The 72,089-nt window shown below is 41.4% G+C and overlaps 2 protein-coding genes across 2 annotated transcripts; one reads left to right on the top strand and one right to left on the bottom strand.

The window, feature by feature from the left end:
* Positions 1 to 22,897: 22,897 nt before the first annotated feature.
* On the bottom strand, positions 22,898 to 27,605 carry RPL6 (ribosomal protein L6). Its single transcript, XM_072142752.1, has 6 exons — positions 27,431 to 27,605; positions 27,248 to 27,346; positions 27,020 to 27,163; positions 25,590 to 25,638; positions 25,212 to 25,396; positions 22,898 to 23,088 (listed from the first exon to the last, which is right to left on the bottom strand). Exons 1-6 carry the CDS (start codon positions 27,578 to 27,580, stop codon positions 22,936 to 22,938), a joined length of 780 nt encoding a protein of 259 aa, XP_071998853.1. The 5' UTR covers positions 27,581 to 27,605; the 3' UTR covers positions 22,898 to 22,935.
* Positions 27,606 to 28,482: 877 nt separating this feature from the next.
* On the top strand, positions 28,483 to 70,025 carry PTPN11 (protein tyrosine phosphatase non-receptor type 11). The gene is made up of 16 exons (XM_072142739.1): positions 28,483 to 29,029; positions 35,950 to 36,072; positions 37,820 to 38,014; positions 38,157 to 38,349; positions 43,788 to 43,904; positions 44,022 to 44,135; positions 49,762 to 49,858; positions 51,704 to 51,783; positions 52,063 to 52,221; positions 53,617 to 53,748; positions 55,006 to 55,160; positions 56,634 to 56,701; positions 59,260 to 59,411; positions 59,938 to 60,062; positions 67,109 to 67,208; positions 68,370 to 70,025. Exons 1-15 carry the CDS (start codon positions 29,016 to 29,018, stop codon positions 67,176 to 67,178), a joined length of 1,794 nt encoding a protein of 597 aa, XP_071998840.1. The 5' UTR covers positions 28,483 to 29,015; the 3' UTR covers positions 67,179 to 67,208; positions 68,370 to 70,025.
* Positions 70,026 to 72,089: the final 2,064 nt, after the last annotated feature.

Genomic DNA, 72,089 nt, shown 5'->3' with positions numbered 1-72,089 from the left:
AAACAATGTTAGCTGCTCCTTTTAAGGCAGGCCTGCAATGAAGTTGAAATGTGGTTTGGGGAAAAAAGTTCATTTTCTAGGCAAATATTGACTTTGCCATTAATTGCTTTTAACACACAGGTCAAAAGCACCCCCGTCTAAAACTAAAATGTCCGCTTGATTTTCAAAATGGCTTCTGTTCCCTTTACCTAGGGCGGCACGGTGGCTGAGTGAGTAGTGCTTCTGCCTTGCAGCACTGGGGTCCTGGGTTCGAATCCACCCAGGTCAACATCTGCAAAGAGTTTGTATGTTCTCTCCGTGTTTGCGTGGGTTTCCTCCGGGTACTCCGGTTTTCTCCCACACTCCAAAACATACTGGTAGGTTGTTTAGATTTTAAGCCCCATGGGGACAGGGACCAATTTGACCTGCTTTGTGCAGCGCTGCGTAATCTGTGTGCGCTATATAAATAAAGAATTATTATTATTACCTAGAACGGATATAAAAATAAATTAACCTCTTAACGCTCCATGACGTTTATACTGTATATACATCATTGAGCACTACAAAAAATATGAAGAGGGCTCACACCACATATTGCAACAAACACCCACTACTAGCACCCCTTTATCAGTGCTAGCACCGATCGTGGGCCATCTTTGATTTTGATTGGCACTCCCTGTGATGTCATCGGGGAGCTACAATCTGTTGCCATGTCAGTCTCTGGTCTTTGTAACTGGGCTGTCTCATATTAGCACATATATTAGAATGTGCAATTTCCACACTGTAATAGATGATGTGGAAAATCTTCATCTACTGCCATACTGTAATATGGCAGTATATGGTAGAATCAATCAGACAACCTAGGATTAAAGTACCCTAGGGGATCTGAACTATAGTTTAAAAATGAATAAAACCTAAAGGTACAAATCACCCCCCTTTCCCTAGAACTGATAGAAAAATAAATAACCCAGTAAAAAAAAAAAAAAAAAAAGTAAGCTATCACCGCGTCCCAAAATGTCCAGTCTATCAAAATATAATAATGGTATTTCCGGTGATGACCCCTGTAATGGAAAATAGCGCCCAAATGCGCCCACATTTTTTTCCATTTTTCAACATATAAAAAAGATAACAGAAGGTGATCAAAAGGGTCATACAATCCTACCGAATGCAAGTAGACGTGTTATTTGGAGCGCACTGTGAAAGTTGTAAAAACCGAACCTTCAAGAAAAATGTGCAAATGCGTTTTTTTCACTAATTTCACCGCGTTTGGTATTTTCCCTGCTTCCGAGTACAAGGCACGAAATAATAAATACTGTACAATTTGGTATGTAGAAATAAGCCCTCATGCAGCTCTGTACACGGGAAAATGAAAAAGCTATAGATCTTTTGAAGGTGGGGAGGAAAATTGAACAAATAAAGGTTACGTCCTTTTGGGGTTAAATAAGTTTAAGAAAAATCCTAAACATGTTAGGTATCGCTGTGTCCCACAAGTCTCAGCAGTGAATCCTGCAATGGAAATTGCACCCAAATGTCAAGAATGTGACTTTTTTCACTATTTTGCAACACATAAAAATTTAAGTAAAAGTGATATAAGGTAATACAGTTCCCAAAATGATAGCATTGAAAATACAATCTTGCTCCACAACAAATGACATCTAACTCATCTCTGTACAACCAAAATATGGAAAAAGTATTGGCGCCAGGATGAATTACACCTCCAATTCTATTGCCTCCCATTCAACATTTCGTCTGCACCACGTGTATTACCAAAGCTCTTGCGAGCAGGGACCTCACTCCTTTTGTTCCATATGAAAGTTTGTGCTCTGTCATGTTTTATTATATTTGTATTTGTCCCCTAATATTTGTAAAGCGCTACGGAATATGATGGCGCTATATAAATAAAGATTATTATTATTATTATATTAAAGCTTGTAGTAGTTCTGACAGAAGCCCTGAGCCTAAAAGGTAGCACAATCATTCCAGACAACTGGTTTATAAGGACCTTGTCAAAGCCTCTACTCTAATCACATCTTCAGATGACTCTCCAACTCCTTCAAGATCTTCGGTTCCCGGTCAACATCAAAAAATCCTGCCTAGTCCTGTGTCAATCCCTAAAATTTCCGGGCTTCTTAATAAATACCCAGACTGTAACCTTGTCCTCAGAACAAGTTGGTGCCATTTCGAGGTATGTGCTGACACGGGACTAGAGTCTCTTTGGGAAGAGCCCAGAAGGAGGAGTCTTTGGACCAGTGGACCCTCTGGACCACCGCGGGAAATGATGATGGTACTAGCCGACACCCGGGACCGGAGTCTTAGTGGCACCTGGTCTGCACCAGAGCCCGCCGAAAAGCGGGATGGTCTTGCTGCGGCGGGGTGCCACCAAGGTCATTCCACGGGTGTGACTAGGCCCGAGGTGGCAGCCAGGGAAACAGGGGGTGTAGTACACAGTCCGAACCTGGGATGACAGCAGGAGAACGGCTTGGAAGGATGAGCTAGAACTCACAGCAGGCAGCTGGCACATGACCCAGGCAGACAGGAACGGACAGGTCCATGGAGCAGAGCTGGTGGCTTGGAGACGTCTGGGAATGCTGGAAGACACAGGACACAGGAGCGTCTGGGAACGTTGGAGACACAGGAAAGTGTCTGGGAATGCTAATGGGCTTTTTCTTCCTTAGGAGCAGCCATAGGAAGCTAGGTCTGAAAACCCTGGAGGGTTCTAGGAGAAGATCCGGCGAGACAGGAAGGGAGGTGCCAGATATAAAGGCGAGCCAGATTAGCCAGCGCCAATCAGGAGGATGCTGGCCCTTTAAGGCTAGGAGAGCTGGTGCACGCGCGCCCTAGGGAGCAAGGACGCAGCCTAGTTGGGAAGCAGGAACGCTGGAGAAGTCCAGGCCGGGGGTTTGACGCGCCACATGGAAGGGCACGGGCGGCCATGACCAGTGCAAGGACTTTTTCTTCTTTTCCCACACATACCTCATATAAAATCAGAACACATATGAACTGCAAATCTACATATGTAGTCTACCTGATTGAATGTACCCAATGCCGATTTACCTGATGTACCCAATGTTTGTATGTGCGCAACCTCAAAACCCGAATAACTGAACAGATAAATGGTGCTTATAACACCTCTCCCACTGTCTTTCGCAGCAAAACATTTCAAAGAGGCATATTCAGGATCTACCCATTTACAGCCACGGCTATTGAAAGGTTCCCCGCTCAATAGGTGGAGGTTACAGACGAGAGGCTCTCCTTACTAGAGAAGCTTGCTGGATTTTAACCTTAGGTGCAACATTTCTTAAAGGTCTCAACTACAAACAAGATTTGATGTACTTTTACTGATACTTACTTGTGTACCGATGGACTTGTTTTTTGTTTCCATCTTCCGATCATGTGACCCTCATTGGGATTACAATGAAGCGTGATGAAGTCGGTCACTCCTCTCTTACTGCACTCTTTATCACACTTGGGCTTCACTTGCTTATATGGTGCTTGGCGTACACATGTCTTTCAGTTTTTTTGTCACTTTTTGTGATCACTATGATTTTAATGTATAGCAGGAAAATGTAAGATTTTTTATCTATATCTGCTACCAGGAGTGTGGGAATTGGTGCGCTTACACACTGGTACCATGACAATTTTTATACTTTTCCACAGGTAAAATCTACAACAGCATATGGAACATATTTAACTATTTTACCGGTGTTCTAGTCTTAAAATTTTTGCAACAAGGGTTAAAAAAATACCCAAGTTTATTTTTTTGCACCTTAAAGGTGAAATTTACAGCAATAAATGCCCAACTCCAAAATACATTTTCTAACCAACATTGAGTACATACATTCTTCAAAGCCTCGAAAAACCTGAGTCCTTTGGTTCATTCTCCAACCACTTCTTGGGGTCTCTTGGGATCCCCATTTGAACCCTTACACAGCTTTTTCCTAAAGTTCCTCAACTTTAAAGGGGTTCTCCGGTCACTATATGTACTTTTTTTTTAATCAGTTCGGTTGAATTTATTATAGTTACACACCCTTACCTCACCACCCTGGGCTGTATACTTTTTTTTTCCCTTCACTTCTTAGTGCTGCAGCTGCATCACTCCAAGATTGCTGCCCCCATTCTGCAAAAAGATTACATCTCCCACAATCCCCCTGGTTAGCATAGCTTGTTCACAAAGAGGAACCTGCAGCCACCACCCCACAGCAGGGAACAAGGAGCTGACTGCACATGTCAGACAGGAGAGCAGAGAACGTATACAGGTAGTTTCTGTGGAAAGTGTAAGTGTAGAGGGAGCTGGTGGAGCACAGGGATGACTTTGATTTCATGAAAAAGGGGCAGAAAATTTAATGACACTGAATTAGTGAAGTGATAAGTGTTGGGAGATATATAGTGAGGTGTATCTTTGTCACCGGAGAACCCCTCTAAAGCCTTTTTCCTAACTCACCACAGGTAGGCGGGTAAGTGAGCGGCAAGCCGTCTAAAAAAACATATTCCAAAAGATTTAGGCAACTGCCTCATCTCAAGGACAATGCCAGGGTTCTTGCCAAAAGTTCCTTCTTTTAAAAACATCAGTCAGAAGATCATGCTTCCAGTCTTATTCGCAGCCTCAAAATCAAAAGCAATCCATACTCGGGATGTGAGAAGATCAGTACCTTTTATCCCCAAAAAGTTTCTTCAGGAAAGCAGAAAATGTATTCCTCCAATTTCAGGTCCCTAATAAGGGTGGGGTCACACATACGGCTTTGATTCAGTTTCTATAGAAACACATGTGATCAGTAACCAGCACACGGTACCTTGCATTTACACAATATTACACACCGGGTGCCGGTTACCGATTGCATTTCCATAGAAATGCATATGCAATCGAGCCATGTCATGCCCCTGTGCGCTTTACGTTTCTAAATGGAATCTTAGTGGTATGTGTGGCCACACCCTGAGGGTCAGAGGGCAAGTCAAGCTACTCTAGCTGGGTGGATAAGAGCCAACATAGAAAGATGCTATACTTTCAGGGGCTCCGATATCCTCTTCAAAGAGGAGCTCATTCTACACTATCTACAGTCACATAGGTTGGACAAACTCCAAGCAGAGAGCACTCTTTTTGTCAAGAGAGTGCTTGAGTTGGCTACATCTGGCCAACCCATTTAAGGTTTTATCTACTGCTTTAAAAATCCTTGTGTGTGCTGCCCCTTTAGAAGGGAGGAGGTCATGGTTAACAAATATAACAAAAATTTACTTAACATGCTTCTCTCCCTTTTAGTAAATGTTACTATTGCCCAACCCCTTCCAGACAAGTGCCGTAATATTTCGGGCCACGTCGGGTGTGGGTGCATGGAGAGGGCTCATGGGCTGCATATTGCAGCAAACACTTACCAGTAACACCTGCGATCGGTGAAAGCTGCCAGCGGCTTCAATAAGATGGTGGCGCCCATATGCCTTGAATATCACTGCTCCCTGTGACGTCATCGGGGTGTGGGGGGGCGCAATCGGTTGCAATGACAGTCTTGTTTTAACCCATTCATTACAATGTGCAATTAGCACGTTGTAATGAATGAGTAGAAAAATACCCATATATTGCCATACTGTAGGATCGAACAGACAACCTAGGGTTAAAGTACCCTAGGGGGTAAGAAAAATAGTAAAAATAAAAATTATATAAAAAAATCCTAAAAATTCAAATCACCCCCTTTTTCTAGAAGTCATATAAATAAACAGTAAAAATCATAAACACATTAGGTATCGTTACTTCTGAAAATGCCCGATCTATCAAAATGTAATAATGTTTTTTCACTGCGTTTAACCCCGTAACGGAAAATAGCGCCCAAAGTCGAAAATGGCACTTCTTTGCCATATTGAAAAATATGAAAAATTCTATAAAGTGATCAAAAGGTCGTACAGTCCTAAAAAAGGTAGAATTGAAAATGCTATCAAAAGTCGCAGAAAAAAGTCCCTGATTTATCATGCTGGATTTTGATGGTAGATTTCCTTTAAGGGAAACAATTTTTGTGCACAAATGCTACTAGCAACTTGCTTTCTTTTTGTTCTTTAACCCCTTATCGCTCCACGACGCTGGGTCCTGCGATTAGCACTCAGCGCCGGAGAGGCGATGCCGGTTACGACCGCTGACATCCCCGGGTAACACCCGATGGTGGTGTGGACTCCAATCGTGGGTGTTTAACCCGTTAAATGCCGCGGTCAGTGCATTTAACTTGCCTTTGGGGGGTCTTTCCCCCCCATGATCGCCCCCCCCCCGTGCCGTTTTCAGGGGGAGGGGCGATGTTCGTTGCTATGGCAGGACCCCAGCACTGCCTGCAGGCATTACCAGTAAGATGGTAGTCATCTTAAAGGCACAGTGTCAGCCTATGCATGTGCATAGACTGACACTGCTAATACCCTGAAATACATCAGTATTGCAGAGTATTATCATGAACAAGCGATCAGATGATTGCTTGATCATGTCCCATAGTGGAAAAAGTGAAAAAGTAAGAATAAGTTTTTCAATAAAAAATAAAGTTATAAATCAATAAAAATGCCTATAAGCCCCATAACATATAAAGAGACATATAACTCAAAAAAAGTCTAAATCATAACACAAACCCCACATATACAGTATCACGGCGTCTGTAGCAATCCGTAGAATAAAATGATATAATTATTGAAGCCGTATGATGAACGTCCTGAAAAAAAAAACTTTAAAAACCCTCCAAAAATTATGATTTTTACCTATAGAATCCCACAAAAATGCATTAAAAGTGATCAGCAAAACATATGTACTCCAGAATGATACTGTTGCAAAGTACAACATGTCCCACAAAAATACAAGCCATCAACCAGCTCTGTAGCCAAAAAAAATTGAATGTTATGCCACTTGGAAGACAGCGATACAAAACTGATAGATTTTTCCCCACATTAGGGTTTTATTTGGCAAATTTAGTAAAACATAAGAAAAAATATTCAAGTCTGGTATCACCGTAATCGTATCGACCCATAGAATAAAGATAAAATGATTATTATGCTATACGGTGAACACAAAAATTTAAAAAAAGTAAAATCCAGTACAAAATTGATGTTTTTCTACTCCTGAACTCAAAAAAAGTTCCTCAATTTTCTACAATCACTCCCTCAGACTTTTCCGCCCATTCTCTCTTCGTGTGGCTGTAGTATACCGTCCTCCTGGCTCACCCTATCAGTTTCTTGACCACTTTGCCTCTTGGCTCTCTCACTTTTTATCCTGTGACATTCCAACCATCATCATGGGAGACTTCAACATCCCTGTTAACACTCCCGTTTCCCCTCCGGCCTCTCAGCTCTTAGCCCTAACTACTTCTCTCGGTCTTTCACAACTCTGCGATTCCCCCACTCATAGTGAGGGAAACATCCTCGATTTGGTCTTCTCCCGATCATCTTCAATATCTGATTTTACCAATTCCTCCTTTCCACTTTCAGACCATAATCTCCTTTCTTTTACTTTCAATAATCCTTCTCATTCTCAGAAGCCTTCCACCCATCACTCATACCGGAACCCACATGCAATAGATACTCATAAACTCACAGAAAACTTACAGACTGCACTGTCCCCCATCTCCGCTTTCACCTGTCCAAACCTGGCTACTAACCACTATAATCACACTGTCAGAAGCGCCCTAGATGAGATGGCACCACTCACTATCCGAAATTTTCAACACACACGCAGGCAACCTTGGCACACTGAACAAACTCGTTTCCTTCGGCAGTGCTCCAGGATTGCTGAACGTCTGTGGAGAAAATCGCGCACATCTGCAGACTTTCTACGCTTCAAATTTATGCTAAAAACTTATAACTCTGCCCTTCACCTTGCTAAACAGGTCTATTTTTACTAATCTCATATCCTCTCTCTCTAACAACCCCAAAAGGCTCTTTGATACCCTTCACTCCTTACTAACACCAAAGGTGCAGCCACCTGTCACAGACCTTGGGGCTGAAGATCTGGCCGCCTATTTTAAGGATAAAATTGATTGTATCCGCAAGGAAATAATTGCTCAATCCACTCACCCCTCCAATCCCCTTCCCTCCCATACCTTATCTTGTTCACTCTCTTCCTTTGAGCCAGTCACAGAGGAAGAAGTGTCTAGGCTCCTTTCCTCTGCTCGCCCCACTACCTGCATCAGTGACCCCATCCCCTCACATCTGGTACAGTCTCTCTCCCCAGCAGTCACTTCTCACCTAACTAAAATTTTCAATCTCTCTCTCTCTTCTGGTGTCGTCCCCTCTTCTTTCAAGCATGCTATTGTTACCCCTGTACTAAAGAAACCTTCACTGGACCCATCCAATGCTACTAACTACCGACCAGTTTCTAACCTCCCTTTCATCTCCAAACTCCTGGAACGCTTGGTCTATTCTCGACTAACCCGCTATCTCTCAGCTAACTCCCTCCTTGACCCCCTGCAATCTGGTTTCCGCTCTATGTATTCCACTGAAACTGCTCTTTCTAAAGTCTCCAATGATCTCCTCACTGAGATCAAAATCCAAAGGTGACTATTCTCTCCTTATTCTCCTGGATCTATCGGCAGCGTTCGATACTGTGGACCACCAGCTCCTCCTTAGGATGCTTCACTCCATTGGCCTAAAGGACACTGCACTCTCTTGGTTTTCTTCCTATCTCTCTGACCGCACTTTCAGTGTCTCCTTTTCTGGATCTTTCTCTTCTCATCTTCCTCTCAGTGTCGGGGTTCCTCAGGGATCAGTCCTAGGTCCTCTTCTCTTCTCTCTCTATACTGCCCCCATTGGACAAACCATCAGCAGATTTGGTTTCCAGTATCATCTTTATGCTGATGACACCCAGCTATATACTTCTGCACGTGACATCACCCCTGCCTTAATCCAGAACACTAGTGATTGTCTCTCTGCTGTCTCTAACATCATGTCCTCTCTCTTCTTGAAACTTAATCTTTCTAAGACTGAACTTCTTGTCTTTCCACCATCTACTAACCAAACCACCCCTGACCTCTCCATCTCGGTCTGTGGGATCACTATAGCACCGAGGCAGCAGGCCCGCTGTCTTGGGGTTGTGCTGGACTCTGACCTTTCCTTTTCACCTTATATTCAATCTCTTGCTCGCTCTTGCCGTATGCATCTCAGAAACATCTCCAGAATCCGGCCGTTTCTGACATTTGAAACTTCTAAAATGCTAATTGTTGCACTTATTCACTCTCGACTAGACTACTGTAACTCCCTACTAATCGGTCTTCCACTCTCTAAACTCTCTCCTCTTCAATCTATTCTTAATGCAGCAGCCAGGCTCGTCTTTCAGGCCAAACGCTACACGGATGCCTCCAGTTTGTGCCAATCACTGCACTGGCTACCTGTCTCCTTCCGTATTCACTTTAAAATAATAACCCTCATCCACAAAGCTCTGAATAATGCTGCACCTCCCTATCTCTCTTCTCTCATCTCAGTCTATCACCCTTCCCGTGCTCTTCGATCTGCCAGTGACATTAGATTAATATCTACCTTAATTCGAACCTCCCATGCACGTATCCAGGACTTCTCCCGAGTTGCACCAATTCTCTGGAATGCCCTTCCCCAGACTCTGAGACTAATACCCACCCTCCAAAGCTTCAAACGTGCTCTTAAAACCCATCTCTTTAGGCAAGCCTATCACACTCGCTAACTGCATGAAATGTCAACTCTCCCTTTACTAATCCATCCTATGTCCTATCTCCCATCTGTTATCTGGCAAACAACTGATATATACCAAGCTCCAGGCTTCTCTGCAGTCTTTTTCACCTAGGACCCTGTAAATAAGATGGCGGCTGATGGCTGGTTCAAGCAGCAACATCGTTGTTTAGTAAATTATTTATTAAATTATTTTATATTGTTCCCTTATAAAGAATGGCTGGACCTTTTTACAACCTCTTGTGTCACCCCCTCATCCTCATAGTCTGTAAGCTCTTGTGAGCAGGGCCCTCACTCCTATTGTTCCATATGACTGTTTGTTCTTTGTAATGTAATATAGTTGTATATGTCCCTTATGATTTGTAAAGCGCTACGGAATTTGATGGCGCTATATAAATAAAGATTATTATTATTATTATTATTATTACAATAGGGGATACCAACCCCAAAATGGTAACACTGGAAAAAGCATATCATCCCATTTAAAAAAAATGCCATCACATGGCCCCAATAACGAAAAAGCTAAAATTTTATAGCCTACAAAAGGGGCCATTGAGGAAACTAAAATCCTGGCAGCTGCAGGGTGCTCCTTCCCTCCTGCGCCTCGCTGTGCGCCCATAAAACAAGTCACGGCCACATGTTGGGGGTCTCTGTACTCGGGAGAAATTGCATAACAAATTGTAAGGTGGGTTTTCACTTTTTTTTCTTTTGGAAATGTGTAAATTTTAGGGCTAAATGAAAGTATAACCGACACAATTTGACCATTTTAAAATTTCACCTCCATTTTGATTCAATTACTATGAAGATCTCAAGAGGTTAACAAACTTCCTAAAAGCTGTTTCTGATAGTTTGAGGGGTGCAGATTTGGGTTTGGGTTGGTTCTATAGGGGTTTTTTAATGTTAATTATTTAAAATTTAATTCAAAACAGTATTTATCCCCAAAATAGTAAATTCGGAAAATCGATATTCGATTTGTAAGGCACATGACATCAAAATAAACTATCCAGACATTTAAAAAATGATGAAAATGTAAAGTAGACATATGGGAAATGTTATTCAGCAACTTATTTAGGTGGTAAATCTATCAGCCTGAAAACGCAATGATTTAGAATTTTAAAAAATTCATCATTTTTTCTTTATTTTGTAAATAAACGCAAAACTTATCAGCCAAAATTTACCACTAAAATGAAGTACAACATGTGGGGAAAAAAAACTCTCTCAGAATCGCTTTGATAAGTAACAGTATTCAAAAGTTATAACCATATAAAGCGACGCATGTCAGAATACAAAAAAATCGGGCTGAGCCTTAAGCTATAAAATGGCTGTGTCTTTAAGGAGTTAATAATAATACCAAAGCGATGGATTATGCTAAGCAATAGTGTTATCCCTCAGTACCGCTCGGCGTATATCAATAGGAAGTGCCCTCAGAAGTTCAAGCTCATCTGGTCACAATGGTTGAACTCACACACTGCCGTACGATTGTCTACATTTCTATGCCCTGTTAGCACAGGGTAGATATAGGTGGGTTTTTCTGTCTGCACATTCAGTGGGGAAGATTTATAAAAAGTGTCCTAAGGTTAGACTGTGCAGAGTTAGACTAGACAGTCTTATTCAGTCTATTCATAAGAGTCTGGTGCTGGATGATAAATCTGTCCTAGTATAAGACTGTCTAGTCGTACTCTGCACCTCCTATTAGTTGGCTTACATTACGCCAGAAAGTTAGGACGAAATTTTGTCGGGTCAGGAGGATTTCTGGCACACGGACCTTTTTGGTGCTAGACCACGCCCCCTCACAAGCCACTCCCCTTTGTTAAGCTAGTCATAGGAAAGCCAGAAAACTGTCTAAAACCCTTTATAAATGTGGTGCAGACAGTTTTCTATGACAAACTATGACAGCATTCTGTTTTTAGCACCTGTGTAAGCCAAAACAGAAAGCAAGACCAGCTTCAGCAACAAACAAAGGTTCATACAGAGTAGTGCAACCATGGAGAGTAGGTCACGGTAAGTGAAATATTGTCAGTGGAGTTGAAGACTGTGGACAGCACAATAACAGTGAGATAAGAGTCTTAGCTGCTAAATGGACATTCACAAGGAGTTTAGCTTTATTCTTACCCAATCCTATAGGGCAGTGGTGGCGAACCTATGGCACTGGTGCCAGAGGTGGCACTCGGAGCCCTTTCTGTGGGCACTCAGGCCTTCACTCCAACACAGAGTTTGCCAGCTATTACTTAAGGCTTTCTCCTGTGATCCAATACAGCCCAGGACATGCCATGCTCAGCGCTATTTGGCTGCCAGGACTACATGAGGATAAAGGAGGTGACGATAGAAATGGATTGTCATTGGAGCTCCCACTCTGGGTCCCCTGATTCTTCCTCTTCAGGGGACCCTGGAGGGATGATACAATCCAAATTTCCCCATCATCTTTCTATTGTATTGATGAACTCAGGACGCCAATACGATTAAACCTGTGATACAGCAGGGATCAATAAGTTACCACTTAAATTGTCTTGTTGGCACTTTGTGACATATAAGTGGGTTTTGGTTGTAGCTTGGGCACTCTGTCTCCAAAAGGTTCGCCATCACTGCTATAGGGGCAGACCTAGAAAAACACCATTGGATCCAAAACTACTGAAGTTTTCAAGATTGACTCTATAAAAGGGGAGGATACTTGGACAGTAAAAACAGCACAGTGACCGGAACCTGGACAACAAACTTACTATATATATAATATATATATCACAACCATATTTGCCTACAATTTGGTGTAAGCATTCCAGCTCTTCACCCAAGTGTAAATATGGTACCACATAAGCATGCAAGCTTTCTCATTTGGGAAGCTAAGTTGTTGGAGCAACAGTGGGGAAACATACAACAGTGCCTGCTGCATGTTCCTTTTCAGCCCACCACTTATCTAGATTGTCAAGGCTTTTAATTGTATAAATCTCCCCCAAGATTTGTTCTACACATATGTATTTATGTACATTGTTGCATTTCCTATTGCAATATCGCCACCTAGGGAACATAGAGCATATTTATGTGACCAGTCCAATCACTTTGTTCCACAAGTTCCAGCTTTTGTCCAGGTATAGACCATAAAGATGTATCACTTGCTCCAGTCAATGTGACCAGCAGTAACATTAACACTACTTTTCTATTATGGTTAAAGTTCCTTTAGTGCTTTGTATACAGGTCTGAAAACAAACATTTAGCAGGGCTTGTACGGCAGTTTTTCGGTGGACAAGCCCTGTAATAATCACAATGACTTGCATACTGCCAGTAATAGCGATTATTGTCCCCTTCACATCAAGTGGGCATGGAGGGAGCACACTCACTATAGCCTCCTGATGTATCTACTACGGAAGGGTGTGCTGGGCATCCATCATACACTGACATATGATAAATACACTGCTCCCCCCCCCCATGTGTAGCTGAGCATGTTACTATGTATTGATAGTGTGTACTGGAATGAGAACAGCAAGGATTGTTACCCTCTGTAGTACATGAAAGTGCTCATTAATTTCTGTGGGTCCTGTCATAGTACACTAATTTCAGGAGGCATCAGCATGGCACGTGTAGAATGGACCGTTAAGGTTGTAGGAACTGGCTTTCCCTGTATAGAGTCTCCGAGCAATTGTCGCTTTGGACGCCTTCCTCCCCTTGTTTTTCCCGAATATGCCAAGACTCGGTGTAAATATTTACTAACACTGAATCTTGCATCCAGCGAGTGAAATATAAGTTTTTTGTCTAAAGATGGGTTCTTGCAGAAAGATGGTAAGATTTCCCGATTTTTGTGGAAACTGGAGACCACCTTGTGATATTAGTCTGCCTGAAGAAAAGAACGTTTGAAAGCACACTTTATTAATTATATTTAAAACTGGGCCTAATGTACCCAAAAGGATAGATCAACAAACAGGCTTTTGTGCACACTAGCCGGATAAAGTGGGGGTTGCATTTATTCAGTGTAGCTCAAGTGTGCACAAAACTAAATAGGGTGAGGAGGCTGTGCTAAAATGACATTTGTCACTATTGCCTGAGTTTTTACTCCTGTAGCACATCAATCACCCCACCAGTACATATGATTAGTTGTCGTTGGCTGAACAGTATTCACACCGTAACAGTCACATACACGCCTAACCTCCTTGCCTTACGCGTTTCTACATGAACTTATTTATTAACCCACGCGTCATCAGAGGCAATCAGAGTTCTTATTAGGCTTAGACAAAGGTGCTAACACAGACAGTTGGCTTGCTACATTGTTGCACCAAACTGTCCGTGTCTGGCATTAGGGCGGCCTATAAAATATAAGCCTGAGATGAAGGTTTGTCTTTATCAAAGGATACAAACTTTTTCCAGATGTTATGGTATATTGTAAAGGTGACAGGCTTCCTACTTCTTCAGGGTTTTATTGCTGCTGGAGGAAAGCCCGAGACCTTAAAGGGAACCTACCACCACGACCGTGCGCACGCAGCGCCGAAGCGTCTTCTGCTCTGAAGTTTAAAAAGTCTTAAAACCGCGATACCGCGGTTTATAACACTAACGAAAGTAAGTACCGGCACCAGCTCACCCTGAGCTGGTGCTCGGTACTTACAGCTTACCCCTACCATTGTAAGTGGCAGGTTTCCTTTAATATGTAAATTTACTTATGCGGCTACTGGGGCGTGGAGTGGCCAGGCACGAGGCTACACGGCACGGCTACTCCACGTCCCAGTAGCCACGTTACTCCTCCTACCCTGTCTGTGCGTCGCGCAGCATCCGACCAGCCGGGCGCAGCTGCGCAGAACGCCAGCATGTCGGGCGAGGGCGCACAGCTACGAGGAGCTGTGCACCGAACACACAGGGTAGGAGGAGTAACGTGGCTACTGGGGCGTGGAGTAGCCGCGCCGTGTAGCCTCGTGCCCGGCTACTCCACGCCCCAGTAGCCGCAAAAGTAAATTTACATATTAAGGGAATAAAGTTTATTAAAAGTTAGCGGGGACGTGAGGATTAGCTCTAAAAAGGGCTATCCTCACATCCCTTACATCCACCTACCACCCGATCTACCTTTATAGGTAGAATTGTGGTGGTAGGTGCCCTTTAAGAATTTGGACTCAGTTTCAATGCTGATAATTGCAGTCTTCCTGGATCCGGATGTTGAATAGGACCTTGGAACAGAAAGTTCTTTGATATTAGATGGATAACCGGATCTTTGGCCAGTTCGGGCACACTAGAATTATTTTCAGCTTGTCACGATATATTTTCTTTTGCCATCATGGGAATGGGGGATATGAGAGAGGCAATGTTACAAGCATGATAGAATGCATTCAGATGTTCTCTTGATTCTCATGCTTCCAGAGAATAGAAATTGTGACATTTGGAGTTCTCTCTGAGGAATACCTCTGATAGACTTATTTGCCACAAGAGAGATGTTAAGTAATGAAAAAATCTTCCAACTTATACTCTACTTCTTCGGGAGATTTCTCTTCCTGCTGAGAAAATATTCCTCTTTGTTCTCTGTCGCTTTTCAGTGGGTATCTGAGATGGAGAGAATGTTTCCCACTGCCTTTTAGATAGAACACAGGCATAATGATGTCCAATAGTATTAGGTGGTGGCGATGGGCCAGATGGGTGGTATTGGATTTTAGAGCTTCACAGACTGCCCGAGTTCCCGATAAGATTGAGGATTACCTGGACAGACTTTCTGCACAAGGGCCTTGGGCAAGCTGATGTGGGAAGAGTGTACCCCACCCATATATGGATGATTTTACCAAATCACTCCTCTCCTTAGATTTTCTTCCTTAAAGGGGTTGTGTCACCATAGCAAATGGCTGTAATTGGGTCCAATGCATTGTGACAAGTACTTTCACCATTTACACTTATTACAAAATCTGCAGCCTTACTGAGATAACTCCTTTTGTCCTGGTTGCTGGCGCCCCCTGCTGGTAGCTGTTTCCCGTCCTGAGTTACAGCTGATATGGCCTAGTCTGCGCACAGGGATTCCCCCAGCTGCTCTGCACTACAGATCACTCCACAGGCTTACAGCTCCTCTCCACACTGAGAGATCACCTGACACACTGCAGCCAATAGGAGGTGTGAGAGGAGGAGGGGCAGAGATTGTGCTGTGATGGCCACTGCTTACCAGCTCCACAGGAGCCTACAGCAGCAGATACAAGGTAACTGCAGCCAGACAGACATGACTATCTGCTGCACAGAGGAGTCCTCCCCTAACATGGATCATAGCAATGTAGCAGCCCTCTCCTCCCTCCACCATTAGTCAGGTCACACAGGAGCCTACAGCAGCAGATACAAGGTAACTACAGCCAGACATGGCTATCTGCTGCACAGAGGAGTCCCCCATAACATGGATCATAGCAATGTAGCAGCCCTCTCCTCCCTCCACCATTAGTCAGGTCACACAGGAGGCTGCAGAGATAACACAAGTAACAGGCTGAGCTCTGACCTCTCCTGATGCAGTCCTCCTCTTGTAATCTTCACTCCTGACTGTCCCTCCATGTTACACTGCTGTCCTGCAAAGTGACCCCTGTCCCTGACTAGCAGGGAAGTAGCTAAAGATTAGCAACATGTGAGAAGCTGTCAACTATTTATCTATCCAAGTCCTATTATCTATCACCTCTCATCTTTCTATCCATCCATCCATCTCATATCTACCTATCTCATATCCATCTACCTAGATATCTCATAAATATCTATCTATCTATCTATCTATCTCATATCTATCTAGTGATTTAGTTGCAATTCCTTACAAAATACACAGAAATAGATGCAATCAACATACAAAAATACAAAAGTTTATTAGGAAAAGTAATAAAAACAACTGAAAAGGTCCATGTTATTGCACATAATTTTGTACAATCAGTGCATACAAGTAGAGCAAAACAATGTATTCTCACAGCATCATGTTAGGTCACGCGGACAGTAAAGTGTTAATATGTCGGAGGTTTAGAAAAATACAGCGATGGCAAACTCCATGCGTATCCTCACTTCGAAGTGACTTCCTCAGGGGTAAGTGTCACTTTGGAGTGACAATACACGTGGGGTTTGCCTCCACTGCACCCACCTAGACTTCCGCCATGCATGTCAGCCTGACCGACCATGATGCTGTGAGAATACATAGTACATGTGTACTATGTGCAGTGTCCTGTGTAGTGTGCAGGGGGTACCAGATTCAGGAATTCTGGCGCACGTTCTTCATGAATCTGGTGCCCCCTGCACCAACTTTTTTTGGTGCACTTTTAACATGGGGCGTATGACACATTTCTATTGGACTTCTATTGGATCAGTAAATGCAGGGACTATTTGAGCACAGCAGGTGGAAGGAGACTCTGAAGGCTGAGCGCTCTGTAGCACTGAGTTGTGCAATAACTGCCGCTGTCAGTGCTGTGCATGTGCCTGGCCCCTCCCACATCTGCTTCTGTGTGGAGCAGAATAGAGGCTGAACAAGCATCATAATAACAAATAGAGAGGCATCTTTAATTTCAGGTAACCATTACAAATAGATTTTTGAAATATTTTAACCTCTGACAGCTATTTGTAGTCAATTGTTTCATGGCATAACCCCTTTAAGCCGTCAATGAAGATGGAACCACAATGGAAGATACTTCTTGCCAGATGAGAAGATGGGAGGTAGAAGAGAAGGACGAAGATGGAGCAACGTATCTTGTGGGATCGAATTCTATCCTGTAGCCGTGGCTGATTATGTCCAGGATTGGAGGTTATTTCTTGCCACTGTTCCCGAAATCTAACACTTTCACCCCAACCGTGACATCATATTGTTTCTGTTTGGGTCAGAAGGGGTAGTGAGGGATAGCTCCAGCAGCCCTGTTTCCCTTTGTGTTCTTAAAGCCACGAAAGAAAAGGGGACGACATAGTTTTGTTTTTGAAGGAATGTCACCACGCCATTGTTTGAGCCAGAGCAGCTCCCTTAGCTGAAGAATGAATACCTTCGGCAGAGGCTTCTACTACAAAGCTGTGGCGGATTTCAGAAGTGGAAAATTTTCCAGGATAGTTTTTCTAGGTGCCCATTTTCAGATTCCAGTTTCCCTAACCAGCAGAGTAATGTTCTTGCTACTAATGTAGCAGTTAAAATTAGACTAACCTGAGCAATTGAAGTTTCCCAGGCTTTCTTTAAGAGGGAGTCCGATTACCTATCCATAACATCACAAAGTTGGGCTGCGTCCTCGAATGGGAGGTCTGTCTTAAACTCTTTTGTGATCAGTAAGTCTACTTTTAGGCAGGTGTTTCAGATTTTATTCATTGGGATCAAATATCAGCTGCAGCTTTTAGGACACAAGAACTTTTCCTTGATCCTTCCATTTTTCTGCAATTTAAGGCAGTGGCTCTCAACCTTTGTAATGCTGTGACCCCGCAATACAGTTACTCATGTTGCGGTGACCCCAAACCATGCGATTTGCAGTAAAAACACAATAAAATCGTGGCTCCAAAGGCTTTAGGCGACCCCTGTGTTTTGGTCGTTCGACCCCTGCTGGGGTCACGACCCACAGGTTGAGAACCACTGCTTTATAGGGAACCTGTCACCAGGAGACCCATTTTTAGCACTCCCCCAGTCCCCACAGGGCATAGTACATACACTGCCAGTGTTTTTGTATTAAAAATTGGTTTTACAGAAAAAAAGATATGTTATATTGTACCTTTCATTAGCATCTGCTGTGTGACTAGGCAGTTGCCTTTTGGGAGGAGCTGGAAAGGAGCAGTCCCCCTCCCACCCTTGGGAAACAGCTTCTCCATGTGACCTTTTCAAATATATAAAAACACCCATCACTGGGCTTAGCGACACCCCCTGCTCCTCTACAGCCAATCCCAAGTGAGGGGAGTTATTCATATATTTGAAAAGGTCACATGTTTCCCAAGGGTGGGGGGGGGGAACTGCTCCTTTCCAGCCCCTCCCAATTGGCAACTGCCTTGTTACTGTATTCGTAGAACTTGCTACGGCAAACTTGCAACATACCCCCATATGCCTTTTAAAGTAGGTGTTTGACTTCTAGCCTGGTCGCTGTAGGTCACGTAATATTGGGGTGGAAAGGGCGTGTTTATGCTTAAGTTCCAGGGTTGAGACCCGTTCGAGTGCCATTCGCAGTGTGTGGGCCTTTTCACATTTAAGGCAAGCACCATGTCTAATGAAGACCCCCAGATATAGCCTTTGAGGATCTCCCACTGTGTCAGTGCGTGTGCGGTGTCCGACACATGGTCTGAGGTAAATTGGGTTACGTGCTGGAGATTTCCGCAGTACACAGTGGGTCGAGGAGAAGAGATTCATTAAGTCTCCAAAGCCACTCTTTCCTATTGAGGAATGGGAGTTTAAGTGTGCAATAGACTGGAGCATGGTCGGAGAGAATAATATTTCCGATTGAGGGAGAAGATAGCCACTGTAGTGCGCTATGTTGGATAAGGACATAGTCCAGTCTACTGTAAACCATGTGGGGGGAGGAGAAGAAGCTATAATCCCTATCCGATGGGTGCTGCAGTCTCCAAGCATCACACAGCTGAAGTTGGAGGAGGGAGCGTTTGAACTTTCTCAGGGCGGAGTAGGGGATGCTCGATCTACCCGTGGAGTTGCCCAATGTGGGGTCTAGAGTTAGATTAATGTCACCCCTCAACACAAGTGTCCCCTTGATTAGGGGTGTTATGTCATCTAAAAGCTTGGTGAGGAAGGGGACCTGGTGCTGGTTTGGGGTGTAGATGTTGAGAATGGAAAATGAGTGTCCACTCACATTCAGGTTGAGGAGCATATATCTGCCATTGGGATCAGTCGTGTAGTCCACGACAGAGTGGGGGAGTGATTTGTGTAGGGCAATAGCTATGCCCCCTGAGCGTGATTGTGGATTATTTGCGTAGAACCATGAGGTGAAGTGTTTATGTCTAATGTTGGGTGCATGTCCCGTCTTAAAATGGGTTTCTTGTAGGCATAGGACCGCTACCCTCTGTCTGTGGAAATAGTGAAGTACCTGCGACCGTTTTGGGGGGGGGGGGGGGGAGTTCAGTCCCTGTGCGTTGAAGGATGCAATCCGTAGTTCCGCCATCTGCAGAAAGAGAGTCTTCGCCCGCGTTTTGCAACAGTCCGGCTGCCTCCAGGTGAGGGGAGGTGGATGGGATAGGTAAGGGGTTGTAGAAGGAGGAGGGTGGTGGAAAAAAAAAAAGAGGGGGGGGAAAGGGAGAGAGAGAGGAAAAGAGGTTAGAACCAGAAATAAGGTAAACAAGCAGCGCCTAGGAGAGGTGCCGCAGCGTTAACTAACAGCCGAAGCTAATAGGGAAATCGGGTAGCACCAGGTGTCAACCGAAGACCCTTATACCTATTCGGGGTGTGTAACAGTAGAATCGGAGAGCTGTTACCGATATCTCAGCACATAACTAGGACTAGAGGCATTACATTCTAACGGAAGGGGAAAGCGGAAAACAAAGACAAGTGAGGGGATATTCCTGAAATCTGAATAGGGTTAACGTATCACGTATGATTGTGGAACAGATGAGACATGTTGTTGTTTGTCTCTGGACGGGATAGGCACGTGGGTTGAGAGTCCTTCAAGGCGAAGAATCAGGCTGCAAAGGGGGGGAGCCCCTTGTTCCATTCCTTCCAGCGGACATCTGACGTTTTCGTGGACCCTTCCTGGGGTGGCCCAATGGTGTGAGATTGGCAGATGAAGCTAATGAGGGTAGGGCTGATGGGGGAAGGTATGTGGGCCAGTGGCCCAGAGTAACTGGTGGTAGGTGTAAGGCATGGAGGAACGGCTTCAAATCAACCGGGGATCGGAGAGTGACATCCTTTCCCTCAGAGCGGACATGCATGGCAAAAGGGAAGCCCCATCTGTAGGGCAGGTTGTGATCTCTCAGTACATCCAGAAGGGGTCGCACGGCGGCTCGTTGTGCCAGAGTGAACATGGAGAGGTCTGGGAGGATCTTAAGTGCTGTTCCTTGGTAGAGGACTTGTTTCTGATTCCTTAATTTTGACAGAATCTGCTCCTTGAGAGAGTAAAAGTGAATCCTACATACCACATCTCTTGGGGTTTGTGCGTTCGGGTCCGGGGGCGTAGGGCTCGGCGAGCTCTGTCAATTTCTATGTGCGTAGAGGGGGGTTTGCCCAGGATTCCGTTGAAAATTTCAGTGATGGTAGAAAACAAGGCTGCGGCCTGGACAGATTCAGGGAGACCTTTGATACACAGGTTATTACGTCTGCTCCTGTTTTCTATATCGTCCATATGTTGTTGCATTGCGTGGATCTGTAAGTGGAGTTGTTGAATCGTGTCTTGCATGGCTTTCAGGCTTAGTATAGTAGAGGATTGCGCTTGATCTAAGTCGTCAACTCTGGTCGTCAGTGAAGTAACGTCAGAGCGCAAACTGGCAAATTCCTGTCGGCATTCTGCAAGGATCTGTGCAGCGAAATGTGACATGTCCTCCTTGGTCGGCAGGGAAGAGAGCAAAAGGACTTGATGTCCTGGATGGTGGGGAGTTTGTCTTCCTGTGGAGGTGCAGACTCTGTAACAGGTGGGAATTGAGGGCAATCATCTGCCATGTGCCTGGGTTCGCATGTCTGGAGCTGGGAGCCAGAGGGAGAAGGCAGTAGCCATCTGAAGGTTCAGGGGTTACCCATAAGTACATGCATACTGTTGGAGGGGGCCAGGTGTTTCATGGTGTGCGCTGGTGTCCCTACAGGGGTTAAGGCTGTGGGCTCAGAGGAGTGGGGTGATTGTACTCCTGCTACAGGACCAATATTGCCTGTACTCACTGTATCCTGGGTGGATTCGGGCTGCACATGCCCAAGGAGGGAAGCAGCGCCACTGTGTGCTGCAGCACGTCTGGTTGCACTGCAGTGGCTTCCTGTGCCCAGTGCTGCTGTGAGTTGCATGGGGACTCGCAGACGTGTGCTGGGGCCGCCTCTTGATTGGAGCAGGGTTCAGGCGGCAGCGGATTAACTGCGGAGGGCTCCGATACCGGGGAGCCGTGCTGCCAGAAGAGGAGGCGGCTCTACTCCGGGGTGCTGTCATTCCAGCACGGGTTCGGCTATCATGGGACCGCGTGATGATCGCAGGTAGGGACATCCCGGGCTGCGGAGTTTTGCCCCTGAAAATTGCCCTATTGTGGCTTTGGCGGGTTAAATTGGGCTTTCTTTAAGCCCTTTCCCATTATATTTATGCCAGGTATGCTGGATAAGTGCTGGGGTAACAGAGGAGCTCAGTAGCGTGCATCCTCACTCTAGCATAGCTAGGCCACGCCCCTAAAACACATTTATATGATGTTGAAAATGCATTAAAGGTCTAAGGGAAATTCCAGCCATTACTTGGATGTGTAGCCACATGGCAGTTCATTGAAGGGAAGGTGCGCCATTCAGAGCAGATTTGCCATGTCACATTGTATATAGGCTATAGCATTTTTTTAATTTTTGCTAGTGTGGACATAGGAGGGTTTATTGAGATTCACAAAACAAAATAACCATTCTGCTTTTGTTTTTAGCATTTTTTGCCCTATTCACCATATTGTAAATAATATTTTTATTCTATGATGCATTACACTTATGGCAATACCTCATTTATGTAGTGTTTATTTGCCAGTTTTACTAAATGAACAAATTGAGAATCTCATTTGTAGCATCTATTTTTTTCAGAGGTACAGCTGCAGTACATTTCTGTTGACAGTGCTGGTTGAGGGCTTATTTTCTTTGAAGAGTTTTCAGTTGCATCAATTCGGGCAGCAACTTTGATGATTCTTTTTATCAGTTTTTGTGAAATGCTAAGAGTCAAAATGTTTTGCATATTATTGAGATTATAGACATAGCAAAACTAATTATGTTTTTTTTTTCTGTTTTCTACCTGGCAATTTTTTTTTTTTAAAGAAGCAAGGAGTTTCAGGGACTATGAATAGAAGTGGAAATTAAAAAAAAAAAAAAAAAGTTTTCAACTTTAACAAGCAATACGCTGATCACTTGTTCAAATCCCTGCAATACAAATAAGTTACAGTCCAATGTAACTGACTGAGCATGCTGACACTAGGTGCATGCTAGACCACAGCCTGCAAGTGGTTAAGACCCACAATCAGAGGCATCTCCAGTCCTGGGCCAGTTGCAATATACAGCCAAGACCTGCAGCTTCTGGCACAGCTTGTGCACCAGAAGAATGACACAATAGTGTTGCATGGTGGTCAAGTCGCTGCCAGTGAAGTACTATGAAGTCATGCATAGAGATTCACTTAATGATTTTCTAAGATTTCATTTGATGAGAAGAGGCTCCATATTGGAAATTGGGATTTCATACACAATACACAAGTAGAAGATTTACATCTTTTAATAACCAACTGGAAAGATTCTTAAAAGACCAGTTTATGTGGATACATTCCGTTTGACAGAGAGAACACAGAGCGCAGGTATCCACGAAGTTGGGACTCTTTCTTGATGATAGGCAGGAGCTGAGCATCAACAAACTTCTGATCTGCTTTGCGCTGTTGTGTAACTGCATATTTCTAGAGAACAAATGAAACAAGAGTCAGATACTAATCTGAAAGCATTTAGGGTTTTAAAGGAACTGTATTACCAGGATGAAGGATTTTAAACCAAGAACACTGACATAATGCCGTTCGCCCCCCTGACAGGATCCAATCTTGTAGCTTAATTTGCTTTTGTTTTAAGAAAATAAAGACTAACAAATATGCTAATGATCCTGAGGGGCTCAATTAACAGCTATAGAGCCCAGGGCCCCTCAGACTCACTTGCATCATTTTTAACCCCTTAACGCTCTGCGCCGTAGCTCTACGGCGCAGAGGTATTAGGGATGTATGAAGAGGGCTCATGGGCCGAGTCCTCTTCACACAGAGGTGGGGGTTGTTGCATATCGCAGCAAACCCCCACCGCTAATAACCGCGGTCGGTGCTTGCACCGATCGCGGCTATTAACCCTTTCAATGCAGCCAACTTTTTTTTTTTTACGATCGCCGCGCCCCCGATCGGTTGCCATGGTAGTCTCGGGTCTTTGTTTGACCCGAGACTATCTGGCATCTGCAGATTCGTTACATGGCTCATTGTAATGAATGTGCTGCAAAAATGCCATATATTGCAATACAGAAGTATTGCAGTATATGGTAGGAGCGATCTGACCATCTAGGGTTAATGTACTCTAGATGGTCTAAAAAATAGTGAAAAAAATAAAAAAAATTTATAAAATATTAAAAATTCAAATCACCCCCTTTCCCTAGAACGGATATAAAACAAACAGTAAAAATCAAACATATTAGGTATCGCCGTGTCCCAAAATGCCCGATCTATCAAAATATAAAAACGTTACGGGCGGCGGTGACCTCCGAGGCGGGAAATGGTGCCCAAATGCCCGAAATGCGACTTACACCTTTTTACATAACATAAAAAATGAAATAAAAAATGATCAAAATGTCGCACAGACCTCAAAATGATAGCAATGAAAACATTGCCTCATTTCGCAAAAAATGACCCCTCACACATCTCCGTGCGCCAAAGTATGAAAAAGTTATTAGCGTCAGAAGATGGCAAAATTTTTTTTTTTTTGTACACATTCGTTATTTTTGAAAATGTATTAAAAAACACAATAAAACCTATATAAATTTGGTATCACCGCGATCGCACCGAACCAAAGAATAAAGTAGGCGTGTTATTTGGAGCGAAGAGTGAAAGTAGTAAAAACTGAGCCCACAAGAACGTGACGCGTGTGCGTTTCCCCCCCCCCCCCAATTTTTCCACAGCTTCGCAGTACACGGCATGTTAAAATAAATAACATTACGGGAAAGTAAAATTTGTTACGCACAAAATAAGCCCTCACACAGGTCTGTACACGTAAAAATGAAAAAGTTATGGATTTTTGAAGAGCGAGAAGTGAGCCGAAAAACCCTGCGTCCTTAAAGACGGTTAAAGACTCTTTGTAAAATCAAGGGCACAAGCAGCTAAAGTAAGATGGGATCCTGTCAGAGAAGGTTCACACCAGTATGTCAGTGTGCTTGGTTTACAATCCTTGATCCTGGTGGTATATGTCCTTTAAACGCACCTGAAATTATACATGAATACATTTTAAGCACAAAGACAATGTAGCCTTAGGCCACATTAATTGTAGCCTGGCCAGGATGTAGCATAATTATTTTTTACAGCAAAATCAGATACAGAAAACGTACTACCTACTATAATACAAGCAGTTGTGGTGGTTCACCCTCTCCAAGTGGGCACTTTAATGTTGGCATATCATAATGTCCTTAACCCTCCTGGCATACCATTCTACTTCATGAACTGCCTGGTCTAGAATTTTGCCACAGCCTGCAAACTCACAAGTTGACAGGAACACCCCAAACCAACTCACCCTGCTGCATGCACACTGTGTGCAGATGGCTTAAAAGGGAACTAAATCCCAATTATTGGTTGTCCACTAGTAATAGCAATTTCAGGTCTTGTATGCCAGCAATAAATCTCCCAAATGTCTAAATGCCTCCACGAAAGCAAAAAAGCATGTGGAAATTCAACTGTACTATTAGCCAAACTGAGCATAAGATTTGTCTACAAGCCTCAAATGGTTTATTTTAAACCGAATGTTACCCAAGAGCTTTTAATTAGACCCTTATGCAGTTACTCACTTCTTTCTCCGTGTCAAAGATCTCGCCCTCCTGGTGCTTAGGTTTACGCAGCCTCTTCTTCTTGAAGTAGGTGTCGGTTAAATGTTTTGGGATCTTTACTTTAGAGATATCAATTTTGGTGGATGTGGCAATGACAAACTTCTGGTGAGCTCTTCTCAGAGGAACTCTGTTGATGGCCAGAGGTCCTGAATTATTGGAAAGGGAAAATATACAGATGTATTACAATACCCAACTAGGCGCTTAACACAACCATGCATCTTCTAAAAAGTTATCTTAATACACTTCAAAATTGAACCATAAGAATTTTAAAATAACTTTAACATTAAATTGTATATGCATTTCACGTGCTAGAAAAAAACAAAAAAACACAACATTTACCTGTAACCAAAAGGAGACCAGTGGGAAGTTGCTTCAGGAAGACAACATGCTGAAAATACAAAGATACATAAACATTTACACTTTTCCAGCAGAATATGCCTGAAGAGTTCTACTGGCATCAGAAGCCCAAAGATCTTGTAACCCAGGAACCAGTTAGACATTAGTGTGTGAAGTGTGCACATTACTAGCTATACAGGTGCCATTTCTCTTCCATACAGATACATTAACATGTGCCTCACGTTTAAACTGGCAACTTATTCCATCAAACATTTTACACAACAGTCTCGTACACCCAGAATGTTTAACTGCAGTGGCTGCACATAGGAATATTACACTGACAACTTATGCTAGACAATGCAAGAAAGGCTGAAAAGCTTTGGTAGACAAAACAGAAGGGGCTGCCTCTTAGAATAACACCATTCCTCTAACCAAACCATCAATAGTGGTCTGGAAAAACATTTTTCTGTGGAACCAACAACTGTTTTCATCTCAATGAAACCAAGTATTCAGTTTGGCTCAAACATTACTGTAAAGAAGCCACCCCACATATCAATTACAATGCAAATTTAACAAAAGAGCAAAACCCAAAGAATCAGAGTTAGGATAGAGGGAGTTTAATGTATATTCATACATTAAAAGTGGTTTACCCCCACAGCATGTTGCCTACCCCAGACAGGTCTCCAATGCTTGTTTCAAGGGATGACAGCATTTTCTATACTGTTATACAAAAGTTTAAAAACTCCTTTACACCAAACAAACTGATGAATTCCATTAAGGACTCACAACAATCCCATATCAGAGTGATGGGATCATAAAACGTGCTACAAGCAAATACCGCAAGTAAGTGCTCAGACAAACTAAGCAACTGCAGCATCCTTCACAGCAAAAACTGTCCGGCCTAAAAAGTGTAACAGCATGATCTTGCAGAGAAGTTGTTGTACATGCCACCTATATAATCTATATGGGAATGGCTGGTACTGTTTTACACAGCGATTTTCACAGAAATCTCATCTGAAAATAGTGCATCCACCAAAAACATTTTCAGATTCAAGATTAGACCCAGTTCACTCCTACATTTGGACCTCCATATTCAGTCACAAATGCAGTAATAACAGAGGTCCAACTGTGTCATTAACACGTTTATAGAGTTTAATGACAGCTTCTGTTAGGGTCCATTTTTATTACTTGAGTGGTAAACTGGACTAATGCTATTTTTTTTTGTTTCAAAAGTGATGAAAGTAACAAAAGTGAAGACAGACCAACGTAAGCCATTAAGTCCTTTGAATTTGATAGAAATTTTAATTCAACCGTTAGATTCTCTATGGTTTAGGACGCAGAAGATAACGGCGGTCCTAACCTACCTGTCACTCTAAGGACCCTTCATTACCAATCCTTTGCACCTTATTAAGCCTGCCCATGCCGGTACTTGCCTTTCCTCTGTGACGTCCATCAAGAAGAATTAGGACAGTTCCAGGGGTGATGCTGCTACGCAGTTTGCGCTTGTGCTGGCTAAAGGGTTTCTTGCCGTGGCTCAGAAGTTTGCGTGGTACATCTTCGGTGGGATAGTAACGTGGCTGGAGAGAAAAAAAATTAAGTTAAAATCAGAGACACTGTCAAGCCAAGAAATTTCCACAGCATATGCCAACTGTAAGTCTTACCAGTTTGCGCAGCTTAACGACACGTGTTCCGCCATTCTTATCTCCACCGACTGTCTTTACCACTGTCCCCTTGGGCTTCTCCCTCCTCTTCCTCTCAATCTAAACAACCAAGACACTAATTGTTACACAAACCACCAAAGAAAGTTCCCCCAAAATTAATGTAACAGGAAGGTACCTGCTTACCTTGGTTGCAGGGGCCTTGTATTTGCGCTTGTACAGAGCTTTCCTTGCAAACATTGCAGATCGGGAATATTTTCCAATTCCACGTGCCAGGGTTGGGTTGCGACTGGCATGGTGCTTTCGGACCTTCTTCTCAGCCTGTTCTCCTGCCATCTGTAATAAATGGACAGTTTGTTAGACATGTCACCACAAAATCCAAAACTGGTGCATAATGTTTATATAAGTCTCTAATCAAAATCACAAATAAACTTGTGATGCGCCCAATAGCTCTACATTCTACATGGGCTCAGCCCTAAACCAACATATAACAATAGTAAAGTAGTTACACATGAAAGTGCTACAAGGCTTATATTACACCATATGGAGGTGCCCATAGGTAGGGCTGGGAATAAGAGTATTCAGACACTGAAAAGCTCTGAATGAATGTTGTTATCTGCACTTGTTCATGTTCAGTACCAGCACATAGCAGGACCACAACTCCCAGCTTGTTTATATGAGCACTTAAAGGGAATGTGTGTATCAATAATGGGGGTAATGCCAAGTCACCACATAACAAGGTGAAGGGGTAGGGTGCGTTACAAGTTTACCAGTCATGCAGACATACAGCAGAGTTGAGTCTGTCGCTGGACACTGACAGCTTAGCAGCAGCATGGAGCAGCAGTGCACAGCGCGGAGTTCCCTCTATACAGACCGGGGAGTCCACGGCTACACGTGAGGGGACAGCGCGCACACTTGTATTACACCGCACAGGACTCCGCCATGTACCGAGCACCAGGCCGGGCCAGAGCCGGCACTAAGCGCCCATAACTGGGCCCCATCCTCATAATATCTCCTGCAGGGTACAGTACAAGTCACGTATAACAGTCCCTGCTACTCCACATGGCTGCAGAAACCCAAAGGGCCCAGGATGACATCGGATTCATCACCAGGCCCGGCTCTGACTGAACGAGATCCGCCATTCTTACCTTGGCTGAAAGGAAAAAGGATTAACATCCGGGCAATGCAAGTATAAGAAGGCGCCGCGCGACGTCACTTCCGCCGCGCGGGGGCTTCTGGGAGATGTAGTTCTGAGCCGTAGTTCGCTCTTTACCCGACTTTGACGTCACGTTGCCGCGACAGCGCCGGTAGAATTAGTTCATTCGCTCACTATAGCGTTGTAAATTATCTAGTGATAACACTGGACTGTTCCGTAAGGTGGAAGAGACGCGTATACAGATGGCCGGTGCTTGGTGTGTGTGATTCTTGCTGGTGATGTGCGCTCCTTATAGCAGTGTAGTCACAGTCCTTGGTCTGTCCAGTAGTAGTATATTGAATCGGAAGTAGTTTGTCATGACTTCGGGTGTTTAGATAAAGTTGTCGAAGGGCTGTGTGTGTCGCGGCGCGATGTGATGACGTCATAGGTGGCCGCCCGGGTGGTGCTGGAGCTGCTGCTGCTGGAGGCCTTCATCTGATCTCCACCCGATCAGTATCTGTGCGCTGCCAGACAAGGGGTTAGCTGATAGCTGGTGACTGCTGGAGGCCCAGGATCCAGCAGCCAGAGAAGAGCCGGGAGACGGGGCCAGGCAGAGCCTGCAGCTGAGCCCATACAATGACTTCCAGGAGGTGAGACTGCTCTATCACTGGCGGCCTGTACAGCCATCTATAACATCTGCTGCTGCCACCATCCTCCTCTGCTATGGAGTCCTGGCTGACACTCTGGTTGCTAGGGAAACTTTGACAACCCAGGTTTTCCATAAGATTTGTCAGACAACACATCCCTAGCAACCAGTTTCATTCACAAAACTGAGTGGGCACTCACCTTAGAGTGGGGAAGGTGCATGGGGGCTTCCCAGTACTTTTCTATTAGTTTTGTTCAATGATATTCATACTTCTATTTTTGATAATTCCTGCTGCACAGCAGATGTGTCATTATTGTGTTGTATGTTTATGACTACTAAAGAACTCTCTACAAGAGATACTGCAAACGTCTAGCAGAATGTCTACATGGCAAAGACTGCGTGAAATGAAAGAAATGATGATAAACTGCAATATCTATAGACTTCTATACACGTATATGTGTATGTAAGGAAAGAAAATACATGTACGCACACACACGCAGTCCCAGACTTCAGAAAACCCAACGACTCCTAGTTACAGACTTCTGGTGATCCTCTCAGGATGCTGGTAATTTCCTGTATTTTAGTTCCCGGCTGCAATGATCAGCTGTAAGGGTGGATTCACACTGGTGTTTTTTTCACATCGGTGATTTTCCTCTTCCTGGCTTCAGTGATTTATTTATTTTTTTTCAATGATGCCATATTGAACCACTTTTCACTCTGTCTTTCTATTGATCAATGTTGTCAGTAAATACAAAAAGGACAGGGTTCTGAAGTGTGAAAAAGCTAATGGAAAAGAAAGGATGCCTTACTGAACCAGTCTGTGTGTATATAAGCCATGTGTATAAAATGTAGAGGTCTTTTCTGAAAAAAAAGGCCTCACACGGCCACATTGAAAAAAAAAAAACTGTTCCGATTCCCCCCCCTCCAAAAAAAACCAAGCCCCCATACAGTTATAGAGACCAAAAAAAGTTATAGCTTGTCGAAGGAATTGATGGGGAAAAAAAACCCCATGGAAATGCATTAATGACACTTTTGAATATTAATTATGCTTATTCCTGGAATATACCTTTAAATAAATGTTATAGTTTGTGTAATGAAAAGTCTAACAATTTTCTGAAATATTTAATGTATCAATTGCTCAGTGCTTGTTAGATCTCTGCTTGTTGTCATTCGCTAGAAAGCTTCTATGTTTACTTCCACTGGATAGAAATCTGTCCCTGGTCATGTGATGTCACACAGGTGCACGAGCCGTTATTTTCGAAGAAAGTAATCAGAGCTGTGCACCTATGTGACATCACATGGCCAGGGACAGAGTTCTATCCAGTGGAAGTAAACATAGAAGATTTCTAGTGATCAAGCAGAGATCTACAGAAATTATCTCAAGTTTTGTATTGACTTTTCATCATACAAAAAATAACATTATTTGATGAAACAGGATTACACCTTTAAAGGAAGTCTACATATACTCCCCTATTGTCCTCTTCATCTTGATCCTGGGGGTTGTCTTCTCTAAGCTTGAGATGCCGAGATCACCTAGAAAAGAGAGTTCTAAAAAGCACGGGGACAAGATGTCCGTCGCTCTGGGCTGCTAACTATTCAATATATGGTCTATTGTTGTGGCCCTTGGGGCAGGAAAGCCATGTCTTTGCTGTAATCTCAGGCAGGAATAGGACCTGCTCTATAATTTGTGGCTCAGTCGGTGAACACATAGTGGTCGGTCCATAAAATCCAGCCGTTGCATGATCTATGATTAACAGACCAACCACAGCCATGTGCTTCAACCCTAACTTATACTATTTATATCTTTGAACTTTCTCTACATAGAACAAGTCATCTGATCATGGAGGAAGGAATTTCAATTATCAGTTATTTCTCTTATAACTAGAGCTGCCATAGTAGCCCCAGCTAAGGGTTATTAGCATCCAGGCTTGTGTTTTGCATTTTCAGCTTAAAACGGATGAATAGCATTTGTTTTCCAATTGATTTGATTGGGCTGGCAATGGTGTCCGTCAGTTCTGTTATTTGAATGGATAGTTGGACACAAACTGCTGAGCTATTTTTTTTTTCCCTCTGAGGTAACTGAAGGCCAATGGTACATTCCTTTCTGTTCTATTTTTAACCTTATTTTATATGGATGATAGGTGGTCTAGATTTGTACCAGTAGATTTGGACCATCAGTTAATCCATTTGTTATTTTTTTTATACAAGGCATGCTCCGGTTTTACATTCCCGAATTTCAAAGCGATTTCTAGTTGCCAGATCAGTGGAATTTGAAAAAAAAACAAAAAAACTCCTGACAGTAATGGAACGCATAGTATCCGTTTTTTCGAAGGGATACGTTAAAGGTATCTGTTATCAAAATAGATGCTTTGCTATTGCTTTGTGCGTCCAGACACGACAATCCGTTTTTGAAAGAATGGAAACTCGAAAACGGAAACTAGGATTTCCATTAGGGGAAATTATTACTGTGCATGGAGAGATAAACTGCACCTATCCCATGGCTGCATGATGACAACTTTTCAGAATAAGGGTGGACTCACATTGGAGTTTTTTTCACACCAGTGATTTTTCAGTGAACCCATTTTGGCTTGTAGACGCATACAGATTTTTTTTCACTGATGTCTTACCTAACCATTTTTTTCAAAGGCCCTTTTCACACTTCAGTTTAGAACTTGTTCTTTTTGTGTTTCCTGACAACTTTGGATCAATGGTAAAAAAAACTGAAGACCGTTGAAAAGAATGGTTGAGCAAGATATCAGTGAAAAATCACTGAAGTCAGGAAGAGAAAACCAATCTGTATGTGTCTATAAGTCAAAATGGGTTCACTGAACAACCACTGATGTTAAAAAAAAAATGCCAATGTGAGACCACACGTAGGCCGGTGGCACACGTGGTGTTTTGAACCCATTTTTGGGACGTTTTTAAGCAGTCCATTAAAAACGGGTTAAAAACGCCAAGTGTGCTGCTGGCCTTGGGCTGCTACAAAATAAGGGTGTTGTCAATTATTTAAGAAAAATCACAAAATTAACTTGGGTTTTCCAGGATATGAAAATCCTAGCCAATCTCTGTCATAAACAGCACCACATCAGTCCATGGGTTATTTGTAGTATTGCAGCCTAGCTTAAAGAGGACCTTTCACCACCCCAAACTTATTAAATCTAACGCTCTCTGGGCCTATACCTAACACTGTCTGCAGTTTACTCGTGGTCAAAACTGATGATGGATTCCCTTTCTGCCAAGGCAGTTTACTACATATAACAAGGAAACTCTCTATAAAAGACAAACCTTTAAAGCCACATTTGTAGCTTTATGATTTTTTGCATTGATGATTGTCTATTCTATATTTACTCACTTATGAGCAACAGTTCATGGTTTTGTATACAACTTTATATTACTACCTCTGTGTAGTTGATTTTACTGGTAATAGCACCAAACTTCTGGGGTAAAGTCAGCCAGACTTGTGAAGATCAGATGATATTGCCAGGGTTGTAGGTTTAGGGCGCTGTCCCACGTTGCGTTTGCAAACGCAGACGCAGGCCAAACCGCGCCCACCGGGGCGGTCCGCGGTCCGATCGCATCGGTGTTTTTCTATGGAAACGCCTGCGCGGCTCGTTCCCGATCGCAGGCGTTTCCATAGAAACACCGATGCGATCGGACCGCGGACCGCCCCGGTGGGTGTGGTTTGGTCTGCGTCTGCGTTTGCAAACGCAACGTGGGACAGCGCCCTTAGGCTTGGGACAAGTGCACACCCTTCTCTTCTCGTCTGTGTTCACATGTAGTGCTTGAATTTCATTTTGAAATGCAATTCAAGTACAACAGGGAAAAATGAAACTTAAAATGCAGAGGGTTTTAGACCTAAATTCTTGAATTTGGTAACTTTATTATTAAGAAGGCAAACTATGTGTTTCTAGGTGCATTATTAACGCATCCTCAGAACTGTTCAGTGAGGTGTCTGCCTGCCTGGCATAATTTTCCTGCCTAGCAAACGTACAACCATCTCAGATTAATATATATCTCTAGAAGGTTAAACATATACACAATGTAACCCACCTTATGATAAAGTCACACATGCATATTTTTATTTGTGGTTTGTGGGATATTGTCTCAATTAACAAAATTCAGAAGGTAAAACAATATCGAAAAATATGTTTTAGATGTTGCACTGACGCAGTACATTATGTTCTACATGCACTATGATGGTCGATGTCAGGGCTGTATGGAGAAAATTCATGGACTGAGCACTTTACAGGTGTCTGCTTTATTTTATGTTACTGCGGTACCTAAAAAGTGGTGGGTGCAACATCATTGGGGTCTTTGATTGTTCGCACATCTCTTTGAGATGCCTGGCCTATCATTCTAACTCATCGGTAATGCTCTGCCAGAGATGAGTAGTATGTTCACAATATACTGCAATATATTTGTATTGTATGAGCAAACAACCCCGAGGATTAAAGCACTCCAGGGGGCCTAAAATTTATTAAAGTAACAAAAAAATGTATACCGGTTTGTTAAACCTTTTTTAAATGTAAACATTTTTTATCATCTTCCCTTTCCCTATAACACGTGTAAATATAACAGAATTGTAAGTGTCACTAGGAATAAGCACCCACCTCCTAGAGATGTGCTCTGACAAAACCGTGTGTCAATCGGTGAAAAAACATCCAAAATTAAAGAAAAATAGATAACCCTCTACATAAAATGTTAAAAGATTATTATATTAAAAGGCATATGTTTTTAGGATTTTATGTTAAGGGTTTTCTATTACTAGTATAGTTATTGAATAAGTATACATTTAAGCATCTACATATAAAATAAGGACCTTTTAGGTGATTAAGTGTCCCAAATCGCCCTGTATGATTTTTAAGCAATCAGTTAAAATAAACCCCAAACTTTATACTTGCCTTGTCCTTTACACTCACCACATATGCGTTGCAGTAAGTGAAGGCGGGGTAGTACACCCTGGCTTCATTGCACAAGTGCTGTAAGTGCAGTGCATGCGCAATGAAGCCGCAACATTATCACATAATCATGCAGGATCTGGAGACTCACATCTATGCAAATATAAGTTTTTGGTTTTTTTTTTCCTCACCAATTCTCAAGTCGATTTGGGACCCTAAACCACAGGTCAGTAAGGACCTGTAGTTGGTTTTGGATCCAAAATCGACATGACAAAGCTTCTTTAAAATATAAAGTTACACAAACAGTATATATTAGGCTATCCCATATATGTGTTACAAATATCATGTGTTAGTTGCAGTATATGAAAATCCATGTATTAACCCTTCCTCAGCTTACTTGAGCACAGCCGTGGCTGCAGGTATTATATCTCCATAGAGCACCATCTATCACACGCTGCATCTCTGTTTTTGGGTCATTTACCTCTATGCAGGGATTTGTGCATCTGTCTGGAGCTCCTACTGGTAATGATAGCAACCTGCAGATTTTTCAAATTGCTCTGACTTGGGACAAGCGAGTACCTTCCCTCCTCATAGGCGTGCAGAGGGGTGTCTGACATGCACAACAAGTGTGGCCGCTCCATCTCCCCTTTTCCCATCTGTGGTGAAGTTACTATTTGTTACTTTGTTGTTTCTGGCCTTTGTGTCTGTACAGAGGAAGTGGCAGCCTGACTGGTGACATAGGAAAGATCTCAGGTGAAATGGTCTATACTTCTCTCAATGAGTTGTACACCATAGTAGTTATTATTAATATCAGAATTTTTTGAGGAACAATCCGCATCTTTATTAGTTTTTTTTTTTTCTTGGCAGCGCTCGGCAATTTCCGTCAGCTCCATAGAGATTAATGGAGAAGAACGGTCATGTGCAGCCGTCTGCTCCATTAGTCTGATGGAGCGATGAGGGGTCTGACAAAGGTACGTGGGACCACTCGTTTTCGTGATCTGTCGGGGTCTCAGTGCGGAGACCCCCACTGATCAGCAAGTTAGGCCCTATCCCGTGTATAGGGCCTAACTTTTATTTGTGGGAAAACCCCTTTAAGGCTGCATTCACATGCAGTGTAGGTTGGACATTCAGTAGTTTACCACAAGGGGGAGCAATGTGTCTATGATACAACATTCCCTATTGTACAGTGGTATTTCACTTTTTTTTAAAATACATTTCCTGTTATTTAGCAACACTATTTTCTGAAGCTTTCTACAGTGGTGCTTGATACCGATATGATATGTGTTATGTATGGTATATAGGCGTTTTAGCTATAAAGAAAACCATTAACATTAAACTCTTTTAAATCCATATAAGCTTATTTTAGGTAGGATAGACCTTATAAGCTTTATATTGGGATACATTGTCATCAGGTTTGGGTCGTGAGAGCAGGAGTCCTCAACTCAATCTGTGATGTTCCATGTACTGTAGTTGGTTGGGGGAGATTTATCAGAAATGTCTGCGGTAAAACTGTTCTAGTTGCCCATGGAAGACTGGTCTGCTTTATCTAATTTGTTGTATGGAGCTTGTTTCTGAGATTTCTGTTGTTTTTCATGGGAGACCGCTCCAACTGATGATATCCATTTATCAGTTCTTCTTAGATTTTTTTGGGTGGATTTTTATTATTTTGTTTCTATGTTCCCCTATAAAGAATGGCTGGACCTTTATACAACCTCTTGTGTCACCCCCTCATCCTCTTAGACTGTAAGCTCTTGTGAGCAGGGCCTTCACTCCTATTGTTCCATATGACTGTTTGTCTTATTATATTTGTATATGTCCCCCATGACCTATGGAATATGAAGGCTCATTAGAAATAAAGATTATTATTATTATTATTATTATTATGATTATTGTTATGTTCTTCCATAAGGAAAACAAGTTTAGTAAATCAGTGGAGCTTTCCGGTTTTCTCTAACTTTTTTTTCTAACATTGCATGGCTTTGTTGACACATCATAATTAATTTTGTTTAATTTCCTCCTGTTACAGATGGTTCCACCCGAATATAACAGGTGTTGAGGCTGAAAATCTTCTCTTGACCCGTGGTGTTGATGGTAGTTTTTTGGCTCGGCCCAGTAAGAGTAACCCAGGCGACTTTACACTCTCTGTTAGGTAAGAGGTTTGATGTGACAGAATGATTTAAATTACTTCAATATCCAAATATTAATGAGATGAGTAGTAATCAATAGAGATGATATGATTATTGCTGGACAGGTTCCCTGGAGACTTTTGTTTGCTTTATACTTTTGTATAACATTGATTGATTACAGATCACATGTACCTCTAGTTCTTTAAATGTAAAGATTGAATTCCCAAATTGCAGCAAAACCCACTTATTGTTCCTTTCTCTGTCACAACTTTCAATTATATCGGCATCCTGAAGATGCCAATACAGTAAAATAAAAAAAAGGGGAGAAATTCAGATTATTTTTAAAGCTGCCCTTCAGGGTCCTCTAAATGGGAGAGGTCAAAGATAATCCAGTTACGTACACATCTCCTCACTCCTCCTGTGGTCCCAGGCAGCCAAGGATGAGTTGCTTTAATATAGCGCTGAGGTCCTCAAATCTTGGGGGGCTTGGCACTGCAATAGGATGCCTTGAATATTCGATGGCAAACTCTTTGCAGAGGGAACAGGGTGAAGGGTGAGCCAGTGTAACAGACTGTAAAGCCATATCACAGTGGGGCTAATCTAGCCCCTCAGGATCATTAGCATAATTATAAAGTTGATTTTAGAAGGATGGAGGCCATGGATAACAAATATAATGAGATTACCACAGTGACTGTGCCTGGATCTATGAGTAAGTGCCCCTGGTTTATCTATTATTGATTTTGACGGTAGTTTTACTTTAGAAACACCTGTGCTGGTCACTTATTACACATAGGTCCTGTTTTTTTTCCTTTATGCACTATGGACCATTAGGTTATTAATTATTTATAATATATGTTTTGTATACTGAGGGCACACCTGGTATATACTGGCCTGATCCCTAGATGGCTGTATGTGTGTGCACACTCACTTGTGGCCTACTGCCCTTAAAGAGAACCTCCCCAAATAATGACTTCATAAAAACTATAATTAAAAAGAATAGCCCTTATCCCTAAGGGTGCGGTCTCACATACTGCTAGTGCAGCGCTAGGGTACAGGGGCAACGTTTATTCGTTTCTATATAAACCTTGGAAATCATTATCCAGAACCCGGTGTCTTTCATTAAAACATTGCGTTCTGGTTACCGATCACTTGTGTTTCCTTAGAAGCACATATGCGATTAGACCGAGGCCCGCACCTGTACCCTAGTGGCAACGCAGCGCTAGCAGTATATGTGAACACTCTAAATGTTTCCTCTCCATGGCTGTGACGTAGAAGGTCGCAGGACCTTAGATGAAGGCATACTGGTCACATGACTATAAGTGCCCAAACTTTCACCCAATGTTGCACACAGTAAAATATCAAAGCACTTAGACCTGTCAATTAAGGAAGAAGTAGGCAGGGCAATGCAAGTAAATTTTAATATGCAGGACTCGCTTAAAGTGATTGACTCACATCAGGTCAGTTGCATATAAGTTTACAAACGGATTTTTGTAATATTTCAGTCATGGAAATGAATCATTTAGGGATATGGGCCATGAATTTTAATCATAGTTTTTAATGAAGTCTTTATTTTGGGTGGGTCACTTTGCATGGCAGGTTCTCTTTTAGCAAACACAACTGGAATATATTAGTTTCAATATATCAAAGGTGTCCCAGTTCACTATTATTCGACTAGTTTGTGTTTCTTTACTTGGCCAGGTATTGCTCTTGTTCAATGATGATGAATGTTACACATGACCTTGTCTTATACATGCGTGCTTCTTCTTGTAGGAGGAATGGAGCAGTGACTCACATAAAGATCCAGAACACCGGTGATTACTATGATTTGTACGGAGGGGAAAAATTTGCTACTCTTGCTGAGTTAGTTCAGTATTACATGGAACACCATGGACAACTTAAGGAAAAAAATGGGGATGTTATTGAGCTAAAATATCCTTTAAACTGTGCGGATCCCACATCCGAGAGGTGAGTAGTACTTTATAATCTAGAGGTTTATAATACAAAGTTAATTACTAATATCATTGGATGCCTATAATTGTGGTAAACCTAAATGCCTTCATTCTTTTATAAGTAAATCTTTTTATTTCCTTTTCTGCTCGGTGTTTAGGTGGTTTCACGGTCATCTCTCAGGGAAGGAGGCTGAGAAGTTGCTAACTGAGAAGGGCAAACATGGAAGCTTTCTGGTGCGTGAGAGCCAGAGTCACCCTGGAGATTTCGTCTTGTCTGTTCGCACGGGTGATGATAAAGGAGAGAGCAATGATGGCAAGTCTAAAGTGACACATGTCATGATAAGATGCCAGGTAATCTGTCTTGAGAATTTACTTTTATTTACTGATCTCTAGAAACACTTTTTATTATATTTTTTTTTCAACAGGATGTCTCTTTCCAAATTTTCTTTAGCAAAATTGTTTACTGCTGTGAGTGGGCTACAAGCTGCACCGTTCATTCCATCATATCCAACTATAATAATAACTAATATAGTCATAGCGGTTGTTAAGCCTTTTGAGTGATGTTCTGTCATGAGGATAGTGGCTACAGGACCACAACACAGCTAGTACCCAGATAGATTATCTGGGGCCCAGATACCAACCAATATGATATTGACTTATCCCAACCTGTATGTCACTGTATATTTAAAGGGGTTGTCCAGGATTGAAAAATTTACAGGCAGCTGTGGGTGGGGCTGTAAAAATAATTTACCTGTCACTTCCAGGCCTCTGTTTAGAGGCCAGCACTCCAGTCGCAGCCACTGCCATGCATCTGCTACAGCAGTGTGGTATGGAAAGGGCCCACGAGCTGAGCCCTCTCCATATAGGGTAGCGCACAACCCCGATTGCTATCAGCTGATGTAAGTGGCATGATCAGCCGTTCCAGAATGACCTCTATACAGGCCAATCCTAAGTGGTGCTCGATGTTTGTGTATAGAGCTGTGATGTTGAGGATAGCTAGTACAAAATCCTCCTCCTAAGGAAGTTCGTTCAGAATATTGATAAGATGGGAGGAGTCCCTTAGATAACTTTTCATTTGAGTGACATATTTCTGTAGAAATGGGTCCGGGTAATGATATAGGTTACTTGTCAGACATAAGTTTAACCAATCAAAGTCGCTTCTTTCAGTGATTGGCGCCAAGAACATCCTGGGAACCCCCATCCACTGCTCAGTACTGTATATTGTATAAGCAATTACACTTGACATTTTTAATGAAACTGTTGTTGTTGATTATGGCAACCAATCAGAGCTTAGCTTTTTATTTTATAAACTGCTGCTGGAAAATGAAAGCTGAGCGCTGATTGTTTGTGATCAGTACCTAAAACAGTTTTGATAAATCTTCCCATTGTGTATTTTGGGCCGCACAGTGAAAGCTGTAAGAACAAATCCTGTAAGAAAATGGTGTATATGTGTTTTATTGTCATTTGCAGTGTTGGAATTTTACCAGTGCAATGCTAGGAATACCATATACCAAAGAGTTTGTATGTTCTCTCCGCGTTTGCGTTGGTTTCCTTCGGTTTCCTCCCATACTCCAAAACCTACTGGTAGGTTGATTAGATTGGGAATCCCATTGGGGACAGGGACTGATTTGGCAAACTCTGTGCAGCGCTGAGTAATCTGTGTGCGCTATATAAGTAAAGGAATTATTATTATTACTAGGCAAACTATTTAGCTAAAAAAAAAGCCTCTCCTAAATCTCTTCTAAAACATTTTTGTCATTTGGAAGGGGAGTTAAAGGAAATCTACTATGAGGAAGCTATCATCAAAAGTAGAACTGATGGCTGATTCCTCCTGCCTACCTCTGCCCTAATCTGTAATTTAATAATCCAGGAAACTAACTTGTTAAACTTTATTTTAGTAATATGTAACTGCAGAAGCTACTGGTGTGTACTAGCCTGACTGGGCATTGGGAGCTTGGGCTAATTCACACCCCTAACCTCTGCAGTTCATTTACATATTACTAAAATTACGTTTTTAACAAATTAGGGGAGAGGAGAGGCAGGCAGGCAGGAGGAATCTACCATAAGATCTGCTTCTGGCTTAAAGGCTTCCTTTAAAGTGTAACTCCGAAGTTAGGCTTCATTTTGGTTAAGTTCTTAAAGAGGACTGTCACCAGTTTTGGGACTCTTAAACAAATACAGGTCCGTATGGACCTGTGCTTAAGGGGTCCCAAAAATATGGGTGTCCTCAGTGATGCTAGTGAAGGGCGGTACAGCGCTTCTCCTCTATACCATAGATACTACAGTGCCCAGACACAGAGGTATTTATAAAATATACCAGATCCGACTTGCATACAATTCGGACTTAATTACTAACTGCCTCTATAGCTACTGCCAAGTTAAAGTCCTCAAAGTATGAATTTTCTTTTATCACCGGCTATTATTAAGGGTCCAGGAATTTTTTTCTGGTGTCTATTTAGTACATAAACACAGATTGCTCTTCGTTCTGTTGTATCTAGTTCTAAATCCTCGCTGCACCATCTCTCCTCATTGTCTTGTGATAAGTTTACAGCTCTTGATAGTAATTTTTTTTCTGCATTATAATTGCAACCCTGGCTTTTTACCCTAAAGAGGGTGAGCCAAATAATGAAAATAGAGGGGATGCTAACCAAATAATTACAAAACCGCTATTATTACTACTTTGCTACCTAAGAAGACATGTACTGTATTAAAGTTGTTTAGTTCCCATGTAGGTAATAAGATCTTCCACAATACCACACTCTCATCGTATCGTTTGAATATACAGTATAATGAAAAAATATAATTTACCACAGCCAGAAATCCAATCGAAAACAGTCTACACAGCTTACTGAGCCTTCAATAACGTTCTAGATCTCATTGAAGTGGATGTAAAATAGTGCCCAAAATGTGGTACAATTAATGCAAATTTCTCCCAATGTTTCTGGGCCTGTCCGCATATAGTAAGTTATTGGACAGAACTTATAGATAATATTAATATGTATGACTTAATGAATAGACTTGCAGTGAACCCCTGGCTGTTCCTATTCCACTGTGATCAAAGGAAAAAACTATTCCAGCCAAAGACTCGTAGGAAATTATTAATGCTAAAAAAGTAACCCTCCTGCAATGTCTAAAGAGAGAAGAAGCAAGTAAAATCTACATGACACGGGAGAATATGGAGTCGAGTCGGAATAGGCGCTAGAAAACATCCATCACTGGAGCAAGTCGGACCCACTGCATGCCGTAGCGGGAGGGAGTGGGTTCGGGGGGTTGGGAAGACAGCTGCTAATGTGTATATATATATTTTTCTATACTGCTGCTTTTTTTTTTTTTTTTTGTTCAATGCTTTATGAATTTTTGTATGTTTTGTTTTGAAAAAGAGAAGAATTAAATTAAAAAAAGGAGTATATTTCCCCCCACCCTCGGGGAAACATCTCATCAGTGTCTCATTTTCAAATCCATTCATCTGCGCATGCGCCACACTACCTAGGGTGAGTTGGCAGCGTAGTGTGGCGCATGCGCAGATGAATTCGGGGACCTTGCGGCCGGCACTGCTTCATCTGCGCACAGCACAAGCGATGCAGGCGCGAGAATGCCAGACGCGGTCAGCGAGAGTTGCGGCAATCAGGCGGGACGTGAGTAGGTGACGTCAACAGTAGGGCCGAGCAAGGGGGCGTTCAAATGAAGACGAAGGGCGGATGAGGGGCGGTAATATTGATTTGAAAATGAGACACTGATGAGACGTTTCCCGAGGGTGGGGGGGAAATATACTCCTCTTCAACCCCGCCCATTTGGCGGCTGGAGTAGTCACACTGCACAGGTCTTTCAAAGGTAAAATATAAGTTATCTTTTTCTCTGTAAAGCCGATTCTTGCAATAAAAGATGTTTAGCCGTGTACATGCAATGCTCTATGGGGAAGTGTGGAGGGCTAAAATCGAGGTCTCCTGGTGACAGGTTCCCTTTAAGTGACTTGCAGCTTCACGCTTTTACTGGGTGAAACAGCTGCTTTCTGCCTTCTTCATGCAAATGGCAGAAACTGGTGTTCATTTCTATTTAAGAATCTGCATAAAAAGTCAGATGGAAAATGCCAAGCCCTTTCCAGCAAACATTCATTTGTAGCTTCTGTCCTTGAGGTAATAAGTATGTCAGTAGAGATCTTTCTGTGCCTCGAATCTTTCTGATGTCCTAGTTCTGTCTGTCATGAACCGGCAAAGCCTAGAGAATGTGATCTCATCCCAAGTAAGGATCTCCTTCTCCTAACATGAGTTGGCACACTGGGATGTGTGTGTAATGTCTTTTAATGTGGGCAAATGCTGGTTAAATTGTATACTACTCTATACTGTAAAAACTGGATACAAAGATTGTCAAATATTGACTGTATTTTGGTTTTATCGGGCTGAAATTACTATTTCTGAGATAATACTTTGGTCATCAATGCATGATGACTCTCTGTTTTACTTTACAGAGGGGTTTCTGAGTGCTCTAATGGGGTATTCGAAAAGGGATTTGCTTTACCACCTACCTGGTGGACATCTACCAGAGGGCTAGAACTCTGGATTTGTGACGCATAGACTGTCCCTTTTTTTTTTTCCTCTAAAAGAGGTTCTGCAGGGAGAATATGGATGAGCACACAGAAGCTGCTCACACCTCACAGATAAAGTAAATATTGACCGAAATTTTGATAAGGGATAATTTAAACTAATGTTTACAGTATATACTCATGTATAAGCCAAGTTTTTGTGCTGAAAAACCTCACCTCGGCTTATACAAAAGTTAAAGGAAACCTACCACTTCTGAAGGTAGGTATGAGATACAAACACCGGGCACCAGCTCAGGGTGAGCTGGTGCCGGTGCTTAGTCTCGTTAGTGTTAAAACCGCGGTATCGCGGTTTTAACACTTTTGAAACTTTCTAGCAGAAACTGCTTCGGCGCTGCGCGCGACCGTGCGCGCGCAACGCCTGCGGCGTTTCCAATGTAGGCGCGCGCGCGCACGATCGTGTGCACGAAGCGCCGAAGCAGTTTCTGCTAGAAAGTTTCAAAAGTGTTAAAACCGCGATACCGCGGTTTTAACACTAACGAGACTAAGCACCGGCACCAGCTCACCCTGAGCTGGTGCCCGGTGTTTGTATCTCATACCTACCTTCAGAAGTGGTAGGTTTCCTTTAATGAATTTTTTTTTTGTGCTTGCTGGGCTGGTTTTATACCACTGGGGGCTTGCTGGGAGACTGACCAATGCATTTCCCAGCCTCGGCTAATACTCAAGTTAATAGGTTTTCACAGTTTTTGGTGGTAAGATTAGGGGTCTCGGTTTATACTCGGGGCGGCTTATACTCGAGTATATACGGCATGTTATTTAATGTAAGTTTTATGTAAACATTTGTTTTCATTGCATTTGTTTCATGATGATTAACAGTTGACAGCCTGTACCACCAAGTCAAATTAAATTGCCTGGATGTCTAGGGTTGATGGCTGCCTTTACTTTTTAATCTGTTTTATTGCTATAATTGTGACTGTCTTAAAAATTCTAGTTTATTTCAGTTTTAGTGATATGAAGATCCTAAGGCTATAGGAAAAATATTCTTGTCCATATTTAAATTAATTTTGTTGTAAATTCATACCAATGTGTATTCATCTTTCTATATAAAATTCGTTGTAACATCAGAAATATGTTAAAAGCAAAAAGAACTTAGCCCTGAGGTTTTTATTTATCTGCCTGTAGTCCTGAAAATCCAATTTTTGTACGATATTGTGCCACAATTGTAATACTTTAGGTTTTTGTTGTTTTTCAGGATCTCAAATACGATGTTGGTGGTGGAGAGAAGTTTGATTCTTTGACAGATCTGGTAGAACATTACAAGAAGAACCCAATGGTTGAAACACTTGGAACAGTTCTACAACTCAAACAGGTGAATTCATAAATGGGAAAATTTTTCTTGTAGGAACATTTCAAGTTAACATTTATTTCTATTTAAGCTTAAAGCTTTCAGTACACGTAATAACCCTTCATTTTTGCTTTATTTTAGCCGTTGAATACAACGCGTATTAATGCAGCAGAAATTGAGAGCCGAGTGAAGGAGCTCAGTAAGCCGGCGGAGACTGCTGATAAATTTAAGCAGGGCTTTTGGGAAGAGTTTGAGGTATGGATGAATAGACTGGCCTATATATTTCCTATATTTATTTATTCATGTATGTTCTTATTTTGTTGGTGGGGAATCTGTTCTTAATCTGGTCACCTTACAATTCTATAAGTAGCTTTTGCTTGCTTCTGTTAACACCCCCATAGATATGCATGCTCTTTTACCACTAGAAAAAGAGCTGGAAAGAGCTGAAAAGAGAAAAACAGCCACCTTTGGTGGCAGCTTATCTCCTTTTGAGAGCAAATCATCAGGTATAAAAAAGTTAGTTAAATGTATACAGCTATCTTTACTATTAGATTGTTGATATAGTGGAGGTGTCCCCTATAGCACTGGCCAATCATTAGTAGAGTTGAAAACTCCCCCATACACATTAGATGGTCAGCCAAACCCATCAGAACAGTTATGTTTGGCTAAAATATGTTAGGGGATAACGTGCCGATTGATGAGAGTGGCGGGTCATGCATGTGCACTGTACTCGCGATCCAGCTGTGGCTCTTTTTTTGGCTGCATCTGGCTCGGCTTCCTGTCCCTGCATCGTACGTCTACATTTTGTTGCCGCTTCATACACATATCTTTGCTCTCTCGTTCACTGCATTCTATGTGCAGTGACAGAAGGCGGTGTGGTTACTATAGAAGCGTACGACCTTGTGTGCCGCCTTTCCTGATCAGTCACTGTGGTTACCCGAACTTCCAGGTCTCAGATGTCTGGTTGGCTTGCTGGCACACGGGTTCAGACGTTCCGTCACGCTAGCTAGCTGGATTTCCGGGTGAGCGTGATGGACATTGGAGCGCATACATCTCCATATATATATACTAGAACTGTTCTCTGCTCTGTCCTCTCTGCTTCACTAGACCTTACCCTAAGTAACCTCAGCTTATGTAGCTTTTATATCTATTTCTACCATTGCAGCCATATTATCGATCTCTGCTCCCTTCAAAATTACATCTCCTTTATACATTTTCACTACTTACCCAATTCTTTGGAAAGAAGTACTTTATCTTTTATTTGTTAGCAACAGCGTACTTGATACACCTACTTTATATTTAGTTTTAAACATATTGTATAACTCTGACAGAATTACATTTTCAAGTACCGTATGTGGCATTCATGGCTCTCTCAGCCAAAAAGGTTCTCAACTGAGGTAAGTAGCCATGTGCTGCTTTAGTGCCATAGAGATGAGTAGAATAGCAGGGCACATGACCAGATCATATGTTTAATTTGTGGATACGAAGGTCCCCTTTTCTCTGTATCCATGGGGGTCCCAGTGCTGGGAGTTAACCCCTGTTCTGTGGATAGAGGATAATGTGATGGAACAAAGCCCATAAAGGTGTAATATTTGTTTGTAAAGGGCATGACTGTCAGTAATGGGGCATGGTTGCAATATGTTCCCATTAAAATAAATCTATCTATCAGTGTAATGCACACAGCACAGCCATGGAGCCCTTGCCTATGATTAGGACATGTACTACCACTAGTAGGAGTTTCTGTGGTGCCATTACAATTTAGTAACCAATTTCACAATATCAAACGGATAGTTAAAAAGTACTTACCTGTACTCCTTTTTGATAAGGACTATCATGATATTATCAGTCGGGGAGTAAGATTTGTAGCCAAAAAGGGCAAAACCATAGGTTCCACTTTATCCCCTAGCCTGTTCATCAGTGATAAAACAGAGAAAGATAGAAGAACGTGGCTAAATTACCCAGGGTGCCACAAATGTGGACATAAACATTGTAAAGCATGCGAATTTATTATGAAAGGGGATTCCTTTACCTCATATAGAACTTTGCATATCTACCCTATAAAAACCTACATTAATTGCAACACTTCTAATATCATCTATTTGGCTTCCTGCACCTCGTGCAGAATACAATATGTAGGCTGCACAACCTGTCCGGCAAAAGTTCGTATCAGACGACACATGTCAGACGTAACAAACAACTCATTTAATGTCTCCTCTCTTACAAAGCACTTTAGAGATATGCATGAAGGGGACTTATCCAGTTTCAAATGGACAGGTATAGAAAAGGTCTCCAAGCCCGCCAGAGGCGGAGACTTACAAAAGAAACTTTTGAACAGAGAATCGTACTGGATCTTCGTTTTAGAAACCAGACAACCAAAAGGGATTAACCATAGACATGATCTGATAACAGTTTATTAACAAAAATATGTACCTTGTAATATGTATTTTAACATCTATGTTTCTCCTAATGGTATAGACACATCTAGACCATGGATTATATTTGATCTAGTATTTGCAGTATGGCTACATTTTCTTGTGGAAAGGGTTAAATTTATTTTCCCCTCCCTCCTTGTTTGCGATTTTGGTCATGTGACCACCTTCGCTAGTTTTATATAAAGGGTCACTATTTTATGTGTTATATGAGATCAAGACTAAGGCTATTCAGCCGAAACGCGTCGATCATTTATTTCTTCATTGTGAACACAACCGATGTATTGTTGCACCAATAAAGCAAGATTTTAACCGGACAAGAGTGTGCGCTGGAAATCCTTTTTCTATTGGGCCATTGTCATGCAGGTTCACTGTCTTTCTGTCCATTGACTGAGGCTGATGGGAACAGCAGGGCGCTGTACTCGCTGACCCTATATACAATAAAAATGACTACAGAGCACATTTCTGACCATTGCACTCAATCAAGGGTTGAATATGATTGTGGTGGTTTCAGAATGTGGTGTTATGACTAGATCGGTAAAAAACCATGTAAATGTTGTGTAGGGTTGTTTGAGAGCACAGTTATTGATGGACATTACAGGTGCCATGTGTGCGGTTTGCGGACCTCTTGTTTCTAGCTCTTTCTCTTACTGTGGCATTGCAGCATTCAGTCTGTAGGAAAGCACCGCATTGCCTGTGTTCTGGTGTCTCGCGCTGCAGTGTCTGAGGCAAGGTATAGTGCTGCATAAAGAGAACTTTTGGAGTAAAAAGGCTAGACCCAAATGACCATGACTCTGTGTAATTCAGAATTAACAACTGCAAACAGATGGCCTCCGCATCACTTTGCCTGGCTTGTAAGCGCCACTAATTCCTATTAATTATACATTCCCCCGGAATGTAAATATATGTGATGCAGGGAGGTCATGGAATCGTGATGTAAAGGGCTGTATTTTACCAGGAGGTGAAGCCCGTCTCTTGTACGGAAATTGTAATTAACAAACATATAAAGGAACACTACACACTAAGAAGAATGAGACAAGGAAACAGCTCTATCTTTAAATCAATGTCTTAAAGGGTGTTTGTAGTTATCAAACTGGGTGGAAAAGTAAAGGTTATTCTACCGTCTTTGTTCCTGTGCTGCGGTCCTGGTCCCTTTGATTTGTGTTGTAGCAGACCCGTATTGTCTGCTATGGATATCACTGTTACATAGTAGCTTGCTGCCCTGACCTTCTTTTTCCGTAGTCCCACAGATGAGATAACTAGGACATTCGAGCGATAAGACAATTGAATGCAGATTCCTGTATTGCATATATGCTGCATAATAGTGTGAAAATGTCACACATGTAGTTGAATCCCTGACTAGGTGTCCATGCTTTGGACTGTGATGGTGCAGCAATAGGAAACTTATGTGAAAACCAGTGCAAAGGAAATCATAATTGCGAATTCCCACGCAGCACAGAGGTGCCTTATTTATTCCAGATACTAATGTTTTGATATATTGTTAGATTTTTTTTTTCCACATCCCAACATACACTGCTTGTGGCGATAACACACGGTAGAGAATTATAATATAGGGCAGAATACAAGGTCCCAAGCCTTCTAGGGAGCCCATGGCCACCAAAACCGCTCACCGAATTTTCTACTCAGAAGGAAATTAACCCATTAAATCCTCATACATCTGTTCTTGCTCTCAATACAGAAGCCATTTCAGGAACTTCAAAGGTCCTGAAACCGCAGATTGAAATCAGGCAAAAGCAAAGCATCCTCCATTCCCCAAAAAGCGTGATTCTAGTACCATATGTAGGAAGTAAATTCCAGACTAATAGGGTCTATAATATTCATACAGCCTGTGGCAGCCCCTGGATAACACTGCACATGATCTATCAGGTGGTTTCAGGGACTGTGCAGTCACATAATTGGTGGTGAGCAGCCTTAAGTCAAGATGTCGCCAAAGGAGAGTCTTGTACTGGCATCAGCGATGACTTGTACACAAATCTGTCATCGCTGAGGCCCATTAGCGATTTCTCAGTTGTGTGGATCAGTAGTGGCAGCCACAGAAAACCTCTAAAGGCCGAGTTATGTTTTTGTGGTGTTTTGGACAACTTTCATAAATTATAAACGTTTTAGGAAAGTTGAATGACACTTTTTTTAAAGTTTTATAAAAGTTTTGTAATAAAAACCCAGTGTTTCTTTTTTTTGTCTACGTTGTAACCACTTTATTGGCTGTGGCCAGGTATGTTTTTTGTATAGTTACAGTTCATCTTGATCATGAACTGTCTGTTCTTCCTTTCTGCCTGGAAGACACAAAGCTCTTTTCTTGTGTAGATATTGCATTGTGTTTATTAATCCGATTGTAATAGTTGTTGCTATTAAAGGAATTGTACAAAATTGGCATGTTATCCCCTATCCACATGAGAGGCTCTGACTTCTGTGACCCTAATGGTCATGATAATGGGACTCTCAGCAATCCGGAGAATAGTTGTCGGGTTCTCCCTAATGGATAGAGCGTCAGGTTGAGCATGTATCCTGTGGCTTCATTTGATATGGGAGTTAATGCTGTGGCTGGTTCTCAATTTCTCCCACTCCCATGCTGTTGACGCATTTACAACCTGGGGCATCCGTTCTCTGGTTTGCTGGGGCTCCCAGCACTGATCAGCTGATTATTCCCTACAATGTAGATAGGGTATGACCTGCAAACTTGATACCACTCCTTTAAGTTCTTATTTATCGATCAATAGAAGATTAGTACTTGCAATGACTAGCGAGGGATTTTTTTCAATGTAAACTCTATCCTGTTTGTAGCAGTAGGATCCTGGTTCTGCCGCTCGTGCTGGTGGATTAATGAGTCTATTGTAATGGCATCCAGACTATTGCCATAAGCACACAATGCAACTGCTCCAGACGCTTGTTCCCTCGACTAATACATTGTGAAGGTTCTTCCATGCTGCGTGCAATCATTCTCCACATAATGGATGGCTGACGCTAAAAATATTCTTTATGCAAAGGGGTATATCTGTCTGTTACATTGTGGAGACCTCATACTGTCAGGAATCTGCTCTTCCATCACCATGTACAGCGCTGGCTTGACTCTGGAAAGTTAATATTTTATATCGCCATGTTAGCAGCCACAAATAAAATGCATTGCTTTATGTAAGGTTATTAAAATATCGGATTCTGGGTGGTAAAGAGGATGGCCTTGAAATCTAGTGCAGCGGATAATGAGGTATTCAGGTTATTTCCGCCTCTGCATCTCCATGTAGAAATGAGCGCGGTACCATCCACGAGAGGGGTGGATATTTTAGGAACGCGTTGACAGCAGACCTCATTGTAACTCTGACTGACAGGTAATTGTTCAGTCTGGGAGATGCAGCAACAGCTGCTTAAAATGACAGAGATAAATGTTTCTGTGTTTCTTCCACAGAAATGAATTTTATTACTTTTTCTTTCCTCAGACTTTGCAGCAACAGGAATGCAAACTATTGTACAGTCGTAAAGAGGGGCAAAGGCAGGAAAACAAGAATAAAAACCGTTATAAGAATATCCTGCCTTGTAAGTACTGCCCATAGTATTTGTCATGGTTTTCCTTCAAATATGCTTCAGCAACACTTGGGTTTACAGGCCTGTACCTGTGAAATTTTACATTATAATCAAACAAGTGCATCCATTTACCATTTAGCACCATTTATAGTGCTACCTAGAGTGAACACTGCCTGAATTCTCTACAAACGATTGCTATGTAAAGGCAAACAATAGTTCTGCAGCCTCATTACCATGGTGTAGAGTCCAAATAAGGTTCAGTGAGTTTAGAATGTACATTGGACATTGGAGTGTTAAAAATGAAAAGTCCATATTATACTTAACCCCTTCATAACTGCCAAATGGCTATATTTGTTCTACTTGCACCCCACTCCATGCAGATAACACTTGTATAGATGTCATGACAGTGACACAATTCAAATGATTATATCTTCTGAACCGTGGCACCTAGAAACACAGTCCTGATGTCTTATTAAAGAGTAGAATCCTGTGTTTCTGGGCACCACAGAACCTTATAAAGTTGCAGTTACAAATCCTGATGTGATATTAAAATGGTAATTCTCCTCTTTAATGTGACACCACAACTTGTTTCTAGGTGATACTGTTAAGAAGATATAGCTGTTAGAAGTGCCCCCTCCTATTCCAAGTTGGAGTAGCTACGTAGTTTGCGGCACCGGGAGCTATGCAAACCACATAGCTACTCCGACTTGGCAGCGTAGTGGGGTGCATGCGCAGATGAATGTGGGACTATGTGGCCGGCACCGCTTCATCTGCGCATTTCCGCGCGCACAGTACAAGAGCTGCTGACCATGTAGGTGTGAGAATGCCTGACGAGGTCAGCGAGAGTTCCAGACAGCAGGCGGGACATCGATAGGTGACGACTGCAGGGAGGTGAACCAGGGGGCATAAATTAGATGGAGAGGGGTGGGATTAGTCTTTTGAAAATCACACATGGAGGATTGGTTTCCCGAGGCTGGGGGTAGAACTACTTCTCTTCACCCCCGCCCAGGGGCCACTTGACACAGCACATGTCATTCAAAGGTAATACCTAAGTTATCTTTTGTTCTGTAATACCGATTTTTTTTTTTTTTTTTTTTTTTTTTTTTTTTTCCCCCACACACAAAAAATGTTTAGCAGTGTATGTGCAATGCTCTATGGGGGCGGCGGGGGGTATCCTAAAAAGGGGTCTCCTGCAAACCTTAAAGGGTTTTAATTTAATTCATTTGCCATATGTAAACATTTCTTCAATTGGATGTTATTAAAAAAAAATGTTCCTGTGTGAAGATAATTTCTCATAAATATAGTCATGTTGTCCCTTAGAAACGAGATAGCTTCCTTGGTTACGACCACCTCACATTCTGGCAGCAGTGGCCAGACATGCGCTATTGAGTCCTGCCTGACCCCCTGTATTCAGCGATCATTACCACAGGACAGCTGTGGGACCTGCAGTACCTCCCGGACATTTCATGTACAAAAACCTTTAGTTTCTTTGTGCAATCCCTCCAGCAGTGGTGGCCGTATCCAAGGACGCTAGCTCGTGGTTTTTTTTTTGGTCATTTTTCATGTTAAAGTTTTTTTTTTAATAAGTAATAAAATGTAATAAACTTTTACAAAAAATATGTAAATCATCAAAGTAAAATAGTTATGATATGGTCATTTAAAAAAGAGCGTAACAAACTGCAAAACTTGGTCACGGAAGGTTTAAGCGGTAAATTTGGGGCAAAATCAAAAGCAAGCTGTAATCCTTTATAACCACTTGAACATGCAGTCCTAGCTAAATATCTACATTGTGATATGATACGTTGTCTAAAGTCAGTGTTTTCTTAATGAATTATTATTATTTTTTTTAATTTACAGTTGACCACACAAGAGTTGTTCTTCATGATGGGGATCCTAATGAACAGGTTTCTGATTACATCAATGCCAATACCATAATGGTGAGGTTTTTTTTTTTTGTCCTTAAAATAAAAAAACAAAACGTGGATTTCGTATATAAAAGGATTTAATCCACAAACAACGTATGATCACTGGCAGCTCAATCCCTGACACACACACTGATCACTTTTATGTATGGAGAGGCAATGTTTACAAGTCCAGTGATCACACATTTATCACTTCTGCTGTGGATATAATAAGTGCTGTTTGTGGGTTACCGACTATAATCACAATGGACAGTGTATATGTGTACTTTATTATATTTTTATTTCACTTTGCAGCCTGAATTTGAAACAAAATGCAACAACTTAAAACCCAAGAAGCGTTATATTGCTACTCAGGGCTGCCTACAAAATACAGTGAATGATTTCTGGAGAATGGTTTTTCAGGAAAACTCCAGAGTTATTGTCATGACAACTAAGGAGGTAGAACGAGGCAAGGTGAGTCTTAACATTTGGGTGCTTAATGATCTCTGCAGTCCATACTCCAGGTCTCCTATGCCCGACAACAAAGTCTGAAAAATCGTTTTAAAATTATATTGTAACGTTCAATAGAAGAGGAGCACACACTGGTGACGTTGCTTTTTTATTTTTCTCATAACCCTTGAAATGTCTGCCTCTATTATTTTATATTGGTGATTGGGTTTTAAGCCTGCCACCCGTAAGGGTTATCAGCACCCTGTGTCTTGTTTAAATGCTACTATACAAAAAGGATAAAGGAAAACGGGCCACAGGGGACGGCGCCTCGGGTGATAACGTTTCGACAGGTTGGAAAATTTAATGGCAATTATGCTCACCTTGTTGCCACTTGGTATTAACGCAGGGTATGCCCATCCTGGGGTCCAATGAAATCCAGTGTGATGGTCCAAATAATGGTGGAGTGCTAGACACTTGTCTCCTGGATGTTTTTAAGCAGCTCCCAAGGCTCAGGATGACCGGTCACCACACGGATGGCGGTAAAATCACAATAAATGTACAGGAATAAAAAGTTATGAGCACTAAATGGGGCGCTTTGATAACAATCCAAGGAAACAAAATTGGTGTCTAAAATGCAGTTTATTAATAAAAAACAATAAAAGTTATATATAAAAAATCATAGATTGAGCATAATTATCAATAAGTCCTATTAACCCGTTTCGGGTTCTAAGACCCTTTCTCAAAATCTGGACAACTAAGGTATAATCAATAAAAAGCACTTGGTTCCCAGTAAACTTTATTCCCAGGTATGTTTTCTTATAATTGTATTTAAGACCAAGTGCTTTTTATTGATTATACCTTAGTTGTCCAGATTTTGAGAAAGGGTCTTAGAACCCGAAACGCGTTACTAGGACTTATTACTAATTATGCTCAATCTATGATTTTTTTATATATAACTTTTGTTTTTTATTAATAAACTACATTTTAGACACCAATTTTGTTTCCTTGGATTGGTATCAGAGCGCCCCCTTTAGTGCTCATAACTTTTTTTTTTTTTTTTCCCTGTACATCTATTGTCTAAATGCAAGGCACTAGTTTCTGATCGCCAATCACATGCGCTTGCATTCAAACACATATGTGATCAGCCTTGGCCCGCCCCAGTGCGTTTTGATTCAGTTTTAAAACTGAATCAGCACCCTAAGCACTTCACATAGTGCTGCTATCCTCCCTTGAAGTCCGAGTTTCTTTGTATAGATGGTAGTATTTTTGCCATGAGAATTTGATTATAGAGATTTGATTATAGAGACACAATGAAGATAATGTACTGCAATGTATTTTAAAATTTTTTTTTTTTCCCTTCCTCTCTCTCTCCTCTTTGTGGTGGGAATGACATTTAATGCTGGGGTTTTGTATTTTCAGAGTAAATGTGTGAAGTATTGGCCAGAGGAGCATGCACTAAAGGAGTACGGAGTCATGCGGGTGAGAAATGTCAAAGAAACACCAGCTCATGACTACATATTAAGAGAGCTAAAACTTTCAAAAGTAGGACAAGTAAGTGTTTTACAGCTTCATTTCTCTATATTATAGTTCAATCATTTTATTGAGTTTCAATAAACAAGTAAACAGGTAACATATATAACAAATAATGTTCTAGCAAATAAAAACTAATACAACAAGTACATAAGAATCACCTCTTGTCTCTGAGCAGTACATGGCATTATGCATATAAATGGGGCACCAATATCTTTCCATACAAGTAGGGGAGGCAAAAGTAGCTTGTGGGAGTGGTCTCGTGATTTTCGCCACTGTCAAAGGAAGCAGTGTGGGAGAAACCAATGAGCCTAAAAAATTCCATGGGTGCCCGTAGTATGCAGAGGACAGGCGTGGTGGTGTGTACCCCTGGGCCTGTTGAACCATTGATAACTATTATATCTCCCGCCTATTCCAAAATAACCCAAGTAGCCGGGGGGTAGTTGAGGAAGCCCGACTTGCTTATCTTAAATGATACTGTCGCCTCCAATGTGGAATCCATATGGGACATTTCATGTGTCATTTCTCTATTTTATGACATGATTATAGCTGCTTAAAATATTTCTTGGTATTCTGGTTGGAAAACACAGGGTTGATTAAAAAAAAAAATAAAATTGTATATTTTCCTTTTTGAAATGAATGAGGTCAGGCTGATTTGGCCAATTCTCGCCCCGGTTGCTTCCATGTAGCATCTGTTTTTCACTGATCCCTATAAACTATTTTCTATGAATTGTCCTTGAAAAACTGATCAGACCACGGCATGCTGTACTTTTCATTGAAACACTGCGCTGGTAACGGGAGCCATCCATTCTTACTGCTGACAATCTTCCATCCATATCATGCTGCATAAAAGATGCACTCTGCTGACAAGCAAGGGTTTGCTAGTCATCGGCAGTGCAATCACACAAACCAGTTATTGTGAGTATTCCTATGAATGCTCATTCTCAGTAATCCGCATAAATTTCGGAACTCCCTTAGAATTCAGACTTGTCCTGGTTTTTGTCCTGTCTTTCACTCGTGGCTCCATAAGCTCTGTTGGGCCAAAATGCATGGTGGTTTTTTAAAGTCCTGTACTGTTGTCTGAAAGGAGACCTGTAATGCAAAGTGGGTCACTGACTTATTTCATTGCAGAATTAAAAGTGCAATCTTGCTTTATGTAGAGCATAGCCACTAGCAGAGGAGTTTTGTAATCGCTTACTCACCTCCTGCCATTTAAAACACTTGGAATACATATCTGTGTGTATTTTAATAGACTAATTACTGCTTTCCATACATCAGGGTAACACTGAAAGAACTGTATGGCAATACCATTTCAAAACCTGGCCAGATCATGGAGTTCCTACAGATCCTGGTGGTGTCCTGGACTTTTTAGAAGAAGTTCATCACAAGCAGGATAATATACCTGAACCTGGGCCTGTAGTTGTTCACTGCAGGTAACATCTAAACATATTCCATTGCTTTGGTCTTTTTTATTCTCCTTCTTCTTCTTCTTTTGGATAAAATGGATAAATGGATAAAACATATCTTAAAGGTGTTAAAAAGGATGTGTAAAACATGGCTCTTATCTTCCAGAAACAGCATCACTCTTGTCTGCGTTTTGTCTAAATTTGCAGCTTGGCTCAATAAAAGGGGTTGTTTAGTTTCAGCAGATCAATGTTATTATTTTTGCACTAAAAAGTTATACCATTTCCAATATAATTTGTTTTCTAGATCTGTGCTTGCTGTCATTCTATAGAAAGTTTCATTGTCTTCTTTCTGTGGATGGAAATCTGTCCCTGGTCATGTGATATCACACAGATGCAGGGTTCTTTATATCATACAGCTCTGATTACGCTAACGAGCTGTGCACCTATTTGTTTTGGGCGGCTTAACAATTGTCAAGTTCAGTCCATGAACGTTCGAGGTTTTGCTTCACAGAACCCACTCCTGGGGAGAAGCACAGAGTTCTTGTTAATGAGTACAGTTTTCTGCATATCGGGGAAGCAGGGACTCTGTGCAACATACATCCATATTGGTCTCAGTGCCATCCCCTGAAGTGGGTTCAGTCCATGAAGCAGGACCCTGTACGGTCATGAATTCACAGACTGAATGTGACGAATGTTAAGCTTCCCCTGAAACTGGTCAAACCCTTTAATTCTGCAATAGCTCTGCTGTTAAACCACATGCACCCCTTTCACCTGTGTGGCACTGTTTGTGGAAGAAATAAACCTTGTTTTCATTAAGGCTTCATGCACGTGACTGTAGTTGAAGCACCTGCCCGGTTGGAGAAGGGAGGAGGGTGAGCGCTCCTCACCTCTCCCCTCTCCAGTGGAATCCAAGCAGCTGCACAGCAAATTGGGTCAAGTAGGACCTGCTGTATCTTTTGCGGGGTAGCCACCCGGCTATGTCCCTCTCTAGTGAGACACTTTTTGGTTACTGCACAGTGACCTAGTGCGATAGACTTCTATGAGGGCAAATTGCAGCTAGGTCACGGCCCACAATGCACTCGTGTGCATAGAGCCTAAGGTTGTACAAGTTAAAATGTAGGAAATCTCGTATTTTAAATGCTGAGTAAGTTTCCTGATTGTATGTCTGAAGGCTCTGCTATTTATTGCCTTGATATATTGACACTTTTATGAATATTTATACACTGAGTGATGCATTGTATGCATATGATGGAGAAAGTAGAACATCTGACTCTGGGTGTTCCTGTGTTGGCTGGAAGTGATTTTCTGCTTGCATTGTACCTGACATATTTCCTAGTGCCGTAGTGGCAGACTATCATTTTGGCATCGTCTCTATAATAAATGTGTATTTCCATGCTGCCAGCTGGAATGTGCGGCTATTCAGCCTACACAATGATGTCGGTGTGTTCATACTTTGGGACTGTCTTTTGCTCACTGTGCTGTCGTTTTCTTTATTAACAGTGCAGGGATAGGACGTACAGGCACTTTTATTGTGATTGATATTCTCATCGATGTCATCCGAGAAAAAGGTAGGTATGGAATTTGCCGTTATCTATCGCTACCAGGGATTCGGACAAGAGACTTGAACATATGGTTCTAGAGATATGAGGATATTGTATATTCATTGCTATCTTGCAGGGCTGATTTCTTTCATCATCATTTTAACCCTTTCCCAGGAAAAAGCTGACAAGATGCATTGTCAGATTTGTCAATGTTGAGTGGCAGTCGAATAAAGAAGATTAAACGTGTTCTTCCAGGCACATCATGCTATTGAGTCATAGATTATTCCAATGTATTCAATTCCACAATCCCCAAGTTTATATGACTTGCACAAATCCCTTTGGTACTAGCACCTGAGCTTTTTTCTGCCCACTTAGGTCTACATAGTGCCATATGCAGTAATAGGCTTCCCTGATAAGACTTGACTTCACTGTTTTTTAGTAGTAGATTCTCATGTGACTATATTGCATTCTTCTGCTTGCTGTCAATGGATGAAATTAGAAACTAATGGACCCAGAGGGTTTTCGGTTACATTCATTTGCAGCACAAATCTATTGACCTGATTAAGATTGGGGCAGGGAAGATCTAGAGTACAGGCGGTCCCCTACTTAACACCCGACTTAGAGACCACACCTAATTAAAAACGGACCTTTGGATGTTGGTAATTTACTCTACTGTAGTCCCAGCTATGATCAGCTGTGACCGTTATAAAAGGTGTCTCCAATTAAACTTTATTGTTATTCCTGGTTTTATGACAACCCAACATTCTTAAAATACGATTGTCATGGAGACCACAAAAACTTTGGCTGGGGTTACAATTATAAAATATACAGTTCCAACTTGTATACAAATTCAACTTGAGAACAAACCTACAGAACTGTTCTTGTATGTAACCCGGGGACTACATGTATATAATTTTTACATTAAAGTGTTCATAACAGGTATAGTTTTATACATCTCACTGTTATGTCTAGCATGTTTGCTCATGTTTGCAAATGTAATTGTAAATCTGAAATTTGGATTGAGAGACCCTAATGGTGACTTCTATCCAATACTGATGAATGTGTTAACATATTATAAATGAATAAAATTAAAGAAGTAATAACAATGAGTTTTATTGACATTTTCTGTCTAGATAAAAATGTTGAAATCCAGTCTAATTGCAAGCAATTGGAAAGCTCAGGTTCTTAAAAACCTGCTTTAAAGGAAATCAACCAGTTTAAAAACATTTTTAAAAAACCCCTATAAATACTCACCCCCGCTCCTCTTGATGTTGATCCCAGCGCTGTCGGTTGCTCAACTTTATACCCTGTATCGCCTAAAAAAGAAAGTTGTAATTGGCAGCATGGAGCGTGACCTATGGAGCTTGGAGCCCCTTAGGCTCATTTGCATACAGTCCTTCATCCTGGTGGTAGATGCCCTGGTGGTAGATGCTCATGCTGTTTAACGAAAACGTATAGAAGTGGTAGCTTGAAAAATTGGAACCTTTAAGAAGACCCATCCATCTATTACACAGGGGCTTGTGTATGAATGACCCAGAATGATGTATATTCAAGGGGTTGTATCATGTTTAATTGTTTTCCTTTAACCACAGGATAGGGGTTAATCTGTTATTCAGTGAGGAACTAGGGCCCTATTTTCTCTAATTTAATGAAGCAGTAGATCACTCATGCGTCCTGCTGCACCAGTCAAACCTAAGGGAGCATGAGAAATTCTGTAGCACAACGTACACTCACTGTTGTGCTCTGCAATTTCCAATTAGTGAGAACAGGACTGCTGTTTGACCTCCACCAATAAGATTGTTATCCCTTATTCTGAATTGGTACAATCCTTTTAAAGGAAATCTGCCATAAAAACCAAGCCTGATAAACCAGGGACACTTGCACACAGATGCAGGCACTGTGACTGTGTAATCTTCTTATATGTGTTACCCATGGCCTCCTTCCTTCTAAAAATCAATTTTTAAAATGCTAATGAGTCAAAAGAGCTCTGGTGTGGAACCGGAGCTTCTCCATACTGAAATTATCTCTGCTGCAGTGAGATTACATCAGGCAGGGGGAGGAAGAAGTGCTGAGGGAGAAGGGATATGAAGCTACAGCCCGGGCGGGGGGCTCTGGTAACGTCCCCCCAGAGCCCTTTTGACTCATTAGCATAATTTTAGTTCATTTTTAGAAGAAAGGAGGCAATGGATCACAAATAAAAGAAGATTACCACAGTCATAGTTCCTTGTCTCTGCTTTAAACAGTTTAAGGGAAATCTACCATGAAAATCAAGCATGATAAATGCTTGATTTTCATGGTAGATTTCCCTTAAACTGTTTAGAATTTTATAGAAGCATTATATTCTAATTCCACGATGCTTGATGGGAAGAATAGTCCTGCAAGCATTGCCATATGTCCTGCTAAAAGAATTGAGACCCCAATGAGCTCCATAATAAGACTAGTCACTAGTCACTATCTGTACCTGGAGTTCTGATCCACTTCTGTCATGTGTTTATTTTTGTCTGTACTTGAGATACAAAGCAATAGTTTTAACATGGCCTTGGTGCCGGCTCGTATCATTCTAATATTGGTGATCTTATTCATAGGTGTTGATTGCGATATCGATGTTCCAAAAACTATTCAGATGGTCAGATCCCAGAGATCAGGAATGGTCCAGACAGAAGCACAATACAGGTTTATATACATGGCAGTACAGCATTATATAGAAACTTTACAACGCAGAATTGAAGAAGAACAGGTAAGCTACATTGTCCTTGTAGTTTCATCAAGTATCTCTAATGCTGGCCTGTCATAGGGACATAAGGACATACACCGGAGGTCAAACTTAGGGACCAACACACAATTTCTTAAATGTCAGGGTCCTTGAGTATCTGAATATATCCTAACACGACTAATATAGCAGTATTTTAATCTTATTTCATAAATTGTATAGATGTGCTGCTCAAAGTACAGATGGTAATTGGAAATTTTTAGTCAGAAAAATAGCTTTAAAGAATTTAGATATATATATTTTTTTAATCACCTATGGAGCCCCTCAGGCTCATTTGTATACAGTCCTTCATCCTGGAGGTGGATGCCCTTTAAAATCACAGGATAAACTCTTCTTTTACCTCTGTGGCTTCTATCTAATGTAGAGAGATGATGTGCTGCCTGAGTTCCTGTGTATACTGAGACCATTGTAATGGTTATGATATGAAGAACAATGTATGTTTACTCAAGGTGTTTTGTTTTTTTAATGGACATATCTTTTGTTTTATCTTTAGAAAAGTAAGAGAAAAGGGCACGAATACACAAATATAAAATACTCCCTCTCTGAGCAGACAGCGGGGGATCAGAGCCCACTACCACCCTGTACCCCTACACCATTACCAACGCCCACACTTCCAGAGTAAGTAAAGAAGTGCTTTGTCTCGTGATGTACTTTTATGTGTATGTTGCTTATTCTTGGCTTTTTACTAGGTTATTTGCAATTAAAGTAAGCTGAATTTTCCTTTCTGTGACAAATATGCAGGATAAGGAAAACCCAGGTCACAACTTTGTGAGCCAACGCAAGACATAAAAGAGCATACTATACATCTGCACTATTGATCTTCTAGTTATTATTGCTGATTTCCTTTAGTTATCTTTTTGAACTTCAGTTCAAGAATTTTGTAGGTTTCAGCACATTCTCTGCTCCAGTAAATTAAGTTCTGTCCATATTAAAAGGGTTGTACCAAGTTATCCATAGGATAAGCTGATTGTTGGGGTCCGACTCCTGGGATCTCCACGATCAAAAGAACAGATCCCGGCAATCTGGAGTATAGGTATCTTTTTCACACTAATTGTTGCAGGTTGTGTTTTAGGTTGTTTTTTGCTGCTCCATTGATAGTGGAAGTTTTGGAAATTGTTACAGCTTTCTGCTATCTCCAGATTACTATCTATGTAGGTATCCCAGCAGTCAAACCCTCACTGATTAGTTTGTTATTCCCTATCCTGCGGATAAGAGATAAAATGCAAATACCTGTAATAAATAACTCTTATTGATGAAAAATAAAAAAGGAACCTGCTTCCTTCTTGGACATATAGACTATAAAACATGACTACAGAATGCTGCAGGTTCTGAGTTACTATAAGGAGCCCCCCGTTCATCAACTCAATATGCTATAAATGTCTGACAGATATTGGAAACGTCTATCTCCAGCATGGGGGAGTTGCGACTTCCTCTTTGGTTCTTCCTCCTGGATGTTGCAGACCGAGAACAAGTCATTAAATGAGCTGTAGGGGGAAACACTTTTCTGGGGATACATGTAGGTCCCATTTCTTGGACCTGTATCCATCAGACTTTTGTCCTATACTTTAGTTATGTGATACGTGCCTAAGGTGGCAGTATCCCTTTAAAGGGAACCTGTCACCACATTTTCACAAATACAGCTTGTGACTAGAAAACTAGCTGACACCCTTCTTTTAGCTGAAATTGTTAATTTATTGTTAATATATGTATTGTAAAGGTTGTCATGGTAATGTCAATATAAAATGTATAATTTAGTGCTCCCCATTGCATACAGACCCATTGTTTCTTATGGGTCTAATCACATTTCTGTTTTTTGCAGACTGAGAAAAAAAATTGCAGCGTGCATTATTTTGTCTCTTATGCCGGGCCATTTGCATCCATAGAAGTCAATGGATTTGCAAAAAAAATGGATGGCACATGCGTGACATCCGCATGCAGACTATTTTTTTTTCCTCACAAGTAGTGAACAAAACTTATACAGTATGGACTGAACACAGACATCATGTCCACATTTTTTGTAGATGCGCAGCAGACATGCCCTCCTGCTATACACTTTCATTGATTTCATTTAACTTTATTATATGCTTTAAAAAAAATAAAATAAATAATAGTGATATAAAGAGAGATGTCTAGCACATTAAGCCTGTGTCACAGTGTAACTCTATGGAGGCTGTAGTGAAGCTCTTAGGTACATAAAATCTCCCCATTTACAACCAGTAAGCCCTGTACCTCTATGGCATGGTGGAGTGTGGAAGTTGTGAGTTCAAACTCCAGGTTAGGTAAAAAAAAATTTTTAATTGAATGATTTGGAGTCATGTGTCAGGGGAAACCCTGGGAGATATAGAAATGTAAAGGGTATAGGACCTTAGATCAGTGGTTCTCAACCTTTCTAATGCTGTGACCCCGTAATACAGTTCCTCATGCTGTGGTGACCCCAAACCAAGCAACTCGCAGTAAAAACACAGTAAAATTGCGGCTCTGATGGCTATAGGCGACCCCCGGCTTTGGTCGTTCGACCCCCGCTGGGGTCCCGACCCACAGGTTGAGAACCAATGCCTTAGATGATGTCACCCTGGTCACATGACATGAATGTAACACAAGGCACCATGTAAAAAAAATTGACACAGTATTTCCTATGAGTAAATTCCGCTTTATATATCTGTACTTGATTATTAGCAGACGGTCCCTAAGTTCAAGGAGGCAGGGCTCAGAGCTGTCAGTCACAATAATGGGGGGAGAGGAGAAGAGTCAAACCCAGGAGATCAGAGTCAAGGAGGCTAATTTGAATATCAGAAAAATGGCTACAGTGCCTCACCGCCAGCTAATTTTAGGCAATATGGGGAGGACTTGTAATCCTTTACCAGAAAGTTTTGTTGGTTTGGGGGGTAAAATTCTGGATTCTGAATACCTTAGTTGCTATTTGTTTGTATAAGATTCTCAGAGACTTGCATTGTGCTGGATAAATCACCCCAAGTTCTATAAAGTCTGTTCTTGTTACGACCCTGCCACCAACGCCTTGAGACCAGGTCCAATAATAGGCTTAAAGTTGAATTGGCATTATTGGATGTTGACTCTTGCATTGATGTAACATCGTAGTACTTTTCTCAGAGACATAACCTTCCTATGTAACATCACATTAAAGCAGCTAGCTAATTATATGGAATAAATTCCTCTTCTGCTATGTAAGCAATGGGGAATCCACAAAGAAATAGGGGGTTAATGATCCTCTAATACAACTGCTAAGTAGCTTGTAATAAGAACTCTATATTTTATATATTCATTTTATTGCTGTTTAGTTTAATAAACATTTTTTTTCCCCCTGGTTTTGGAAATAGACATGGAATAAGATGCTATCGTATCACTGCTGTGCTACTGAAGACTGCAAAATAAGGCTAGAAAGCTTTTTAGATGATGATAAGCATGAGCGCCATACTGTGAAAATGGCCCAATTGTGTTTACCAGATATAGGAGCAAAGGAAGTATATGTATTCTATTTCAGATGGGAAACAATAGGAGACGTGCAGCAGAACCTGATTGTTATCTTGTCTAGAGTGCATATTGCTAGACCTGGAGCAAACGAGCTGAAACTGAGATGAAAAAGATTAACTTTTCCCAAGGAAAAGGAAAAATAGTCACTAGGAAATATCTGCTCCTGATAAGGCATGAAAAATAAACGTTAATAATAATAATCTTTGTATAGCGCCATCAAGTTCTGTAGCGCTTTACAGAACATACAGGACATATACAAATCTAATATCACATTACAGCTTACACATAGTTATATGGAACAATAGGAGTAAATATATTGCACATTTGTTGTAAAATCATGGCCATAGGCAGTAAGTGTCTGGAGCTGACTTTTTGAGGTCTGTAGAGCGTTTTCTAGAAGTAGTACATATGCTGTGACATCATCTATTGCAGTAGTTGAGGCAATGATGGAGTTTAGAGGCGTAATCTTCTATTATTATCTGATCTGTGATGTAAATGCTGCTGCATAGAAACACTTACAGAATTAGCAAGTGTCAATATATTATTAGCCTTTTTTACTACAGTGAGAAAGTACAGGATAAAATTAACCCCTTAATGACTGCTAGTCATTGGTGCCTAAATGTCCAGGTCAATTTTCGAAATCCTGCTTTTTGCTTTTTTAAATGACAATATCTCTGGAAAAGCTTTACATATCATTACAATATTTGCTTTGTTTTTTAATCACATGTGAGACTTTAACTTACCGTATACTACTGGGGGCAGGCTGGGCTGGCTGTATACTACAGGGGGAAGGCTATATACTACTGGGGGCTTGCTGGCTATATACTGGGGGGGGCGTCTGTGACCAATGCATTTCCCACCCTCTGCTTATACTTGAGTATATACTGTAGTTTTATTTTTATTAAATGAATGTTTTTTTTCTTTAATAATTGATTACAAATGTGAAAAATAAGCTTTTTTTGTCATTTTTCCTATTCGAGTTTTTTTGGTAAGAGTAAGTAACCAAAATATGTTATAAATATGTACAGCATTTTTCAATCTCCTCCCTTTCCAAGGGTCAGAGGGTTCATGTACTTCTACAAATTGAAAGTCTTTCCTGCAGCTTCTTCTATATTCTGCCTTCAGCTTACAGTCTGGGGTGGGAGACACAATTCAAATGCCTATATCTCCTAAACCCTATGTGCATGGATGCTTAAAGGGGCTCTCTGTTCACTATATGTACTTTTTTTTTTCCTTCTTCTTTCCCTTAACTTACACTTTACAAGCAGCTACAGCTGCATCACTCCAAGATGGCTTCCCCCATTCTGCTAAAAGATTACATCTCCCACAATCCCCCTGGTCAGCATAGCTTCTTCACACAGGGACCTGCAGGGAAGGAGCTGACTGCACATATCTGTCTGGAGAGCAGACAACTTATACAGGTAGTTTCTATGGAAAGTGTAAGTGTAGCGGGAGCTGACAGAGCACAGGGATGACTTTGATTTCATGAAAAGGGGGCAGAAGATTTAATGACACTGAATTGGTGAAGTGATAAGTTTGGTGAGATGAGGTATAGTGAGGTATATCTTTGTCACCAGAGAACCTCTCTGAATGATCCAGCTATATCCACTCTTAAAGTTACAATTGGGAATAGAAAGCTCTGTAAAATTGTAAAACATTTTTTTTTTTTGGTACAACTTTAAGGGTGAACATCTTTGGTTCTGTCCATACATCATATTAAAGGGGAGTCTTCTGTACAAAATGACACTAATATTGATAAACGTCCTTTCTGCATGGGGCATGAGCAAATAGAACGTATATATTGTCGTATGACAGTAGTGAAGGGGTTAAATATGGTAACACATTGGGGGGGAATTTATTCTGAACTACTAAGAGGCTCCAGTCTAGATCCAAAAGACCTCTCCTCCAGGTTGGACTTGTTCGGATCTGGTCTGACCTGTCAGAGACTATAGTAAATACAGCATACCAGGCAAAGTGCCTTGCGGGATCTTTGAGAGAGACATGGGACTTCCTATAGGGAATTGGCACAGCTATATCATTTACCACTCCCTTAGGAAGGTGAGGTTTGAGAGTGATGCTAGCTGTGGGACGAGAAAGCAGCCTTAGGAATTTTCTTCAGAGAGTCGCAGAGGGTTCAGAGAGTCACATGTCTATCTCTCTCATGAGGGTGGCTGAGTCAACCTCAGTAAGGAGAAGGGGGTATACAGACTTGTATACTGCTGCTCCCTGCCTTTAGAATGTTTTTGGATTCTTACAACTGAAACTTCGCCAAATAAAAGCAATGTATTTGTAGATAAAACACTTTACCCAGTTATGATATATTTAAGTGGATTATAAAGTCATGGTTGAGGGTGACTGAAAGAAGTTGATCTTGGTTGACCATTAAAATAATGGGTAATAAATGATACAAATCTTCCCAGCATATGGGTAGTTAAACTAAATAATTTTTGTTTTCCTTATCTGTTAGAATTTTGTACATTCGGGGCACTAGGAGCCTGGCTGCAGTTTATAGACCAGCCACTGCATTGCATAAACCTTATATCTCTTCTTTACATTATTGTCCAACTTTGATATAAACTCTAGAGGGGGCTGTTAAAAAAACAAATAAATTAAGCTGTACTTACCTGTTCGACACTCCCGGTCTCCTGTGCCACTGTTGCTTGGGTGCTGTGCGCCTGTTTGTTTACAGGGGCATGGCACCTCCTCTCTGACTGCTTCTGCCTGTCTTGCATGCCCACCTGTCCTAATGCTGTTTCATACACCGGGGCAGGGGATGGGTGGGTATGCCTGGAGATGATGTGCCCCTGTAAACAAACAGGCACACGGTCGTGCGGGAGATCGGCAACGCCGAAAGAAACAAGTAAAGATAATTTTTTTTTTTTTAACAAGAGGCCCCCCCCCCCGCCCACCTCTCCAAGTCGGGCAACCCCTTTAACCCAGTGGCAGAATCTGGCTAGTTGGCTAAAAAGTGAGTCCTGTGTGTTAGGCCCCACAGATCTGACATTGATAACCTTTGAAATCCATGTTCTTCTCCCTGAGACCACTGTCGCCACTGATTTTTATTCTGTTACATAATAGAAAAAAAGTTTGTAAATTGTCTATAGAGTAAGCCACAACCCACAAAACAAATCTGACTTTCTAGTAGGCATTTATGGCCGTTATACCAAGTGCCCAGTGAATAATGGAGGGCGTTGGGTTAACTATTCAGGCCTAATGTATAGTTAGGTTTGTTGTCTCAGTGGAGGGTTACTTAAAGAAAATGATTTCATACACTATGAACCAAACATACCTGTAGAATGCTGTAGCTAGAATGATGCAGAAATATATCTTGTCTAATCCCTCAGCTGAGTGGTTTGGCAAAAAAACAATTATAAAATTCGGGATAATGGGGCTCTGTCGCTCCTTTGCCTGGCTCAGTGCTTCTCCTCATACACTGCTCAGGAGAATGATATAATCACTGACAAGCAGAAGTAATCAGCCATCCCTGCACCATCCCCAGCTGCTGTGTATGAGTGCTCCAGCACAGGTCGATTAGTCCTGTCTGGACAGTGCAGACAGCTCGTGTAACACAGCAGAATCTAAGACTGTTCTCATTCCAAAGGAGTTTATCAACTCTGTGTGAGGAAATACACACCACAGGCTTAGTACATGATGCTGTTCTATCCTATTTAGGTGGATCCCTTGACATTTGGGATTAAACAGAGACTTAATTTGCCTTGAAATGAAGTGATGCTGATGCATTTTTATCTCTGCAACCTTCAGAATTAAAGAAATTGTCAAACCTTCCGGCTTCAACCTTCTCATTCAGCTGTTCATCAAAACCTGTCGCGAACAGGATGTTTTTTTCTTTAATCCCTATCATTTGTGTGGACTATTTGTATAATTATTAATATCGTGCATGATTCGGTAATTACTAGGATACCTTCAGGCAATTTTCACCATCTACAGATTTGAGGTCTGTAGCTGGTATATAGACATGCTTCCAGATAATTTTCTTCCTCTTTCCTAAAAATGCCTCAATGCTTAATCTTGTAATTAGGAATGTAATTCCCAGCCCCTGGAGGTCTGAAAGAGCCATAATGTATGACAGTAGTATATATGTACAACTACCTTGGGATAATATTTGACAGATCACATTGTGATAACTACGCGGACGTCTGTTTTCTGTGTTACAGTATGCGAGAAGATGCTGGTAGAGTCTATGAAAATGTGCTCCTTATACAACAGCAAAAAAGCTTCAGATGAAGTGGAACTCTGCGCCTCCACCACAGACTGGTAAGTGTTTTGAAATTTTTTATTTTTTTGTTTCCGTCTTTATGGCAGTGTACAGGGATAGACAATGGTTGTGCTGACTGGGCTGCCGATGTACAGCCCCATAAACTGACAAAAATTCTTTACCATGGCATACAATAAATTTTTAGCATTTTGAGATACATTAGTTATCCATAAGCATTGGGTGCCGATGTTTTGGGTGCCAGTACCTCATAGTTTGAAATACAAACAAGTCCTGCCATACTACCACTACCTACCTCTTCTCTCCTCCCATTACCCACACACACAGACACACACCTCCTATGCATGTATTGGATTATTATAGTGGTGACATGCTTTTCTTGTGTTTACTTTCCTGAATCCATGATGTACAGATAATTTCCCATTGGGATAAATAGTTTTATTCCATTCTATACTAGAAATAATCTGACCCAGGTGACCCACAAGCTCTTGACAAAGTGGCACAGTTCTTTGCACTCGTACAGTTCTTTTCATCTTGTTTCTTTAACTGGTTTCTTACTTGCATACGTTTGCTTCTTTTAAATTTTTTTAATGAACCACAGCTTAAAGGGGTTGGTCACAATCAGAAAACTTTATCTAGGCAGTCCTTGGCTATATGGTCTCCACCAGAAGGCAGCAGGACTTGGGACGCCCCACGAGGTTCTTCTGTGATCTGCAGGTCCTGGCAGCATTACAGAAGTACTATATGGGTGACTCCATTACCGTTTTGTGATGGAGGCTAACTCTTTTGAGAGACTGTATAAGCAGTTTCCCAACTATTTTCATGGCTCCCTCTATAGCTCAGTATGAGCTCTACATAGAGGACAGAGTTTTCTGCTTTCAGCTCTGTCCACTGTGTAGGATTGATTGGTAGCATATGCTGAACAGTTGATTGTTCGGTCCCTGAGTGATTTGGTATTGATGGCCTGTTTTGAATATCGTCAAATAAAAACAGGGGAGGAGCTTTAATGGCCATGCTTTTGCTACCAAACTCCTTTTTGGCTGAAAAGGCTACCAGTCTGCATGTTTTGGGCATGTGGTAACTCATCTTTACTATTTTGGAAATGATTTGCATGTTCACAGTATAATTTGTTTGGGGCATCTGACAGACTGTATGTACATGATATGCCAGTGTTGTTAATTTGCTCAATTTATTTCCTACAGAATCTAATTTTGAGAAAAGGCAAAGAATGTGAAGAAGAATGGGGAACACATAGGACCTGATTTTGCCCATTCAAACAATTGGTCTGAAATCCCTGCACAGTTAAATTTATTAAGTATTCAAGAACTTTTGGAAAACCTTTGTCCACTCTGTGTATCGCAAAAGCTCAAAATCATCACCATGAAGCATCCTGATCTCTACAACATCGTCTTGTAGAGTCCACTAAAAATCCTACCATGAAGCCGACCCCATTCTTATCTCCCCTTAGAGCCGCTGTGTTTCTAGTGTGATGATAAAAGCTCACTGGGTGCACTTTATTCATTGCCTACCTGAAGGAATAAGGTGAATGGGAACAATTTCTGCTCCACAGTCTAACCTGTGACTATGGACATTACCCATTTACTTCTTCTGGTCTGTCTCCATAACTGTGTAATCTTTCATATAGATCTCAAACTCATGTGGATATGCTTAAAACATGGATATCTGCCCTCTTAGCATTTGCGCAGTATAATGGTGTGTACCCTTTTCTGTCCTGACTTAAGAAAGACATTTTCTTAGAAGATCAGGGAAACCCGGTAGAAATATTGTATGGAAAAATGTTTCTGCTTAGTGCCAATTGTAATATCATTGGGATGGAACTGATGCTGATGTTATGTGTTCTGATCCTACGTCTTGGTTCTATACCAGGTATAGAGATGCAACAAAATTGTTAACGTGCACTTTACAAAGGGTTAAAGGTTAAACCTGTTTCGCATTTTAAAATTGGCAAAGCAGTTCTGCCCATTTATCTCATGTCTCAGAAACTAATAAGGACGATGGCCTTATATCATCCGCGACATAAAAGTATTCATTGTGCGCAAGCAGTGTTTTCAGCAGTAAGGGCCGCTTCTCATAAAGCACCTGTTATGTACCACTCCCATGGCAGGTCCTTCATTGACCATTTCCTTAAAGTGCCTTTACAGTCAGTCTACCTTCAGTTAGAAAGTATTAGAGTGAGGCCTAATCTTTTCCCTCCATACTTGGGCCCCACATGATGGATATTGCACTCTGGAAGATTTTTTTTTTTTTTTTTACAGGTTCTTCATCGTTTTCAAACTTTTTTTGTATTTTTTGTTTGCAGAGTTTGCCAATGGCTCCTGCTTTTGCTTTACATCTGAGATTTTCTGGTATGTTTGTTGCTCACTATTGGTAAACCTCTTGCCTGTAGGAGCCTCTTCATGTAACTTCCCTGTTCGATCTTATTTTTCAGCTGTTTCTGCTTTTGTTGCCTTGTTTTCTCATGCTCACATCATTGGTGATGCTTGCTGGCAACATCCTGGACATAAACCCAGCATCCTACAGGTCCTACCCAAGCTCAATGTCCTGGACCTGTTTTGTCAAGCAAGGAGTCTTACTTGGACTTGGCTAAAATATCAACCATGTGTTGTGCTCAGTTTCACTATTTTAGTCCTATAAAATCATGAATGTGTTAGTGACGACTGTGCACATGGTTAATAATTCTTCATAGACTACACTAAAACTCTCTGTATTGTAAACTCTTATGCAATCCCAGTACAGGTTACATATGTTCACAAAATTTAAGCCATAACCATTTTACTGAATGTGTGACATGTCCCAGCTACTTGCACCTTGTGATGCAGGAACCAATGTTCAGCTTTTTTTTTTTTTTTACAGGTTCTTCATCGTTTTCAAACTTTTTTTGTATTTTTTGTTTGCAGAGTTTGCCAATGGCTCCTGCTTTTGCTTTACATCTGAGATTTTCTGGTATGTTTGTTGCTCACTATTGGTAAACCTCTTGCCTGTAGGAGCCTCTTCATGTAACTTCCCTGTTCGATCTTATTTTTCAGCTGTTTCTGCTTTTGTTGCCTTGTTTTCTCATGCTCACATCATTGGTGATGCTTGCTGGCAACATCCTGGACATAAACCCAGCATCCTACAGGTCCTACCCAAGCTCAATGTCCTGGACCTGTTTTGTCAAGCAAGGAGTCTTACTTGGACTTGGCTAAAATATCAACCATGTGTTGTGCTCAGTTTCACTATTTTAGTCCTATAAAATCATGAATGTGTTAGTGACGACTGTGCACATGGTTAATAATTCTTCATAGACTACACTAAAACTCTCTGTATTGTAAACTCTTATGCAATCCCAGTACAGGTTACATATGTTCACAAAATTTAAGCCATAACCATTTTACTGAATGTGTGACATGTCCCAGCTACTTGCACCTTGTGATGCAGGAACCAATGTTCAGCTTTTTTTTAATACCTATTATTGAAATTACTGCTGTATAAGGTACTTCACACCCCATGTGGTCCCACTAGTTCCTTATTCATTGTCAGACTCTTTCCTTTAAGTAGCTATTTTATGGTATTAGAGAATTAATGAATTGGTTGGTTAATATGGGTACATATTAGTGAACAGAACTGTATCCCTTAGCGGAAGCATTGATACAACTAACCAACAGTGGGCATAGTTTGTACCTTTTTATTATTATTATTATTACTCTGTTTTTACTAGAATTATTACACCTGCCCAATGTATCTGATAAAATCTGTATTACTACTGGGCTCTGAACATTGAATCGATGTTATTGATCGCCAGACGAATCCAAAATAATGTGTGATCTTGAAATGCCAAATCATTTTATATAGCTATAACTGCTAATAAACATGTATTGAAAGCACTATATTGTAATATTGAGGTTTAATATTTGCATCTTCATAAAAAAAAGTGGTTGACGTGCCTCTTCTATTTTACAGAGGCTTTTTCATTATTATTGTGTCAAACCTCCCAGACAGCGAGCAGATTGATTCAGGTTTTTGCCAAAAATGAATTCCATTTCTATGCAAGCAGTGGAAGGATTTGTCAAAGGAGATTTGCTGGCTGGGAAAAGCTATCCAAAAAAAAGGAAAGGGGGTAATCTACAATTTTTTTTTTGTGTGTGAATGATTACCGTATATACAGGAACATGGACAGTAGTGGCTAGAGATGGATGAGCCGCCTAGTCATGAGTTTTCCCTCAATAGGTAATGGAGTTTTACTTGCAGCAAATGATTGTCTACCACGTCAGTGATTCAGTATGCAGATACATACTGGTCATAATAATAAATGACCTAAGGATATCACTTACAAACACGAGGTGAAGATAATAATGCGGTACCAGAGATGTCTGGCAGACTTCGCCATCTACAGTCGGTTCCCTACTTAAGGACACCCGACTTACAGATGACCCCTAGTTAAAGACAGACCCCTCTGCCCACTGTGATCTCTGGTGAAGCTCTCTGGATGCTTCACTATAGTCCCAGACTGCAATGATCAGCTGTGAAGTGTCTGTAATGAAGCTTTATTGATAATCCTTGGTCAATCCTTGCGACTACTTGTATTCATAATTATACAGTAGTTGTTTTTTTCTTTTGGTACAGCATTTAAGTTCTTATTTTTATGACCAAATCTTACATCTAAAAAAAATATAGGAAAAAAAATTACAAAATGGTAAACTGCATAAAATGTGTGTGGGATTTTATTACTATGTCACGTGAGGGTACAAACCTTTATTCTTTCTAAAAATTGATATTACTTGGTTTGGTAGTATCCTGATGAATAGAATATGTTCTATACCTATATCAGACCTTTCTACCAAGCTTCTTCTCTTTTCATGGCGAATGTATATTTTGTCACTATTGGCATATGATTTCAGTTAACAGCACATGTTGTAAAGGGT

The sequence above is a fragment of the Engystomops pustulosus genome, chromosome 1, assembly GCF_040894005.1.
Source record: "Engystomops pustulosus chromosome 1, aEngPut4.maternal, whole genome shotgun sequence".
In the NCBI taxonomy this organism is placed as follows: Eukaryota; Metazoa; Chordata; class Amphibia; order Anura; family Leptodactylidae; genus Engystomops; species Engystomops pustulosus.
The sequence above is the reverse complement of the archived record's forward strand: the minus strand, read 5'-3'. Positions and strand labels throughout refer to the sequence as shown.

What these genes read in the sequence shown, in the direction of transcription:
- PTPN11 (XM_072142739.1), top strand. An exon ending in TTATAAGAATATCCTGCCTT is followed by an intron (nt 49,859 to 51,703) that starts GTAAGTACTGCC and finishes TTTAATTTACAG; the next exon opens with TTGACCACACAAGAGTTGTT. An exon ending in AACTTTCAAAAGTAGGACAA is followed by an intron (nt 53,749 to 55,005) that starts GTAAGTGTTTTA and finishes TCCATACATCAG; the next exon opens with GGTAACACTGAAAGAACTGT.
- RPL6 (XM_072142752.1), bottom strand. Translation starts at nt 27,580, where the DNA reads ATGGCAGGAGAACAGGCTGAGAAGAAGGTCCGAAAGCACCATGCCAGT. An exon ending in TGGTCTCCTTTTGGTTACAG is followed by an intron (nt 25,397 to 25,589) that starts GTAAATGTTGTG and finishes CCAATAATTCAG; the next exon opens with GACCTCTGGCCATCAACAGA. An exon ending in TCTTTGACACGGAGAAAGAA is followed by an intron (nt 23,089 to 25,211) that starts GTGAGTAACTGC and finishes TTTGTTCTCTAG; the next exon opens with AAATATGCAGTTACACAACA.